This window comes from Nicotiana tabacum, chromosome 10, assembly GCF_000715075.1.
Source record: "Nicotiana tabacum cultivar K326 chromosome 10, ASM71507v2, whole genome shotgun sequence".
Taxonomy (NCBI): Eukaryota; Viridiplantae; Streptophyta; class Magnoliopsida; order Solanales; family Solanaceae; genus Nicotiana; species Nicotiana tabacum.
The window spans coordinates 160,012,702-160,084,790 of record NC_134089.1 but is presented as its reverse complement, the minus strand read 5'-3'; the positions used below and the strand labels follow the sequence as shown (position 1 = coordinate 160,084,790).

The 72,089-nt window shown below is 39.3% G+C and overlaps 2 protein-coding genes across 2 annotated transcripts in view; one reads left to right on the top strand and one right to left on the bottom strand.

The window, feature by feature from the left end:
* LOC107788964 (uncharacterized) overlaps positions 1–5,500 on the bottom strand; it is a 5,807-nt gene extending 307 nt beyond the window's left edge. The window contains exons 1-5 of the mRNA XM_016610713.2: positions 5,110–5,500; positions 4,356–4,432; positions 2,583–2,644; positions 571–664; positions 1–57 (exon numbers count right to left, since the gene is read on the bottom strand). The exon at positions 1–57 is cut by the window's left edge and continues 307 nt beyond it. Of these exons, the coding sequence (XP_016466199.1) occupies positions 1–57; positions 571–664; positions 2,583–2,644; positions 4,356–4,432; positions 5,110–5,260 (441 nt within the window). The 5' untranslated portion in view covers positions 5,261–5,500. The remainder of the gene's footprint in view (positions 58–570; positions 665–2,582; positions 2,645–4,355; positions 4,433–5,109) is intronic.
* A 39,957-nt stretch (positions 5,501–45,457) lies between these two features.
* LOC142165496 (uncharacterized) lies at positions 45,458–46,364 on the top strand. Its single transcript, XM_075224036.1, has 3 exons — positions 45,458–45,622; positions 45,778–46,162; positions 46,336–46,364. The coding sequence occupies exons 1-3, from the start codon at positions 45,458–45,460 to the stop codon at positions 46,362–46,364; spliced, it is 579 nt and encodes a 192-aa protein (XP_075080137.1).
* Positions 46,365–72,089: the final 25,725 nt, after the last annotated feature.

The following is a 72,089-nucleotide window of genomic DNA, read 5'->3' as shown; positions in this document are numbered from 1 at the left end:
AGAGATTTCACCTTCTTCTTCCTTCGTCATTCCACTACTTAAACTTCCTTGTGCTTCCTGCAAATTAATCACACAAATTAAGAAAATGAAATTAAAACAATTAGTACTTTGATAAAGCTAGCTACCTTCCGAAGTAATAACACGATTAGTGTGATTGATATTCACTTTATATTTTGCTAAAGTCATTAAAATATTTTTCCTAATAAAAAAGTCATTTAACTTTGTCTAAATATCATAAAAAAAAAGTCAGTAGGAGAAAACAAAAGAGATATTTTCTATGATATTCAGGCAAAATAAAATGACCTTTCCGTTAAAAAAGATTCTAATGACTTTTTGAACACCTTAAGCAAAGTTGAGTGATTTTTTTATTACACAAAATAGTCAAGTGACTTTCATCGATATTTCGGCAAACGTGAGTGACTTTTTTAACAAACAATAGTTTAACGAATTTTAGTAGGATAAAAGAAAAGTTGAGTGACCATGTGAAATTTCCAACGTAATAACATCAATAATATTTTATTTAGTTTAGAGGAAATGAAATAATTCAGGAGTTAAAGAAACCCATCAGACCTGGTAGTCATAGCAATGTACATTTTCAGCAATTTGGTCACTGTATCCATTTACTCCTGCTTTATAAGATAATTGAGTTCCAGCTTCTATTTGCCTGCAATGTGTAATGAAAAGCTAGCCATTAGTCACATGAGATGATGATATATATATTCCAATTCCCAGATCCCACACTATGAGAATATTTGTTGTATATATATATATATATATATATATATATATATATAATGAAGAATACTATAAATAGAAATGCTTCCCTTTTGACTTTAATCTAATAGTAATCCTTTTTAAATAATAACTTGTTATGGTTTAATTATTTAGAGATAACTAAAACTGCCTTACATCCTGATCATTAGGACATGTCGGAGCAATGTTTGAAGAACAAATTATAGCGTTATTATCTTCACTATGTCTACAGTTGCTAAAACTAAACTAAAGCCTACCTATTTCAGGAAAAAAAAAAGGGTTAATTTGGCCAGTTACATGTAAACTCGAGTTATATTACTAAAAACAATTAAAACTGAGTAGCAAAAAGTGGCCAATTTAATCACGAGCCACCAAAATATATACTATAGTTTTTAAAGTTATCCCAAAACTAAAAGACAGATCGATGTAAAGTTTCTTTTTATTTGTCTTATCTTCTTCTTTTCACCCCCTTTAGTTTCTTTACAAAAAAGTAACGATTAGGTAGAAATAGCCACTCAAAGTCTTATGGAATTATTTACACTGAGTTGATTAACTAGCTGGGATTTTATTCATAACCAAAAGTCATGGTGTTTTGGTAAGCTAATCATGCACTAATTAATGCATTGGAATCCAGGTCTTTCTTTCTGCAGTCAAGTAAAGGGAATTACAATTCATACTTTAAAAAGAATGAGAAACAGCATCAAACTCTGAAGTGTACTAGTTAGTGAAGTTAGATTCCGTATGGGTAAAATTAAACTTCAAGATTGTGAAACATATTTGTAATTTAAGAAAGAGTTATAGTAATGATTAAACTAGGTTGATAATAATTTTAAAAAAACAAATACAATGAACCAGGAAGATAATATGGAAGTGTTAAACTGAGTGAGGATGTTAAAATATTGTTAGTAACTGCCAAGAATTGAGGTGGGGCGGATCCGATGCCTCTATATATCCTTACCTGGAGGTTTAAGGCTCGAATTTTTGGAATGGATAATTAAATTCTGATAGGGAGCGCTTTCTATTAAATGAGCCTTGTGTACAGGTAAAATCGGGGGTAACGTCTACCTCGATTTCTTGATGAAAGAACGAGAGGGGAACACAGATTTACGAGATTGTAATCGGGGCCAAAGACTCGTCGAGACCTAGGAAGGATGAACGATATATCAAACATCGGGTGCGGTAAAACGAGGCACCCCCGACCGAGTATGACTTCTAGACCACGGGAGACGCGATGGACGGTTATGCACGACTGATAGGGGGCCGCAATACTCGCCCTCAACCGGATATTACAACGCGAATATTCTCTCGGTGTCGATTATGGATCAACAATTACCTGGAAATAAAGATTTTTACTTTTTCTAAACTTGTACTAGGACTGAAACTTTTCTACTATATAAAGAAATTTGTTGTTGTATTCTAACACATTGTAACACGATATTTAAGGTAATAAAAGTATATTTTTACCTTCCAGCTAATGTGAAGAATTTTGCTCACTTGTTCTGTTATTCATTCATGTCTGGGCTCGAACTGAGGGTCTTATTGAGGACGAGGTTATTGTTCAATCTAATTTAGCCTTAGCTATAACTTTGCAATTGGTTTGATCATTTATTTCGCTTTTAATTCATTTATCTGATATTCTCAACCATTCGTATACAGTTAAACTACATATCCTTAAAACCACGTACAAATTTAATTGTTATCTAATTTTAGGGTAAACAAGCCTCACACATTAAGAATTCAAATTAATCAAAACTCTAATACAGATACGGAACACTAAATAAAAAACTAAAACAATAATGTTTGTTAAAAATGTGGAGATAGTGACTTACTGATCAGGGGAAGACGACCTAACAATAGTGGTGCTGGCTCGCTCCTTTAAGTTTCTGTACATCTGAATTTTCAGAAATTCAATCAAATCAAAACAATGAGAAATTGAATAAAGCTTTAATTAAAAGACACTATATTCGTGGAATGGGAAAACAAATTTAAGATAAAAAAAAAAGGTTACATAAAGTGAAAGTATAACAAAAAGAAAACCTAAATTTTAAGCCCCCCAAAAAGAATACAAATTCAAAATAATTACTCAAGGGAAGTTATAATTGGTTACGTTAATAACTTTTTCGCTTATACTTTTTAAAAAAAATAAATTGCAACTCCTTTCAATTAAACAGGTGAAATTAAAAAATAGCCAGATTTACAAGTGGTAATTGAAAAATAGCCACAGTTTCAAAAGTAATCGAAATTTAGCCACTTTTCATGTAAAGATAAATCTGAACGAAAACACTGTTCAAAATCCTGAAAATATTCCAGCATAATATACAGGAGTTCTAGCATAATATACTAGAAGTTCATACACAGGTGCTCCAATCTCCAGTATATTATGCTGGAACTTTCCATGTGCTGGAGTTCCAGCATAATATGCTAGACATTCATATACAGGTGCGTCAATCTCCAGTATATTATGCTGAAATTTTTCGTGTTGCAACAAAATAGTGGTATAAACGCTGGTTGTTTTTCAATTACCAATCCGAAAACTGGCTAGCCCGTGCTATTTGGCTCGATAGAGTTTTAATAGAAAAGGAAAGCAAAATAAATATTCTGGTAAAAGAATGCTCATCAGTAAACTGGATTTCAAGCTTTTGAATAATCTTTCAATAATTTTAAAACTTTTAGGGCTAGCTAGCATGCTTCATACCTAACCTAGACACTTGTCTAATAAAAATATCATATGCCAATTTCTGTAATTAATAAATAAAAAGAACACACAAGAACTGTTACATTTTATAACCGATCTAATCAGTTGTTAATAAACTATCTTTTACTACCAAAAAAAAACATACGATTAGGTCTAGCTTCAATATGCATATGATTTTTACTGAAGTTTGTTGTGTTTGTAATATCATTACAATTAGGGTGTTATTTTTTGACTTGCAGAGCTAGAGTTTAAGTTATGAGTTTAGTCGAACCGGTAATTTTGATCCAAATAATATATTTATCTTAAAAAATCTATTTAATATGTATATATTATTAATATAGAATTTATTTCATAAGCTTTAAATTATGGCTCCATTTTGAACCATAGGTCACCAACAATTAATTGAGAAAGAATTTAAATTAAAGCTTTGGATTATTCAGTAACCTGATATGTTGTTAATTATTTTGCACATTAAATTAAAGGAGTAAAAGATAAATAACTATGCATTCTTAAGTCTACACCAAGTTCTTTCATCCGTCTCTATGCCTCGCTAAATATGGAAATACCTACGCCAAACTGGTAGATATTAAATGAAAATGAGAGAAATATTGCGTTTGGATCATGTTCAATTAAAAAAAAAAAAAGGAAAAAAAAAAAGACAAATGGTAGTAAGTCTTTTGTTTTTCGAAATAAACATACTAGAGTATTAAGAAGAAGAAAAAACTTGCGCGTCATTAAATTTCTCTTTTCTTTATAACTTGGATTGCTTAAAAAGTCATGATTTGTATACTGGAAAATTCTGGTTCCAAGAAAATTAAAAGGACAGAAAATTCCATTTAATAAATTTTAAAATTGATACTAATATAACAAAAAAAACCCATATAGAATATGCTAGGGTATATAGTACCTGGAGATGGCTTTTAACATGAGAAATCTTCAATCCCTTTACAGCCATCATCTGTTGAATTCTCTTTGGAGTTGCTTCTGTCAAATTAAAAACCAACGAATTTTACTAATATATCATCAATTCATCATTATTAATTAATGACGACTATATATCCCATGTTTCTTTTCCATATACCCTAATGTGATTCTTGATCTTCATAAGAGTCCTGTGGCGGATGCAGGATTTTTATCAACGGGATTCAACATCAACTATATATATACATAAAAAAAAGGAATTGAACTAATAGACAGTGTGGTTTTCGGGAGAAGAGGGTTTGGATGAACCCGTTCGACCCCCTCACCACCCCCCCCAAAACCAACAAACACACCCACCCCTAAAACATTTAGGACCAGGGCGAAGCCACACTTTGGTTAGGGTGGTCAATTGACTATCCTTTGTTGAAAAATTACACAATGTATATAGATAAAATATTAGGTTTTCGAGGTATATAACATATATTATTGAAAACCCTTTATCGGATTTCAAGTTTGAACACCCTTAAGAAAATTCTTGCTTCACAACTGTCTACGACTTTCACCCTTTCTTAGCACTTCATATATAAAGCCAAGACATCAAAATAATGAATTAGCTAGAAAGTGATCAAAAGGAGAACAAAAATGGATCAAGAAATAAACAACTAAACAGCTGCAATATTAGAGGTAACCAAAAAAATAAAATAAAAAAAGTCATTTTTCTGTAGTTGGAAATTACTTACTGTCACTTCCTCCAAGATGTTCAACAGCTTCAATGAAAAGTTGATGAAGCTCAGGCGTCCATCTCAAACGAGGAACTGAAGATTTCTTGTACTGTCTAACCCTTGATATTTTCTGAGAAGAACTGTTTTTCATTATTGAGAATTCCATCATCAAACATAAATGGATTGGCCTAACTTGGATTATATATATTTATAGAGAGATATATATAAGTGGTTCCAACCAAAAAAAGAAAGAATAGAATTACGGCTAAGAGAGTCTGATTTATGGACTTTTCTTAGTATGTGTGGACTTTTGGGTAACATCCTTTCATTCCTTGCCATTTCCTTTTCATGGCAGAGCTACGCAGAATTTTTTTGATAAGCAATGTCAATATTTGAAAAAGATAAGTGAATGAATAAATTACTATAATGACAAGCAATGTCATTTTGATATTTATACCCAATAATTTCATTTTGTGTACTACGTACCTATTTTTAATAAAAAATTTAACAAAGCGGTATCACGTGATATCGCTTGTTGCAAGGTAATATCCGCCCCATGTTACCAGAAGCAAATTCATAATTTAAATTTTATGATTTTGAAATTATTGTAAGTATTATATCTTATCTAACTTACCGGGCTCAAAATATAATATTTATAATAATATATTGAGCTTTATAATATATATACACAGAGTTTAAACCAATACTATTGAATTCAAATGAACACTAGACTGCACCCCTTCACCCAAAAAAATAAAAATTAAAGAATAAAAAGAAAAAGAAATGACCAAAACCATAAAAAATTTAAATATGGTAGTAGTCTAGTAGAAGCTAAAGTTCTGTATGGGAAACAAATTTTCTTTCTGAAGAGACTTCTGCACACGGTAATTTAATGATTAAAGACTTTTGATATATATATATACTTTATTTTCGTATACGTAACACGGAAACTGCATTGAATCCTAATGCATTACTCCTTCTGTTCCAGTTTATACGTGAACCTATTTCCTTTTTGGTCCGTTCCAAAAAGAATGAACCATTTTTAAATTTGGTAACAATTTAGCTTAAAGTTACAACTTTACCCTTAATGAGAAGCTTTTATAACCACACAAATACTCTGGGCCCCATTTGGACTTGTTTAGGACCACAAATTCCAAAAGTCTTCATTTTTTACTTAAACTCCGTGCCCAGTCAAACAGGTTCACATAAATTGAAACGGAGGGAGTATTAATTTCTATTGGCCCTTAATCCACAAACTTAAGACTTAAGAAATATCATAAATACTTGAAATTTTCAATTCAATCTCATAAATGCGTTTTTGCTTTCAATTATGACAGAGCCGAAGCATTAAGTTTTGATCGTTTGTCGTTACTAGGAAAAAACCGCATGTCTCTTTTGAGTGTCAGAAAAGAAATTGTACAGTAGTAGAAATGATTAATGAAGAATTAATATCCTTAATGGAACATGTAGTTCAATCATTAATTACGTATTACAATATTGCCTGAAGCCAGAAAGAGTGAAGTTATTACCTAAGGATTTAACTCATATTCATTTACAATAATTTCTTTCATTTACGGCGTCGAGTATTTTAATATGTCATAGCAGATAATATGACTTAGAAGGTTTCGGTTCGAGCCGTGAAAACAACCTCTTGCAGAAATACATAGTAAGGTTGCGTACAATAGATTCTTGTGGTCCGAATCTTTATTGAACCCCACGCATAGCAAAAGCTCAGTACACCGGACTGTCTTATGAACTATTAACAAAATGCAATTATCTTAAATTATCTAATAGTGTAAAAGATATTTTACACTCACTGTATAGAAATTAAATTTATAATCTAATAGGAATAGTTATGATGATAATGAACACAATGATTACAGACAGACCGGGAACCTAGATTATTGATGTCACCTTATTTTTGGTGTTCATAATATTCGTGTAAAGAGCTCCAAAATGGGTACGTGCAACGCAGTGTGTACGATGACCTCACCCTTATTTTGGAGGATCAGAAATACCGTTTTCGATAGACCATCAACTCAAGAAGATGAAAATAAAAATATATAGTAAATTAGTAACAACAACGAAAACTAGAAAAAAAATACCAGCTATGTAAGAACCAAAAATAAAAGGAAAGCAATACAATAAGCAGTTACAATAGCACGGTACGACAGACACGATGAACTAATATGGACACAAACAGGAGCCGCTAGCCGTCCATAACAAAATACTACTATGAGACTACACTCCTACCTCCTAACCTGCAATCCTATTACTCAACCTTCATAATCTTTTATCAAGGATCATGTTCTCGGCATAACCAAAAAAATTAAAATAGAAGAACCTTACAAAGTTGAAAGGTATGAACCAAGAAAAGGAAGTTTTGTTTTGTCTTTTAATATAAGTACTCATATATATTCTCCTGTCAATAAAAGACGGTGCCTACTTTTGGACCCCATCTGCTTAATTATATTGGTCCTGATCTTATATTATATATGCCGTGTTCAACACAATAATTCTTTGCCAAATTCAACGTGCATGAAAACAGTAGAAAAGAATAGAAGGTGAACCAAATTTCGTGAAAGCTACTGCTTTGGAATTAAATTAAAAGGGGAAGCTCACCATCATGTGCTCTATAAATGAAAATTTCCAAAACATTCTGCTTCCCATTTTAAGAAAATTTCCTTAAAAGTGAAAGAAAGTTTAATTACGTTTAAGTTATTAAATTTTTCAAGTCGTACCTTATAATTAAGCTTAAGAATTAGTCACTGGTTTTGGTGATTTAATTAATTTTATTTATTATTTTTTTTGCTTTTGGTGATTTAATGTTTGCAAGAAAAGAAGTGGCAGGTAGGTTGATAAAGAAGGGAATGTTTACATCGGGCTCGCCTAATGCAGTTTACATCTCCTGTATAGTTTGTGAGCTATTGTACAGTGAGCATATTACTCAATGCTCACCCGAAAGATAGCAGCTGCGAGTTTCCTTAGGAATTTCCCCCCAAAAAAGGAAATATTTTGATGAATACGTAAAACTTCGTCTCACATTAACTCATTAAGTATATAAGAATTGTTATTAAAATATTTTGTAAAAGTGTAATTTATTTAATTAATATGGGTTCGTGTTATATGTTCAGAGGAATACAATTTGTGTGTCTTTAAATTATTCATTAGATACATGTTATCTTGTGTCGATACAAATATTGGTGTAACTTTGTCCACTAGCCAAGGCTTATATTATAGTTTGGATTAAAATAAAAAATGGTAACGAGACCCTAATTAATTTCTTAGCTGTATCGTGTATTATTGATCTTTCAGAAAGAGTGTATAGATTTAAAATATTGCAAAAAGTCCAAAAAGAAGAAAGTTGTGATTGGGTTATGCTACGAGTGTGAAAGTGTCTTTATGCTTAAATATACCCTCCTACCTATTTTCAAACCAATTTTCAAAAATGAACTTACGTAGAAACTCCATGCACGTAACCCGAAGAAATGTGCAAAAGAAGAAAAAAAAAATTGAAAACAACAAATAACCAAATGCAATTTCCGCAATAAACAATTGAGGAATATTTCACTCCTAGAAAATTATATCATGTAATTTATATAAGCAAGATTTCATAATGAGTTGTGGGGGGGCGGGGGGGGGGGGGGGGAATCAAGCATGAACACTGCGTGCTTTTTCTATCCAAAAAAGGGTAACTTTTTCATTCCATTTTATTTATTCCTTAAAAATAGGACCACGACCAAAAAAGGGAAGATTTTAAGAATGTTTTATTGTTCCTACGTATGTATAAACTTGGTTAGAATTCTTGGAGCCTAACAAAATAAAATCGTTCCATTATTCAACTGTGGATCCCATTGAAGTCATTTTTTTGGTAAGAAATGCATTCGGATTAGTCGGGTCCCAAAGTGGTATGGAACACAGTACAAAAAACAAAAACAATATACCATCTTTGACCAAATTAATTTGCTTGATAAAAACTATATATACGTAGCAATTAAGAATTTGTTGAATAAGTTTCCTTGTAGTTCTTCGATTTCGAAAGCAAAATTTGTCGAAAAGAATAATCAATAATGAAAACTTGAAAGGCCCATATCCCTAAATACAGCAAAATGCGGCGCACATTTAAAATGTTTATCGTCCATGAGTCTAAAATGTTTAGTTTTGTGTCATTGTTTTTGTAGATTTGAGGATCCTTTTGGTTCATTCCTATTGTCTAACATGGACGTGTTCTCTGAAGGACAAAGCTGAATGAGTACATGATAAAAGAATCCATCAAATATAAATTTTAGATTCAATTCTTGAAATCATAAAAACTTCAGCTAAAATTTAAACCTAAGACCACGTATTCTCAATCCACACCACTCATTATTTACTATTATTAGATAAGTCGTCGAATTGGTGGAATAAATAACTAAAAAAAAGTACATCGTCGACTTTAATTTCAACCACTTTCTCATCCTAAATTTTTCCACTTGGATCAATCATTTGACATTTGAAGACCTTTATACTATCTTTTGAAAATGAAGCCCAAATAATTTTGTCTGTTTGGCATTTCTGCGCGTGGCTTTTGAATCAATTAATATGCTTCTTTCTTCAAGAGGAATAATTTAGGTTAATGGAAATCGACCGAAGAAAGTCAAAAAATGTAAAAAAGAAACATAGTAATTAGCAAATAAGGTAATAATTGATTTAATTTAATTAGGAAACATGTCATTTTTTAGAATTGAACATTTCAACTTTCAACTCTTTACTCATTGGAGGTGAGAAAGAAATAGAACAAAGAAAAGAAGAAATGTAGTTTGTAATTCTTGCAGAGAAATCTTTTTAGATAATTCACCACTAATTATGTTTGGGAATTTTTCGTTCCTATACTATATAGGAAACTATATTACGAAAAATGTCCATAATTTACAAATTACCCGCCCTACTAATAGATTTTCTACAAAATATAAACAACTCATTAAAAACAGAATCCTATTAGCTGTACAATTCCTTTAATAGGCGCACGAATGTTGGGATATTCTTCCAGATTTTATCAAACGCAAATCTCGCCTGTTTCTCTCCAAAATTCACTACTCTATTTTTACGGCAATACTCTGTTTCACTGGTTTTTCTGATTTCACAATTCAAAAGCGACTAAATTAGCCACAATTCTTCTGTAACAATCGCAATTATGTCGAAAATCCCAATTATGCTTCAACTGAATGGGAATTGGGATAACTATGGGAGATATAGAGACTTTCAGGTCGATGAAATTGTAGTCGGCGAGGATGCGAGTTATAGCCTATTGAATTCTACAATAGCAGAGCATCTAATGATAGATACATTCGAAAAAATAATAGAAATCAAATAGATTGTCAATGAACATTGTCTTCCAATGGAAATTAGGAACGATATGGGTGTTCGTGTATACATGGAGACGGAAAAGGAAAACAAAAGCTTAGGAACATATCCACGATGTATAACAGTACGTGATTTCAATTTGGAATTGAGTGTCACTAATTCGAACACAATTGCCGGTTTGTTCTGTTACATTACTATCGAATTTTGGTTGTATATTACTTATCTACAAATTATTTACAATATTTCTACAAAAAAAATTACATGTCAAAGTCTATATATATATTAGTATTGAATTTCATTCTATCTAAAATATTTCTACAATAAAACTACATATCATTTGTAGCTCAATATGAAATACAAAATTTCAATATTTTTACAAATTAACTACAAAATATCTACAAAAAAATAATAGTTCATAACAGTATTTAGCTTTATTTTACTGCATGTTCATCTGGAACACTGAAGTTAATTGATATTCCAACATCTCCGGCGATAGTGGAATATGAAAGTATAATAATAACAGAAAGTACACCAAGTGTTATTGAAGTAGGCCAAGAATACCAAGACAAGCAAACAATTGCAAGTGCAATGAAGCACTATTCTGTCATGAACAAGTTCCAATTTAGGGTGAAAAGATTTAGTGCTAGAAGGTAGGAACATATGAATGGTCAAAAATCATTTTTTTTATTTGTAGTTTATTTGTAAATTTTTACTTCTTCAGTTTTTTTTGTGATATTGCTTAACAAAATTGTAGATAGTTTGTAGTTGTTTTGTATATAAATTGTTGAATATGATCTTTTATGCTACAACAATTTTTTTTATCTATATTTTTTATACCAGTGTTTAAATTATTTTTATTTTATAGCTATTGGCTGGTATGTGTTGGTAAAAATTGTACATGACACTTCAAGGCAACTAACATAAATGATTCTGCAATGTTCAAGATTAGAAAATTCAACAGCTTGCACACATGCTCTTTGATGGACAATACATTCATACAACGCAAACCTACTGCCATGGTAGTTGGTTGCATGGTTATTCTAAAATATGCTGATCCTAAGACAATTTATACACCAAAAGACATACAAACTGATATGTTGTCTGAACATGGCGTGAACTTAACATACATGCAAGCTTGGAGAGCAAAGGAAAAGGTTTTGGACTTTTTGAGAGGTCATCCTGCTGACTCCTACAACAAATTGCCTAGTTATTTATATATTCTGGAGAAGACTTATCCGGGGTCTATAGTTAAATTGAAGAAGACAGACGATGACTGCTTCTTGTATGTATTTGTTGCGATTTGTACGTCAATCAGTGGTTGAGAATATTGTAGGCTAGTTGTAGTAGTTGATGGGACCTTCTTAAAGTCAGCATACAGGGGAATAATGCTAACAACTATTACAATAGATGCAACATGTATTATAGATTTATTGTAGATATATTATAGCTTGTCTGTTTATTGTAGTACTTGTAAATTTATTGTAGAAATATTGTAGCTTGTCTGTTTATTGTAGTACTTGTAAATTTATTGTAGATATATTATTAAAAAGTTGTAGTTTGTATGTATATGTTTTCCTCTGCATTTTTCATGCAGTCAATTAATTGCTTTTTGCCACATAATGTAGGTACCATATTACCATTGGCATATGTTGTTGTTGATTCAGAAAATGATGCATCATAGAAGTGGTTTTTTGAGAAACTCAAACATGCATATGGTGAAAGACCAAATATGTGTGTTGTTTCGGATCGGAATGAGAGTATCTTGAAGGCAACATCTATTGTTTATTCCGGCATGCTACATTATTCTTGCATGCGGCATATTTGGACAAATATAAGGGCAAAGTTCAAGAAGGGTCATCTAAAGTTAAGCGAATTATACTTTGCCACGACACGATCATACACGCTTGATGAATTTAATGAAAGGATGTCAAAGATTGAAGAGTTTGACCCGCGTGTTATAGCATACTTATATAATATTGGCTATCTGTGAGCACGTGATTTTTGTTTCGCGCGACAATCGCTCCAAAAGAAATAAAAAGTAATAACAATTGGTCCTGCTGTACAATTTTCGGATTTTTACATGGCACTTTGTTAATTATTTATGATTTTTTGCCCATTTTTTTTTATTAAAACAAAATACAAAAAATGTATGTGTCATGCATAATTTGAACCGTAATCCGGTTGTTAAATAGAAAATCATAAATAGGTATCTTTGTCCGTGATTTTGTTCTTGCTTGATTTTACCTGTTTTAAAATATTTTAAGGTGTGTGCAAACAATTGTATTAAGTGTTTATTTATTTTTAATTTGATTTACTTAGGTTTTTGTTTTTAAAATAAAGAAGAAAATAAAATAATAATAAAAAAAAGGAAGAAATAAAGAAATCTTTTCGGACTTGGGCCAATTTTAAACAAATTGGCCCAAACAAACTCAGCCCAAAACCCCGTGCAACCCAGTCCAGTCCAGCTGACACCAAGGACGTCTAAACGACGTCGTAATGGTTGAGTCTGATCTGAGCCGTTGATCTCTGAATGATCAACGGCCAAGATCACCTCCTCACAACCCATGATAAACCCGACCCATTTCCACCCGGACCAACCCAAACCCCCTTTGGATGAAACGACACCGTTTCCCCTAAGCCTTCAGATCCAAGCCATTGATTTCGATTGATCCGACGGCTGAGATCAACCCACCCATTCCATATATAAGCCCCTTACCATACCCTGCCCCCTATCCGATACCCCAGCCTTCGTCCTCACCAAACCTTTCCCCTTCAAACCCTAGCCGCCCCCATCTCCCTTCACCAGAAACCCGGCGGCATGGACGCCGGTGACCCTACCTTTAACACCATAGATGCTCCTCACCGTCCTGAACCCAAATCCACCAACCACACACCTCGAATCCCATCCCACCTTCTCGAATCTTCATTTGAAGATTCGAGTCAAAACTTGATCTAGCCCGATCTGCCCTAAATTCATACCAGGCAGTCCCCGGACCCCCCTCGTGACCAAACCATGCTTGGTTTGGTCCGAATCTGACCAGGGAAGCACGAATCTCGGATCTAACTTTTGAAACTTTAAAGGTCCTCGTCGATGGTCCGTGTCTTGTCCAAGCCGAAGGGATTAAGGTCTAATGGACCTTAATCGAAGTGTTTCTCATCTGAGAAACACTTCGATTAAAGTCCGTTCAGCCTTAAGAAAGGTCTGTCCGAGTCCAAGTTAAGGCTTTTGATTTTTCGAGATTGAAGGTGAGTTTTGCTTTTTCTTTTCTTATTTCTGTTAGTCCATGTGATTGATTAAAAGTCTGTTCATGTTTTGTTTTAATTTGTGTCTTTGAAATTTTATCAACTTTTGTTTGTCCACTTTACCTGAACCTCTGTGTTTGTTTGAATCCCTCTCCTATTCTGATAATGCGTATGTATGTATGTGCTGTGCGAATAATTGAGCTTCAAATGTTGACTGATCAACTGATTCCTCGAGTACCACTTTGCTTAGTCAGTATAATTCAAATCATGTGTCGATACTGTTAAATGTCTGATTTTTGGTTACGATTGTATGTGTTATAACTAGTATAGTCGAGTCGACATATGTCGTCAATTAGTTTCAGTTGTCCGAACAATAACGAATCGACTTACTTCTGCTAAGCATTTGTTTGAATCAATTAGGAACTGAGTATGCTTGCTTATAATTAGTAATTTGAATCAGAAATGTAAAAATCAATGTTCTGTCTAGTCACAGTTCTGAAATTAGAGAGCATGTGCACTTATGCACAACATGTGCATTTTGTGCACAGCCTGTGCCCTGCCTAAGTGCTTTTGAATTAAATAGTTTGACAGCATGTGCTGTCAGACTACATCTTGCTGCCCACACCCTACTTTAGTTTCAGAAATAATAAACATTACTAAAGGTAAGCCTGCCAAGGGAATATCATGGGGTTTTGTTTATACTTAATTAGCTAAGTGGAAACTGAAAAGGGGCAGCACATGGGAGGGTATTCGGATGGTCTAAACAGGCTATTAAAGGGCTAAGTTTAAGGCTTATAAAAGGGAGGCACATTGAGGGATAAGGGGGATAGACATAGAGACAGGGGGAATTGTTAAGGAAAAAGATAGAAGACAGACATAAGAGAGAGGATAGATTGGAGAGGAGAGAGCTGAAATACATACATATTAACACACACAGACAGACAGAGAGAACTGGAAAAGATTTCTTTTGATAACTTCAGTATAATTTCAAAACTAAATATTGACATTAGATTTTGAAAAGAAAGGAGATAGGGAGAGGGATATCACAAAAAATCAGAAGCTGCTTTCTTCCTACTGTTTGTTCGATTCTTAGTTTGTTCAAACTGTCCAAATCAGTTCTGTCTTCTTTCAAGTATCGGCTAAGTCTATTGTTTGGATTTGTATTGTTTGTTTCTCCTGGAATTGAATTGCCTGGATCTCTGATTCCATACTACTGGGAATTTGCTTCATTCTGCCATTCCTCCATTGGCTTTAGTGGCCTCTTGCACTGGGATTTTGTTCTATTGGTACCTGCTGTTACTGCTGCTGTTTGGTATTGCTTCTATTGCTCTACTGACCCCTTGCTTCTTCTGTTGTATCCCATATCCAGGTACATACTAAGACTTGCATCTGATGTAACAATGAAAGCATGAAATCAAAGATATGCAGGAGTTTAATCATTCGCTTGCTGCAATTACAGTTTTTTTTATGAATACTATTAGATTTATGTAATTTGTTTAGTTTGTGATTCAACAAAAGAAGCACATTAGGTAGCCTTGTACTTAATCGCAGCTTAGTTCACCCTAAATTGTGATTTCGTTTTGCTTAATGGATTGTCTGATAAGGCATGTATGACTGTTTTGGCACACAGATAATTAGGTAATCTTTCAACTAATATTCTGTATGTATAAAATAAAATGCCCTTAATCTTGCCAGATATGATGTTGGATTTTATTGAATCTTTGTAGGTAGTTCACATGATCCTGTTCAAACTCTATTAGCAATAGTTTTCGATAGGATAATCCTATTGACTTGGTTTAAATAAGCGGGTTTCAAACTCGGATCTGAAGAACATTTATCATAAGCTTTTAGTAGTTATATTGATCTTGTATATTAATTCCCCCTGACCAATTAACAACATGTTCATCCATGAAATAAAGCACAAAATAATTCACGCCTCATAAAATCAGATAGTCAAATAAGGATCCGAAGTTGGTCAAGCATGTAATCAGCCTGTAATCCTCTTTCTTTCATTTTATTAGAGACAAACACAATAGAAATGTAGTCACTTTAGGATATCCTCTTCTAAAATAATGAGACGAGCCTCGCTAAATAAAAAATGCAAATTGCGGGGCCCTCAATGATTAACCATAATAAATACTTAGAATTTGGGATGGACTGTTTAGTGAATTCCACTGCCTTCCCCAAAGATAATAACGCGTTAGACTTTTTAGGCGCGACTTAATTAAATTACATTCTTAAATTCGGGTGCGCATTTATGTGACCCAAATTCAAATCTCAACGGAGTCGAAATGTGTTAACAACTACGGGTGCATTGATTGTAACGTTGTTCGAGATGCATTTTCACGACGTTGCAATTCTATAAAAATAAATGATAATAATAAAAGCGGTTTAAACTTAATAAAAGCACGTAAGTCATAACATGTATTTAAATCAGATATTTAGCCATTATAACAATTTAAGCGACCGTGCTAGAACCACGGGATTCGAGGGTGCCTAACACCTTCCCTCGGGTCAACAGAATTCCTTACTTAGAATTTCTGGTTCGCAGACTTCATTTGGAAAAGTCGAAAATTTCCTCGATTTGGGATTCAAGATAAACCGGTGACTTGGGACATCAAAAGCCAAACCTTTCCCAAGTGGCGACTCTGAATTAAATAAATAATTCCATTTCGAATATTGTCACTTAAATTGGAAAAACTCCCCTCGCGCATCTTACCCTTCGGGGCGGGCGCGCAAAAAGGAGGTGTGACAGCTCTGGCGACTCTGCTGGGGAAACAGAACCCAGAATCTCTGGTTCAGGGTTCAAGAATTCGAGCTTAGAATAATTGTTATATTTGGTTTTATTATCTGATCTTTATTACATGTTCTTGCATAACGTGCTAAATGTTGTCTTTTACCGCTTTGATATTATCTGAACTGTATATAAACTGTGCCGAAACCCTTCTCTTCTTACCTCCGGGGAGAAGCTCGCTGGTCGAGACTCCCTATTCTGTTAGTGTCGATACCTGAAATAAGAAAGAGGTCGGACAAGTTACAAAGCCGGACGATCTCGCGGGTCCCCGGTACGTAGCCCCCTCCTCGACTCGAGTTGTCCGCTCGGGTACACAGTCTAGAACAAATACCCAGGGTATAAACCTAGTATAACGAAACTTCATGCCGGATCCCTAGTAGGAACGTTTATTTGCATCATGTTGCATTTGACTTAGGGGGCTCAACACAGGGGTTGGGTCCGTCTAGGACAAGCAACCTGAAATGAAAAGACCACCCTGCTGCATCCTATTTGTTTTGCGCATTTATTTGCTTCGGTTCCGCATGCTGACCGGTTTCTAAAAAAAAAAAGAGGAAAAATAGCAGCGTAGGGAGATAATTACTTATTTTGGGAAAATAAAACCAATGTCCAAGTAGTGTCACAACCTCGCCGGAATTTTTCTAAAAAAAAAAGAATAAAACCAACATTTGTCTTTTAGTTTGATTTACTAAAAAAAAAAACATATAAAATTTTTTCTTTTCTTTTAAAAATCAAAAAGGGTATTTATTTAAAAGTAAAAAAAATTGGAAATTCATAATGTGTTATTTCTTTCGTAGCACCTCTTTATAAATTCAGACTAATAGTCCAAATACTTCCTTAAAAAAAAAATCTTTAGTCTTTATCTCTTTTCAAAAGAAAATAATAAAAAATATTGTTGCTTTCTGGGTTTAATTGATTTTCTCTATTCATGATGTACCGAACTACGCGGGTCTGATTCTCACCGGATGTGAGATACGTAGGCAAACCTCATCGGTTCCGGCCCCAATTTTTTAAAAAAAAAAATCCAAAAAAAAATATATTTTTCTTTAGTTCTTTCTTTATAAATGTTTCTTTAGAAAATACAAAAAAAGGAAATAAAAAATAATATAGAAGTTTTCTTTAAACCCAAATAAAAATAGTCTCCTTCTTTCTGAAGTCTTTCATATGAAATAATGAAATAAGAATTAAAAATCAGCAATAAAAATCCAAAAAAAAATACTCTTTGCTTTTTAGTCTCTCTTTTGTAAAATGTTAAAAAAAAAAATAGTTAAAAAATTGAATTCCAAAATATTAGGACTTTTCTTTAGAAGTGCTTTTGTAAATAAATAAAACTCAGAAATTCCAAATTATTTTTCTTAAAAGTCCCTCTTTCAAAATTTAAGAGGCAACATCATGACAAAAAAAATATATTCTTTCTTCCGTAGAAAAAGGTGAAACAAATGAAAAATCAACCAAAACACATTTTTTAGAAGCAAATAATGTTTTTAGAAGTCTTTCTTTAAAAAATAAAACAAAAATCAAAATAAAAAAAAATATCTTCTTTCTTCTTTTAAAGCATTTCTTTTGAAAATTCCAAAGAAAAAGAGAGAGTTAGTTTACTTACTCCATTCACGATCGCCCGAACTACGCCGGTTTGATTCTCACCGGGTGTGAGATACGTAGGCAACCCTCGTCGGGTTCAACCCCCATTTTTGCTGAAATAGCCAAAATCAATGAATAAAAAAAATGTGTTTCAAACTTTAAAAAGAGTCGTAAATAAATCGGGTGATGCTGTTTTGTCATAAATAGCCGAATGTTCCCGAAAGGGACGCCGGAAGGTTGACTTTGCATAAATAGCCACCTTTGGGTCTTGTTTAGTATTTTGTCCAGTTGACCTACACGGCCTTAAAATCTTCGTCCTCAAGGTGTTTAAAGTCCGTGTTCAAAACTTAATCCCTTTTGTAAAATATTTTTGAGTCAAAATCATTTTTGTTGAAATCACCTTAATAAATGTGCAGGATGAGCACGATGCAAAATGAACATTTTTCAATAATGACCAAAATCCCTGTCAAGTTACGGCTATGGTGGAATGATCTAGGTGCTGAAGGACAAAATGAGGTCAAGAAACATCTGAAAGGTCTCGTGGGTTTGTTGGAAATCCAGCCTCGGGGAGATATCATAAGAGCTTTGGTTACCTACTGGGACCCGGCGCACAATGTTTTCCATTTCTCTGATTTTGAACTCACCCCCACTTTGGAAGAAATGGCCGGATACATCGGGAATGCTGAACTTCCTTTGAGGCAAAAATACTTGGTCGCCCCAAGAGTTGTCACGGTACACCGGTTCCTAGATTCATTGAAGATACCCAGAACAGTCCACAACCCGGATCTAGCGGCCGGATTATGTACTCCATGCTTCATATATGATAGGTACGGTCATGAGGGGGGATTCAATAATCCAATCAACAAACTGTGCAACAAAGGTGTTCGTCAGAAGCGGGACAAACACAGACGGACAGCGTTCATGATGATGTTCCCGGGCCTTCTGGTATTTCCAAGGAAAGACGGAAACATTGATTTGAAGATATCCGGGGTCGTCAGCACTTTACTCACGCAAAGTGACAGTACTCTCGCACCTATGGTGGTATCTGACATCTTTCGAGCTCTTACAGTTTGTAAAGCTGGGGGAAATTTCTTCGAAGGTTGTAACTTGCTCCTACAGATATGGATGACCGAGCACCTCTGCCATCATTCCGAGATTTTGAGCCATGGTTCCCCGGAAAAGACTTGCATAGAAGAATCTTACACGAGAACCAAAGAGATCAATTTGCCCAAAGGAGTCCTGGCATGGACCTCGTTCTTTCAAGCTCTTACTGCCAGCCAAATACAGTGGACGCTAAGATGGTTGCCTGTTGATGAGATCCTATATATGTCGGCAGCTAAAACTCATTTCTTACTGATGGGGCTTAAGAGCATTCAACCTTACGCACCCTGCCGAGTTTTGAGACAGTTCGGAAGATGCCAGACAGTGCCTCATGAGGAAGATCTTAGCACTCAAGCAGTTGAGATAAGTCCTAACGGACAATTCCCAGAAGCAAAGATTCGCCAAATCTGGAGTGAGTGTCAATATTTGAAATCAGATACTTGCGTGCGGGACCGAGCAAAAGGAGAGACGGCGCCAGGTTACCTTGCATGGTATAGAAGGGAACTTGAGCATGAAAGGCCAGCTAAGAGACCCCACATCCGGAATTTCACCGAATCATCGCAAAGGCAGTGGGATTGGTTAGCAAAGGAAAGAGGCTATTGCGCCGAAATCAGCAGGTTAAAGCAACAAGTGGAAAGTTTGAAATATGAGCACAACGTGCAAGATGCTACCAATCTGGGAGAGCGGAACAGGTTAATTCAGGACAACGAAAAACTTAGAGCCCAGATCAAACAGATAAGGGTGGATGCGGATAAACAACCAAGGCATTGATCAGACGAGCAGCTGATAAAAAGGCTAAAAGGTGAAATCAGGGAATGGCAAGATGGTTTGGAGAAATCTGAAAACGTCATAGCAGAGCTCAGGGCACAGTGGGATACAAGAGCAGATAAGCATCGCCGATACCTAAATCAATTGGAAGGCGACCACGAGAAAACTGTTGCTAAAATAAAGAGAGAGATGGCTACACTTGAGATCAAAGCAGCTAATCAGACCAAGGATTTCCAAATTGAGAGCAGATACTGGTACGACTCAATAGCCCAGATAAAGTTGGAAGTACAGCGACTGAAGCATCAGCATATACAGGATGCTCAAGTATTCAAGATATGTAGCGATCAGATAAAACGCCTACTCGTAGAGAAAAAGCAAACCAGAGATAGGATCAAGGCCATTTCCCATGCCATCACCAGACGATGTCTACGATGTGAGAACATGTCCAGCGTTACCGTCCTCTCGGCAGTAATGGGTTATGTCAAGCAGACCATGCATCAGCTGGAGCAACTTGAGAGGGTTCTCACGCCTAGGACCGCGGTGAGGCCGAACGATGCCCCGCGGACACCGATTTTCGAAACCATAATGCACTCATAGGTCAAATCTGTATCTTAGCATCTTCTGCTTGTTTTTTCCATCAGGGTGATTTTTAGTCTATCTTGAATCTAGGTTTATTTTCAAAGTTCGCTTTTTTCTTTTGCAAGATGTAGTTTGTAATAGACCATTTCAACAATAAAGAGGTTGCTTCTTTTACGCTCATTTGTGTTTTTCGAATTACGCAATGATCTGATTCACGTAGGCATCGTGATACGTAGGCAGTCCTCATCGGATCCGGTCGCATTTCTTTTACTGCAAAAAAAATAAATAATAATAATAAAAGAAAAACAAAAAAGGGGGAAAAACTAATAAGAGGAAAATGCCGGAATGACGCATGCCCTCGTAGCAAACATATAATAATCCACTTAACTGCATAGGTGCATCATGCCCAACGTGAGATTAACTATTTGTTATTTGCCGCAAATTAACCGTGCGTTTGTCGATGAGTTTCCAGGGTTTTTGGGAAGACGGTTGGTTTGGTGAAAGTCTGGCCTCGCACTCATACTTCACGAGGTCAAGGAGAAGTGTTCAACTACCTGCTGTTAGGACCAGAAGCAGTACTCACACTTACTTCACCAGGTCAAAAGGAAGTGTGGAAATGCCTTCAGAAATTCCATTGCAAACAATCCCCGTTTCCGAGGAAAGCTTGATATCAGCCGTCCTCACACCTGAATCCGCAACTGCGGAGGAAAATAGAATCCTACGGCTCCGCATGCTGGAAATGCTGGACGACTGGAATAATGGGAAAGAGCCGCCAAGTGTCGTCCCCGGATTCCCTGAATTATTCTCCAGGTCAAGTGGGACTTCTAGTGTTCCCATAAGTTATCCTGCTACCCCATTCGGGTACCCAGCCACCTCAGCCTTCTCTGCTGGATCGCCTTCTGAGCCTCATCCCCGAATGTCGGCCACTGATGCAAGCATGAACATCTTTACTGCATCGCCTTGCCCGATCACGGCACAGCCAGCCACGTACAAGCCAAGCTTTGACTCATCCTCTTTTACATTCCAAGCACCATCGTTCTCAATGGAACCAACTAGGTTTGCTACCAGTACTAATCCTCTACCGCCTCAGTGCGAGCTCGCACCTGGGCAGGATCAGAACCCCAGAACTGCAACAAAATGAGATTGCCAAGAGAATGAGAAGCCTTGAACAAAGTTTGAAGAATATGCAAGGATTGAGCGGACAAAAGAGCGTCTCTTACGCCGACCTGTGCATGTTCCCTCACGTGCACCTGCCAACGGGTTTCAAGACCCCAAAGTTCGAGAAATACGATGGGCACGGTGACCCCATTGCACATCTTAAGAAATACTACAACCAATTACGGGGAGCCGGTGGAAAAAAAGAATTGCTGATGGCGTATTTTGGGGAAAGTCTAGTGGGGATAGCTTCGGAATGGTATATGGATCAGGAAATGTCCCGATGGCATATATGGGATGATCTCGCCAGAGATTTTGTAAAACAATTCCAGTATAACATCGACATTGCGCCAGACCGAAACTCTCTGTCGAATTTGAAGAAGAAACCTTCGGAAAGCTTTAGAGAATATGCTATTAAGTGGCGTGAACAGGCGTCGAGAGTGAAGCCTCCCATGGATGAAGTGGAAATGGTCACTACCTTTCTCCAGGCTCAAGAGTCTGACTATTTCCAAAACATGATGTCAGCCATGGGTAAGCCATTCGCGGAAGCGATCAAGATTGGAGAGATGGTGGAAAATGGCCTGAAAACAGGTAGGATTCTGAGTCAAGCAGCCATAAGGGCGACCTCCCAGGCCGTCCAAAGCGGGTCCGGAGGAACGACAAGGGGGAAGAAGAAGGAAGAAACGACTATGGCAGCCTCGGAAGCAAGGGAGTATCATCATCCCAGGCCCCATTTTCCGGAAAGAGCCCCACAACACTACTACCCCCACTCAAATTTGGCATACGCTCATCAACCTTATATGGTCATGAATGCCCAACCTTATACCCCTCCTCCACAACAAGCCAACCGAGGCCCAGCTCCACCTCCCAGAAATCAGCCTCCTTACCGCAACCACTATAACCCACAACCCCCGCAGAATAACTTCCGCCCTCAGGAGCCACCCAGAAGGCGGACTTTCACGCCCATCGGTGAGCCATACTCAACTTTGTTCCCAAAGCTGGTCCAGTTGGTTTTCTTGCAACCAATCCCTCAAACAAGGCAAAACCCGACGTCACCTTCTTACAAAGCTGGAGTCAGATGCGCCTATCATTCAGGAGCCGAGGGACATGACACAAATGACTGCTGGTCATTGAAAAGAGTGGTCGAAAACTTGATAGAGGAAAATAGTGCTAAGGGACGAGGATATCCCGAATGTAACTAACAATCCATTACCTGCTCACAATAATGGGCTGCTGATCGGAATGATTTGTGAAGACAAAGAGTTCGACCCTGCTCTGAAAGCCATAATTGCCATTGTCGACACGGGAAAGAGGCCCGAAACGGACCAAAAACCAGAAAAGGGGGAAGAGGCCAAAGCTATAAAGAAAGTGCCTGAAAAGAAGGTGGAGAAGAAAGTGGTACCGGTAAAGGGTGGAGTTCTTTACATACCACGAGGTCAAGCTGAGAAGACGCAGAACTTCGGAATCAAAAAGACAAAACCTATGTACGTGCCAAAAGGGGCATATGTGGTCCGGGGGACGATTCAACCACCTCGGCCGAATGAGCCAGTGGTTATCGGACGCGTGCCACAAAAGCCAATGACCAACCCGTCCACAGTGCCGTGGAATTATCAAAAGACTTTGGTAATGTACAAAGGTAAAGAGGTAATGGGAGAACTTCCAGAAAATACTTTCATTGGAAGGTATTCAAACACCCAAGAACTGAACAACGCCACACAAAAGCGCTTCCCGCCAAAGAAGCCCGTAAGTGTTGAAGAAGCGGAAGTGTTCTTCCAACAAATGAAAATGCCGGATTACGAAGTAATAGATCAACTGCGCAAGTACCCCGAGCAAGTGTCCATGCTATCATTATTGATGAGGTCGGCCGAGCATCAAAAGATCTTACTGAAGACCCTGAATGAAGCATATGTGCCAGTTGAAACCTCGGTTGAGCAATTAGAGCGGATGACAGAAAGATTCTTCGCCGTCAACCAAATCTCTTTCAGCAAGAACGATCTACCCCCGGAAGGAGCGGCACACAACAAGGCTTTGCATCTAACAGTTAAATGCGAAGACTATTATGTCAAGCGGGTAATGTTGGATGGAGGCTCAGGCATTGACATTTGCCCGCTCTCCACGCTGCAAAGAATGGAGATTGGGACCGAAAGAATCCGACCCAACAATGTCTGCGTAAGAGCTTTCGACGACATCAAGAGAGATACCATGGGAGAAATAGACCTGTTGTTGGTCATAGGACCAGTCGAATTTCAAGTAACCTTCCAGGTGCTCGACATGGATACATCCTACAATTTTCTCCTTGGCAGACCTTGGATCCATGCGGCAGGAGCCGTGCCTTCCACTCTTCACCAGATGGTGAAGTTCGAGTACGAAGACAGAGAGATCGTGGTCCATGGGGAAGATGAGCATGCTATTTATCGGGACCCATCCGCCCCATATCTGGAACCGAGAGAAGGGAGCGAACATACGGTCTATCAAGCTTTTGAGATTGTACTGGCAAACAGCACGAAGAGGGAATACCCTGCCCCCAGCCTTTCTTGTCTAACGCCTCGGTTATGGTGGCCAAAGAGATGATCCGGCACGGATTTAGGCTAGGGAAAGGGCTTGGACGAACCCTTCAGGGAATAACAGAACCCATTACCTTGCCAGTCGCCAAGAAACCTTTTTGACTAGGTTTCAAACCTACTCCAGCCGACGAAGAGTGGGCAAAGAAAAGGAAAAATAAGGATTGGAAGTTACCTCGACCATTGCCGGATTTATATGCGACTTTCCTCAGGCCAAGGTACGTTGAAGAAGAAGATGATGAGGTCTTCACAGCTGAGGAAATCGAGGAGATATGTGGGGCGATGAGGGAAATGCTCTACGAGGTCCACATGGTTCAACCAGGTGAAGGCACAAGCACTGCTGCAATGCTGTACATGGGGCCGAACGCCCAACTTCAAAACTGGGAGGCCACGCCATTCCCGACTAGACGGAAGTCCGGGTAGACCTGTCTTGCCACCTTTCCTGTGTCACAAGTTATCTCCAGGACATGACTTGAGCGTTTTCTTCCTTTCAATTGTTGTTTTGAATTCCTAAGTTGTAAACATTGTTGTCTTCCAACTTTCCAAAGAAAAATAAAAAAAAATCATCATTGCTTTCCCATTCTTTCTTTTGTTCTGATTTTTGTTATTTTTCCTTTACCTTTCTTTTCAGTTATAATAATGCGGCTTTAAATGTGACATGCTCGCGGACTTCATGCCCAGATTACAATGAGCTATTTAACTGCGAATTAATGAACCCAGAACCAGAATATGATGCGGAAGAGGCTTTTAGGGAGATAAACCGAGAGTTGGAATATTTCGAGAATAAACCTAAGCCAAATCTGAATGACACCGAACCGGTTAATTTAGGAACTCCTGAAGAAATCCAGGAGACCAAAATAAGCATTCGCACGGACGAGAAAACGCGAGAGGAGATAATTCAACTTCTTTTTGAATTTAAAGACGTGTTTGCTTGGTCATATGATGACATGCCGGGTCTAGGGGTTGATCTAGTGGTTCATAAATTGCCGATTCATCCTGACTGTCCTCCAGTTCAACAAAAGCAACGAAAGTTCAAAACTGAGGTCAGTGACAAGATCAAAGAAGAGATCACCAAACAACTGAAAACGGGAGTGATTCGGGTAGTCCAATATACAACATGGTTGGCGAATGTGGTTCCAGTACCAAAAAAGGACGGGAAAACTCGGGTATGTGTAGATTACCGAGATCTGAACAGAGCAAGTCCTAAAGATAATTTACCGCTGCCCAACATCCACATCCTCGTTGATAATTGCGCCAAGCACGAGATACAGTCTTTCGTAGATTGTTACGCTGGGTATCATCAGGTATTGATAGATGAAGAGGACGCCGAGAAAACTGCCTTCACCACACCTTGGGGCACCTACTGTTATCGGGTCATGCCATTTGGTTTGAAGAATGCTGGGGCTACTTACATGAGGGCCATGACTGCCATTTTTCATGACATGATGCATCAGGAAATAGAGGTGTACGTGGATGACGTGATAGTCAAGTCCAGGACGCAGGATAATCACATCCAAGACTTGAGGAAATTCTTCGAGAGACTAAGGAAGTATGACTTGAAGCTAAACCCAGCCAAATGTGATTTCGGAGTTCCGTCGGGCAAACTTTTGGGCTTCATCGTAAGCAGGAGAGGTATCGAGCTAGATCCAACTAAGATAAAATCCATCAGAGATTTGCCTCCCCCAAGAACAAAGAAAGACGTGATGAGTCTTTTGGGCAGGTTGAACTACATCAGTCGGTTTATTGCCCAGCTGACAAGCATGTGTGAGCCCATATTCAAGCTGTTAAGGAAAGATGCGGCGATTAAATGGACAACTGAGTGTCAAGAAGCGTTTGATAAAGTCAAAGAATACCTTTCGAATCCCCCGGTCTTGGTCCCTCCAGAACCGGGAAGGCCACTTTTCTTGTATCTGACAGTCTTGGAGAACTCTTTCGGCTGCGTCCTCGGGCAACACGACGTAACCGGAAAGAAGGAGCAAACAATCTACTACTTGAGCAAGAAATTCACCGGCTACGAGGCCAAATACACAATGTTGGAAAGGACATGTTGCGCTCTCACATGGGTTGCTCAAAAGCTGAGACATTATCTCCAAGCCCACACTACGCTCCTCATAAGCAGGTTGGATCCTTTGAAGTATATATTTCAGAAACCAATGCCTACTGGGAGACTGGCTAAATGGCAAATCTTGCTTACGGAATTCGACATAGTCTATGTCACTCGCACGACAATGAAAGCCCAGGCGTTAGCAGATCATTTGGCCGAAAATCTGGTCGATGAAGAATACCAGCCATTGGATACCTACTTTCCAGATGAAGAAGTAAACACCGTAGAAGTGGTTTCGGAGGAAGCTCATGTTTGGAAGATGTTCTTTGATGGAGCCGTGAACGCCAAGGGTGTAGGGATTGGGGCAATTTTGATCTCGCCTTCTGGTCAGCATTATCCCGCCACAGCTAGACTTCATTTCTTTTGCACAAATAATACAGCTGAATATGAAGCCTGCATCATGGGCATGCATATGGCAATCGATCAGGATGTCGAAGACTTACTGATTATGGGAGATTCTGACCTGATTATCCGGCAAGCTCAAGGCGAATGGGAAACTCGGGATGTCAAACTTATCCCTTACCGACAGCATGTGGAGGACCTCAGCAAGCGCTTTACCTCAATAGAGTTCAGGTATATCCCGAGGTGTCACAATGAACTGGCAGATGCGCTTGCTACTTTGGCTTCAATGCTACCCTACCCGGGCAACGCCCACGTCGATCCTTTGGAAATCCAAATCAAGGAAAGACACGGTTACTGCAATGTAATCGAGGCGGGATCAAATACGCAGCCTTGGTACCATGACATCAAGAGGTTCCTGAAGACACAAGAATACCCCGAGCACGCTACTGGAGATCAAAAGAGGACCATTAGGCGACATGCAAGTGGTTTCTTTCTGAGCGGTGAATTGTTGTATAAGAGGACCCCGGACCTCAATCTTCTAAGATGTGTCGATATCGAGGAGGCAAGAAAGATCATGCACGAAGTACACGCAGGTGTGTGCGGACCTCACATGAACGGTTATGTCTTAGCAAAGAAAATCCTTCGAGCAGGTTATTACTGGATGACCATGGAAAAGGATTGCTTTAGCTTCGTTCGGAAGTGTCATCAATGTCAGGTGCACGGTGATTTGATTCATGCACCTCCCACGAAGCTGCATCCCATGTCTGCACCTTGGCTATTTGTCGCCTGGGGCATGGACGTCATTGGACCAATCGAACCGAAGGCTTCGAATGGACACAGGTTTATACTGGTTGCCATCGATTACTTCACAAAATGGGTAGAAGTTGTCACTCTCAAGTCGGTCACTAAAAAAGCTGTAGTGGATTTTGTACACTCAAATCTTATCTGTCGTTTCGGTATTCCTGCGACTATCATTACAGATAACGCAGCAAACTTGAACAGTCACTTGATGGGAGATGTATGCGAGCAATTCAAGATAACGCATAGGAATTCTACTCCTTATCAGCCAAAGGCCAATGGTGCTGTGGAAGTGGCGAACAAAAACATCAAGAAGATTTTGAGGAAAACGATCCAAAGTTCCCGACAGTGGTATGAGCAGTTACCTTTTGCATTATTGGGGTATCGCACTACGGTACGCACATCAGTAGGAGCGACTCCTTATCTTTTGGTTTATGGGACCGAGGCTGTAATACCGGCAGAGGTAGAAATTCCTTCGCTTCGAACCATTGTCGAAGCAGAAATCGAAGACAGCGAGTGGGTCAAGACTCGGTTAGAGCAATTGACTTTGATTGATGAAAAGCGAATGGCCGCGGTTTGTCACGGACAGTTATGCCAACGAAGGATGGCCCGTGCTTACAACAAGAAAGTCCGACCCAGGAACTTCGAAGTAGGTCAGCTGGTACTGAGGCGTATTCTGCCGCATCATGAGGAAGCAAAAGGGAAGTTTGCCCCAAATTGGAAAGGTCCATACATCATAAGGAAGATATTGCCGAGAGGAGCGTTGTATTTAGGTGATATCGAAGGAAATGACCCCGACACAGCAGTAAATGCGGATGCAGTCAAGAGATACTACGTCTGAATTATACTCCAGTAGTCTTGACACATTCGAAATGATAAAGGTTTTATTCCCACTACTCCCCAAACACTACCCAATTCTCTCTACAAACCTTTGAGCCGCTTACAAAAAAAAAAAAAGAAAAAAAAAACATTGATTGAGGCCTGAACTACGTTTGACTTGATTCCGAAAGGATACGTAGGCAGCCTCTCCCTGAGGTTCAGTCACACCAACAATAAAATCCCATTCACCCTGAAATTGAAACCGGGGCACGTCGAGCGGTTTAGAAGTTAGTATCATCTACCTCTCTTTACCAAGCACAAGCCTTCAAATCAATTACCAAAGATAGTGGGAAACCAATAAGCGTCACAAATAGAAACCGGCACACTCTGAATTGAAAGAGATAAAATGAGAGAGTCTCGTCGGTGAAAACCTTCGGGCACCACGAGGCGACGGGAGTAGAGAAACAAAAATGAGAGAGCTTGTTTAGTAAAAACTCACAAAGAGTGCTATCAAGCGATGACAGGAAGAGAAATGAGAGAGGTCAGCCAGCGAAAACCCACAAAGGGCGTTGTTGGCCGAAAAGAATGACTCCACCCCAAGGAGGTCTCGGCAAAGTTCCACCGGTTTGGAATCACAGATTCGTTCTGGTTCAGGGAAACGCAAGTTCATGGAAGATCAGGCGTCCAGGCCTAAGAGCATGTCATGTCCTTTAAAGCCAGCGTTATCTTCCTCAGATAAGTCTTTTCCGTCCCGAAAAGGGACATTCCCTTCCTAAAATTGTTTTCTCCTTTCTTTGTTTCTCTTCGAATCTTTTTTATGTTTTAACCCCAAGTTCAGGATACACCGGAAAGGGCAGGTGGCAGGTTCGTTTTCACGGAATTCCGTTTCATGAAGGAAAACACCTCGTTTCATCGGTACATCTGTCCAAACTTGATAAATCATGATGCTTGATGGCGTTCAAAGTAAAGAGGAAAAAGAGAAATTTCCCCCAGCAAGTCTGCCTTCGGACGAATCCCCACAGAGTCTCTCCTTGTACAATCCTCCCACAGAGTCTCCCCAATATATATATAAAAAAAAAAAAAGACAAATCCCGTTGGAATTTCCCCAGCACATCCCCAGCGAGTCCCTTTGTAAAAATTCCCCAACAAACTTACCCCAACAAATCCTAGAAAGCCCGCTTTGAAACAAATCCCCAGCATGCCCCGTTGTACAGAAATCCACATAAAGAACCCACTTTGTAAATATTCCCCCCCACAGAGCTTCCTTTTGTACAAATCCCCACAGAATACCTCCAATAAAACCCCCGTTGAGAACCTCCAAGCAAAACAGGACAAAAAAAAGAGGTAAGAAAAGAGCCTTATGAGGCAAATCATCACAAAATCTGGAAATGTAAGCCTAAGCAGTCTAAAAGGTTCCGACATATGAATCAAATCAATGGCGGGACTTCACAACAGAAATGAAGACGCAACAAAGCAACCGGGAACGATCAAGGTCACCAAACCGACCGTCATTTCCGAACTAACAATTGTGCTTTGTCTGAAAAGTTCAAACAGGTTTAATCCAAGACAATCGTGCAAGAAGCAGGTGTCGCCCAAAGAAGAAGGTACATGGGTACAAGAAACATTTTGGCAATAAGGAATTCACTCGAAAGGTAAGTTTCCACGAAACCCCCTTTTATTCTTTTACTAAAACAAGAAAATTCAAAAAAAGAGAAGTCAGTTGTTCTCGAATTTTGTTCCCAGCCATCAGCATTAGAGTTTTAAACCCTAAACTGAACTTTTTCCCTTTAGTCAGCATTAGGGTTATAAACCCTAAACTGAACTCTTTTCCTTTCAGCCAGCATTAGGATTTTAAACCCTAAACTGAGCTTTTCCATGCAATCAGCATTAGGGTTTTAAACCCTAAACTGTATTTTTCCTTTAGTCAGCACTAGGGTTTTAAACCCTAAACTGAACTTTTTTCCTTTCAGCCAGCATTAGGGTTTTAAACCCTAAACTGAGCTTTTCCATGCAATCAGCATTAGGGTTTTAAACCCTAAACTGAATTTTTCCTTTAGTCAGCATTAGTGTTTTAAACCCTAAACTGAACTTTTTTCCATTCAGCCAGCATTAGGGTTTTAAACCCTAAACTGAGCTTTTCCATGCAATCAGCATTAGGGTTTTAAACCCTAAACTGAATTTTTCCTTTAGTCAGCATTAGGGTTTTAAAACCCTAAACTGAACTTTTTTCCTTTCAGCCAGCATTAGGGTTTTAAACCCTAAACTGAGCTTTTCCATGCAGTCAGCATTAGGGTTTTAAACCCTAAACTGACCCTTTTCCTTTAATCAGCATTAGGGTTTTAAACCCTAAATTGAACTTTTTTCCATTCAGCCAGCATTAGGGTTTAAAACCCTAAACTGAGCTTTTCCATGCAATCAACATTAGGGTTTTAAACCCTAAACTGAATTTTTCCTTTAGTCAGCATTAGGGTTTTAAACCCTAAACTGAACTTTTTCCATTCAGCCAGCATTAGGGTTTTAAACCCTAAACTGAGCTTTTCCATGCAATCAACATTAGGGTTTTAAACCCTAAACTGAATTTTTCCTTTAGTCAGCATTAGGGTTTTAAACCCTAAACTGAACTTTTTCCATTCAGCCAGCATTAGGGTTTTAAACCCTAAACTGAGTTTTTCCATGCAATCAGCATTAGGGTTTTAAACCCTAAACTGAATTTTTCCTTTAGTCAGCATTAGGGTTTTAAACCCTAAACTGAACTTTTTTCCTTTCAGCCAGCATTAGGGTTTTAAACCCTAAACTGAGCTTTTCCATGCAGTCAGCATTAGGGTTTTAAACCCTAAACTGACCTTTTTCCTTTAATCAGCATTGGGGTTTTAAACCCTAAACTGAACTTTTTTCCATTCAGCCAACATTAGGGTTTTAAACCCTAAACTGAGCTTTTCCATGCAATCAGCATTAGGGTTTTAAACCCTAAACTGAATTTTTCCATTTAGTCAGCATTAGGGTTTTAAACCCTAAACTGAACTCTTTCATTCAGCCAGCATTAGGGTTTTAAACCCTAAACTGAGCTTTTCCATGCAGTCAGCATTAGGGTTTTAAACCCTAAACTGAACTTTTTCCATTCAGCCAGCATTAGGGTTTTAAACCCTAAACTGAGCTTTTCCATGCAATCAGCATTAGGGTTTTAAACCCTAAACTGAATTTTTCCTTTAGTCAGCATTAGGGTTTTAAACTCTAAACTAAACTTTTTTCCTTTCAGCCAGCATTATGGTTTTAAACCCTAAACTGAGCTTTTCCATGCAGTCAGCATTAGGGTTTTAAACCCTAAACTGACCTTTTTCCTTTAATCAGCATTGGGGTTTTCAACCCTAAACTGAACTTTTTTCCATTCAGCCAGCATTAGGGTTTTAAACCCTATACTGAGCTTTTCCATGCAATCCGCATTAGGGTTTTAAACCCTAAACTGAATTTTTCCATTTAGTCAGCATTAGGGTTTTAAACCCTAAACTGAACTCTTTCATTCAGCCAGCATTAGGGTTTTAAACCCTAAACTGAGCTTTTCCATGCAGTCAGCATTAGGGTTTTAAACCCTAAACTAAACTTTTCCATTCAGCCAGCATTAGGGTTTTAAACCCTAAACTGAGCTTTTCCATGCAATCAGCATTAGGGTTTTAAACCCTAAACTGAATTTTTCCATTTAGTCAGCATTAGGGTTTTAAACCCTAAACTGAACTCTTTCATTCAGCCAGCATTAGGGTTGGTACTGAGGCGTATTCTGCCGCATCATGAGGAAGCAAAAGGGAAGTTTGCCCCAAATTGGAAAGGTCCATACATCATAAGGAAGATATTGCCGAGAGGAGCGTTGTATTTAGGTGATATCGAAGGAAATGACCCCGACACAGCAGTAAATGCGGATGCAGTCAAGAGATACTACGTCTGAATTATACTCCAGTAGTCTTGACACATTCGAAATGATAAAGGTTTTATTCCCACTACTCCCCAAACACTACCCAATTCTCTCTACAAACCTTTGAGCCGCTTACAAAAAAAAAAAAAAGAAAAAAAAAACATTGATTGAGGCCTGAACTACGTTTGACTTGATTCCGAAAGGATACGTAGGCAGCCTCTCCCTGAGGTTCAGTCACACCAACAATAAAATCCCATTCACCCTGAAATTGAAACCGGGGCACGTCGAGCGGTTTAGAAGTTAGTATCATCTACCTCTCTTTACCAAGCACAAGCCTTCAAATCAATTACCAAAGATAGTGGGAAACCAATAAGCGTCACAAATAGAAACCGGCACACTCTGAATTGAAAGAGATAAAATGAGAGAGTCTCGTCGGTGAAAACCTTCGGGCACCACGAGGCGACGGGAGTAGAGAAACAAAAATGAGAGAGCTTGTTTAGTAAAAACTCACAAAGAGTGCTATCAAGCGATGACAGGAAGAGAAATGAGAGAGGTCAGCCAGCGAAAACCCACAAAGGGCGTTGTTGGCCGAAAAGAATGACTCCACCCCAAGGAGGTCTCGGCAAAGTTCCACCGGTTTGGAATCACAGATTCGTTCTGGTTCAGGGAAACGCAAGTTCATGGAAGATCAGGCGTCCAGGCTTAAGAGCATGTCATGTCCTTTAAAGCCAGCGTTATCTTCCTCAGATAAGTCTTTTCCATCCCGAAAAGGGACATTCCCTTCCTGAAATTGTTTTCTCCTTTATTTGTTTCTCTTCGAATCTTTTTTATGTTTTAACCCCAAGTTCAGGATACACCGGAAAGGGCAGGTGGCAGGTTCGTTTTCACGGAATTCCGTTTCATGAAGGAAAACACCCCGTTTCATCGGTACATCTGTCCAAACTTGATAAATCATGATGCTTGATGGCGTTCAAAGTAAAGAGGAAAAAGAGAAATTTCCCCCAGCAAGTCTGCCTTCGGACGAATCCCCACAGAGTCTCTCCTTGTACAATCCTCCCACAGAGTCTCCCCAATATATATATAAAAAAAAAAAAGACAAATCCCGTTGGAATTTCCCCAGCACATCCCCAGCGAGTCCCTTTGTAAAAATTCCCCAACAAACTTACCCCCAACAAATCCTAGAAAGCCCGCTTTGAAACAAATCCCCAACATGCCCCATTGTACAGAAATCCACACAAAGAACCCACTTTGTAAATATTCCCCCCACAGAGCTTCCTTTTGTACAAATCCCCACAGAATACCTCCAATAAAACCCCCGTTGAGAACCTCCAAGCAAAACAGGACAAAAAAAAGAGGAAAGAAAAGAGCCTTACGAGGCAAATCATCACAGAATCTAGAAATGCAAGCCTAAGCAGTCTAAAAGGTTCCGACATATGAATCAAATCAATGGCGGGACTTCACAACAGAAATGAAGACGCAACAAAGCAACCGGGAACGATCAAGGTCACCAAACCGACCGTCATTTCCGAACTAACAATTGTGCTTTGTCTGAAAAGTTCAAACAGGTTTAATCCAAGACAATCGTGCAAGAAGCAGGTGTCGCCCAAAGAAGAAGGTACATGGGTACAAGAAACATTTTGGCAATAAGGAATTCACTCGAAAGGTAAGTTTCCACGAAACCCCCTTTTATACATTTACTAAAACAAGAAAATTCAAAAAAAGAGAAGTCAGTTGTTGTTCTCGAATTTTGTTCCCAGCCATCAGCATTAGGGTTTTAAACCCTAAACTGAACTTTTTCCCTTTAGTCAGCATTAGGGTTATAAACCCTAAACTGAACTCTTTTCCTTTCAGCCAGCATTAGGGTTTTAAACCCTAAACTGAGCTTTTCCATGCAATCAGCATTAGGGTTTTAAACCCTAAACTATATTTTTCCTTTAGTCAGCACTAGGGTTTTAAACCCTAAACTGAACTTTTTTCCTTTCAGCCAGCATTAGGGTTTTAAACCCTAAACTGATCTTTTCCATGCAGTCAGCATTAGGGTTTTAAACCCTAAACTGACCTTTTTCCTTTAATCAGCATTAGGGTTTTAAACCCTAAACTGAACTTTTTTCCATTCAGCCAGCATTAGGGTTTTAAACCCTAAACTGAGCTTTTCCATGCAATCAGCATTAGGGTTTTAAACCCTAAACTGAATTTTTCCATTTAGTCAGCATTAGGGTTTTAAACCCTAAACTGAACTCTTTCATTCAGCCAGCATTAGGGTTGGTACTGAGGCGTATTCTGCCGCATCATGAGGAAGCAAAAGGGAAGTTTGCCCCAAATTGGAAAGGTCCATACATCATAAGGAAGATATTGCCGAGAGGAGCGTTGTATTTAGGTGATATCGAAGGAAATGACCCCGACACAGCAGTAAATGCGGATGCAGTCAAGAGATACTACGTCTGAATTATACTCCAGTAGTCTTGACACATTCGAAATGATAAAGGTTTTATTCCCACTACTCCCCAAACACTACCCAATTCTCTCTACAAACCTTTGAGCCGCTTACAAAAAAAAAAAAAAGAAAAAAAAAACATTGATTGAGGCCTGAACTACGTTTGACTTGATTCCGAAAGGATACGTAGGCAGCCTCTCCCTGAGGTTCAGTCACACCAACAATAAAATCCCATTCACCCTGAAATTGAAACCGGGGCACGTCGAGCGGTTTAGAAGTTAGTATCATCTACCTCTCTTTACCAAGCACAAGCCTTCAAATCAATTACCAAAGATAGTGGGAAACCAATAAGCGTCACAAATAGAAACCGGCACACTCTGAATTGAAAGAGATAAAATGAGAGAGTCTCGTCGGTGAAAACCTTCGGGCACCACGAGGCGACGGGAGTAGAGAAACAAAAATGAGAGAGCTTGTTTAGTAAAAACTCACAAAGAGTGCTATCAAGCGATGACAGGAAGAGAAATGAGAGAGGTCAGCCAGCGAAAACCCACAAAGGGCGTTGTTGGCCGAAAAGAATGACTCCACCCCAAGGAGGTCTCGGCAAAGTTCCACCGGTTTGGAATCACAGATTCGTTCTGGTTCAGGGAAACGCAAGTTCATGGAAGATCAGGCGTCCAGGCTTAAGAGCATGTCATGTCCTTTAAAGCCAGCGTTATCTTCCTCAGATAAGTCTTTTCCATCCCGAAAAGGGACATTCCCTTCCTGAAATTGTTTTCTCCTTTATTTGTTTCTCTTCGAATCTTTTTTATGTTTTAACCCCAAGTTCAGGATACACCGGAAAGGGCAGGTGGCAGGTTCGTTTTCACGGAATTCCGTTTCATGAAGGAAAACACCCCGTTTCATCGGTACATCTGTCCAAACTTGATAAATCATGATGCTTGATGGCGTTCAAAGTAAAGAGGAAAAAGAGAAATTTCCCCCAGCAAGTCTGCCTTCGGACGAATCCCCACAGAGTCTCTCCTTGTACAATCCTCCCACAGAGTCTCCCCAATATATATATAAAAAAAAAAAAGACAAATCCCGTTGGAATTTCCCCAGCACATCCCCAGCGAGTCCCTTTGTAAAAATTCCCCAACAAACTTACCCCCAACAAATCCTAGAAAGCCCGCTTTGAAACAAATCCCCAACATGCCCCATTGTACAGAAATCCACACAAAGAACCCACTTTGTAAATATTCCCCCCACAGAGCTTCCTTTTGTACAAATCCCCACAGAATACCTCCAATAAAACCCCCGTTGAGAACCTCCAAGCAAAACAGGACAAAAAAAAGAGGAAAGAAAAGAGCCTTACGAGGCAAATCATCACAGAATCTAGAAATGCAAGCCTAAGCAGTCTAAAAGGTTCCGACATATGAATCAAATCAATGGCGGGACTTCACAACAGAAATGAAGACGCAACAAAGCAACCGGGAACGATCAAGGTCACCAAACCGACCGTCATTTCCGAACTAACAATTGTGCTTTGTCTGAAAAGTTCAAACAGGTTTAATCCAAGACAATCGTGCAAGAAGCAGGTGTCGCCCAAAGAAGAAGGTACATGGGTACAAGAAACATTTTGGCAATAAGGAATTCACTCGAAAGGTAAGTTTCCACGAAACCCCCTTTTATACATTTACTAAAACAAGAAAATTCAAAAAAAGAGAAGTCAGTTGTTGTTCTCGAATTTTGTTCCCAGCCATCAGCATTAGGGTTTTAAACCCTAAACTGAACTTTTTCCCTTTAGTCAGCATTAGGGTTATAAACCCTAAACTGAACTCTTTTCCTTTCAGCCAGCATTAGGGTTTTAAACCCTAAACTGAGCTTTTCCATGCAATCAGCATTAGGGTTTTAAACCCTAAACTATATTTTTCCTTTAGTCAGCACTAGGGTTTTAAACCCTAAACTGAACTTTTTTCCTTTCAGCCAGCATTAGGGTTTTAAACCCTAAACTGATCTTTTCCATGCAGTCAGCATTAGGGTTTTAAACCCTAAACTGACCTTTTTCCTTTAATCAGCATTAGGGTTTTAAACCCTAAACTGAACTTTTTTCCATTCAGCCAGCATTAGGGTTTTAAACCCTAAACTGAGCTTTTCCATGCAATCAGCATTAGGGTTTTATAAACCCTAAACTGAATTTTTCCTTTAGTCAGCATTAGGGTTTTAAAACCCTAAACTGAACTTTTTTCCTTTCAGCCAGCATTAGGGTTTTAACCCCTAAACTGAGCTTTTCCATGCAGTCAGCATTAGGGTTTTAAACCCTAAACTGACCCTTTTCCTTTAATCAGCATTAGGGTTTTAAACCCTAAATTGAACTTTTTTCCATTCAGCCAGCATTAGGGTTTAAAACCCTAAACTGAGCTTTTCCATGCAATCAACATTAGGGTTTTAAACCCTAAACTGAATTTTTCCTTTAGTCAGCATTAGGGTTTTAAACCCTAAACTGAACTTTTTTCCATTCAGCCAGCATTAGGGTTTTAAACCCTAAACTGAGCTTTTCCATGCAATCAACATTAGGGTTTTAAACCCTAAACTGAATTTTTCCTTTAGTCAGCATTAGGGTTTTAAACCCTAAACTGAACTTTTTTCCATTCAGCCAGCATTAGGGTTTTAAACCCTAAACTGAGCTTTTCCATGCAATCAGCATTAGGGTTTTAAACCCTAAACTGAATTTTTCCTTTAGTCAGCATTAGGGTTTTAAACCCTAAACTGAACTTTTTTCCTTTCAGCCAGCATTAGGGTTTTAAACCCTAAACTGAGCTTTTCCATGCAGTCAGCATTAGGGTTTTAAACCCTAAACTGACCTTTTTCCTTTAATCAGCATTGGGGTTTTAAACCCTAAACTGAACTTTTTTCCATTCAGCCAACATTAGGGTTTTAAACCCTAAACTAAACTTTTCCATGCAATCAGCATTAGGGTTTTAAACCCTAAACTGAATTTTTCCATTTAGTCAGCATTGGGGTTTTAAACCCTAAACTGAACTCTTTCATTCAGCCAGCATTAGGGTTTTAAACCCTAAACTGAGCTTTTCTATGCAGTCAACATTAGGGTTTTAAACCCTAAACTGAACTTTTTCCATTCAGCCAGCATTAGGGTTTTAAACCCTAAACTGAGCTTTTCCATGCAATCAGCATTAGGGTTTTAAACCCTAAACTGAATTTTTCCTTTATTCAGCATTAGGGTTTTAAACCCTAAACTAAACTTTTTTCCTTTCAACCAGCATTATGGTTTTAAACCCTAAACTGAGCTTTTCCATGCAGTCAGCATTAGGGTTTTAAACCCTAAACTGACTTCTTTCCTTTAATCAGCATTGGGGTTTTAAACCCTAAACTGAACTTTTTTCCATTCAGCCAGCATTAGGGTTTTAAACCCTAAACTGAGCTTTTCCATGCAATCAGCATTAGGGTTTTAAACCCTAAACTGAATTTTTCCATTTAGTCAGCATTAGGGTTTTAAACCCTAAACTGAACTCTTTCATTCAGCCAGCATTAGGGTTTTAAACCCTAAACTGAGCTTTTCCATGCAGTCAGCATTAGGGTTTTAAACCCTAAACTGAACTTTTTCCATTCAGCCAACATTAGGGTTTTAAACCCTAAACTGAGCTTTTCCATGCAATCAGCATTAGGGTTTTAAACCCTAAACTGAATTTTTCCATTTAGTCAGCATTAGGATTTTAAACCCTAAACTGAACTCTTTCATTCAGCCAGCATTAGGGTTTTAAACCCTAAACTGAGCTTTTCCATGCAGTCAGCATTAGGGTTTTAAACCCTAAACTGAACTTTTTCCATTCAGTCAGCATTAGGGTTTTAAACCCTAAGCTGAACTTTTTCCATTTAGTCAGCATTAGGGTTTTAAACCCTAAACTGAACTCTTTCGTTCAGCCAGCATTAGGATTTTAAACCCTAAACTGAGCTTTTCCATGTAATCAGCGTTAAGGTTTTAAACCCTAAACTGAACTTTTTCCTTTTAGTCAGCATTAGGGTTTTAAACCCTAAACTGAACTTTTCCTTTCAGTCAGCATTAGGGTTTCAAACCCTAAACTGCACTTTTTCCATTTAGTCAGCATTAGGGTTTTAAAACCCTAAACTGAACTTTTCCCTTTAGTCAGCATTAGGGTTTTAAACCCTAAACTGAACTTTTTCCTTTCAGTCAGCATTAGGGTTTTAAACCCTAAATGAACTCTTTCCCTTTAGTCAGCATTAGGGTTTTAAACCCTAAAACTGAACTCGTTCCCATTCAGTCAGCATTAGGGTTTTAAACCCTAAACTGAACTGTTTCCTTTAATCAGCATTAGGGTTTTAAACCCTAAACTGAACTTTTTCCATTCAGCCAGCATTAGGGTTTTAAACCCTAAACTGAATTTTCCTTTAGTCAGCATTAGGGTTTTAAACCCTAAACTGAACTTTTTTCCATTCAGCCAACATTAGGGCTTTAAACCCTAAACTGAGCTTTTCCATGCAATCAGCATTAGGGTTTTAAACCCTAAACTAAATTTTTCCTTTAGTCAGCATTAGGGTTTTAAACCCTAAACTGAACTTTTTTCCTTTCAGCCAGCATTAGGGTTTTAAACCCTAAACTGAGCTTTTCCATGCAGTCAGCATTGGGGTTTTAAACCCTAAACTGACCTTTTTCCTTTAATCAGCATTGGGGTTTTAAACCCTAAACTGAACTTTTTTCCATTCAGCCAGCATTAGGGTTTTAAATCCTAAACTGAACTTTTCCATGCAATCAGCATTAGGGTTTTAAACCCTAAACTGAATTTTTCCATTTAGTCAGCATTAGGGTTTTAAACCCTAAACTGAACTCTTTCATTCAGCCAGCATTAGGGTTTTAAACCCTAAACTGAGCTTTTCCATGCAGTCAGCATTAGGGTTTTAAACCCTAAACTGAACTTTTTCCATTCAGCCAGCATTAGGGTTTTAAACCCTAAACTGAGCTTTTCCATGCAATCAGCATTAGGGTTTTAAACCCTAAACTGAATTTTTCCTTTAGTCAGCATTAGGGTTTTAAACCCTAAACTAAACTTTTTTCCTTTCAGCCAGCATTAGGGTTTTAAACCCTAAACTGAGCTTTTCCATGCAGTCAGCATTAGGGTTTTAAACCCTAAACTGAACTCTTTCCTTTCAGCCAGCATTAGGGTTTTAAACCCTAAACTGAGCTTTTCCATGCAATCAGCATTAGGGTTTTAAACCCTGAACTGAATTTTTCCTTTAGTCAGCATTAGGGTTTTAAACCCTAAACTGAACTTTTTTCCTTTCAGCCAGCATTAGGGTTTTAAACCCTAAACTGAGCTTCTCCATGCAATCAGCATTAGGGTTTTAAACCCTAAACTGAATTTTTCCTTTAAGTCAGCATTAGGGTTTTAAACCCTAAACTGAACTTTTTCCATTCAGCAAGCATTAGGGTTTTAAACCCTAAACTGAGCTTTTCCATGTAATCAGCGTTAGGGTTTTAAACCCTAAACTGAACTTTTTCCTTTTAGTCAGCATTAGGGTTTTAAACCCTAAACTGAACTTTTCCTTTCAGTCAGCATTAGTGTTTCAAACCCTAAACTGCACTTTTTCCATTTAGTCAGCATTAGGGTTTTAAACCCTAAACTGAACTTTTCCCTTTAGTCAGCATTAGGGTTTTAAACCCTAAACTGATCTTTTTCCTTTCAGTCAGCATTAGGGTTTTAAACCCTAAATGAACTCGTTCCCTTTAGTCAGCATTAGGGTTTTAAACCCTAAAACTGAACTCTTTCCCATTCAGTCAGCATTAGGGTTTTAAACCCTAAACTGAACTGTTTCTTTTAATCAGCATTAGGGTTTTAAACCCTAAACTGAACTGTTTCCTGTAATCAGTATTAGGGTTTTAAACCCTAAACTGACATTTTCCTTTAGTCAGCATTAGGGTTTTAAACCTTTAAGCTGAACTTTTCCCCAGTTGGTCAGTATTAGAGTTTCAACTCTAAAACTGAACTTCTCCCCAGCTAGTCGGTATTAGGGCTCCAACCCTGAACTGAGCATTTTTATCTTCCTTCATCAATTTCATGAACTTCCTGGCGAATAATTCACGAAATTTTCCTAGTGAAACTGGGGCAGAAAATTTCGTTTGTTTGTTTGTTTTCTCCCGCAGGTCTAACCTCAAGCTACACGGATCGAATTGACCCACGAGATGAGTCTCAACTCAGAGTCAAAAAAGAAAAAAAACAAAAGAAGATGTCCCGAGATATCAGAGTAAATGGAAGGCGTATCGACTCCAACATTTGATTAAGGTCCTGAACTCTGCCAGTCGCGTTTCACTCAGTATCCCAAAGATTGAACAAGTCGCCGTAACTCGCAAGCATCAAGATTCAGATCGGAGTCTACAAGCAGAATCAGCTAAGACCCAAGATCAAGTCGCAAAAGAATCATAGATAGGAATCTTGTAACTAGCAGTTGACATGCATATAAGTAGTTAGTTCAGTTTCCAATTTTCCTTTGGTTGTAATAAGGCGGTCAGTGACGCAGCAGTGACAACAGCAACAGCAGTAACAACAAGCATTGCAATCCCATGGTAGTCCCAGCTACCAAAACTTCCCGAACTACATTGACCTGATTCCTGTTTAGCCCAGGATATGTAGGAAATCTTTGAAGCAAGATTCGGTCAGATCTTTCAAAAACATGCTTCACACAGAGTAGTCCATAGGCAAAAATCGCTCATACACGCTCACTTTATCTTTGCACGAAAACTCTTCGTGTTCCCGAACAAAGAGGGGCAGCTGTGAGCACGTGATTTTTGTTTCGCGCGACAATCACTCCAAAAGAAATAAAAAGTAATAACAATTGGTCCTGCTGTACAATTTTCGGATTTTTACATGGCACTTTGTTAATTATTTATGATTTTTTGCCCATTTTTTTTATTAAAACAAAATACAAAAAATGTATGTGTCATGCATAATTTGAACCGTAATCCGGTTGTTAAATAAAAAATCATAAATAGGCATCTTTGTCCGTGATTTTGTTCTTGCTTGATTTTACCTGTTCTAAAATATTTTAAGGTGTGTGCAAACAATTGTATTAAGTGTTTATTTAATTTTAATTTGATTTACTTAGGTTTTTGTTTTTAAAATAAAGAAGAAAATAAAATAATAATAAAAAAAAAGGAAGAAAGAAAGAAATCTTTTCGGACTTGGGCCAATTTTAAACAAATTGGCCCAAACAAACTCAGCCCAAAACCCCGTGCAACCCAGTCCAGTCCAGCTGACACCAAGGACGTCTAAACGACGTCGTAATGGTTGAGTCTGATCTGAGCCGTTGATCTCTGAATGATCAACGGCCAAGATCACCTCCTCACAACCCATGATAAACCCGACCCATTTCCACCCGGACCAACCCAAACCCCCTTTGGATGAAACGACACTGTTTCCCCTAAGCCTTCAGATCCAAGCCATTGATTTCGATTGATCCGACGGCTGAGATCAACCCACCCATTCCATATATAAGCCCCTTACCATACCCTGCCCCCCCTATCCGATACCCCAGCCTTCGTCCTCACCAAACCTTTCCCCTTCAAATCCTAGCCGCCCCCATCTCCCTTCACCAGAAGCCCGGTGGCATGGACGCCGGTGACCCTACCTTTAACACCATAGATGCTCCTCACCGTCCTGAACCCAAATCCACCAACCACATACCTCGAATCCCATCCCACCTTCTCGAATCTTCATTTGAAGATTCGAGTCAAAACTCGATCTACCCCGATCTGCCCTAAATTCATACCAGGCAGTCCCCGGACCCCCCTCGTGACCAAACCATGCTTGGTTTGGTCCGAATCTGACCAGAGAAGCACGAATCCCGGATCTAACTTTTGAAACTTTAAAGGTCCTCGTCGATGGTCCGTGTCTTGTTCAAGCCGAAGGGATTAAGGTCTAATGGACCTTAATCAAAGTGTTTCTCATCTGAGAAACACTTCGATTAAAGTCCGTTCAGCCTTAAGAAAGGTCTGTCCGAGTCCAAGTTAAGGCTTTTGATTTTTCGAGATTGAAGGTGAGTTTTGCTTTTTCTTTTCTTATTTCTGTTAGTCCATGTGATTGATTAAAAGTCTGTTCATGTTTTGTTTTAATTTGTGTCTTTGAAATTTTATCAACTTTTGTTTGTCCACTTTACCTGAACCTCTGTGTTTGTTTGAATCCCTCTCCTATTCTGATAATGCGTATGTATGTATGTGCTGTGCGAATAATTGAGCTTCAAATGTTGACTGATCAACTGATTCCTCGAGTACCACTTTGCTTAGTCAGTATAATTCAAATCATGTGTCGATACTGTTAAATGTCTGATTTTTGGTTACGATTGTATGTGTTATAACTAGTATAGTCGAGTCGACATATGTCGTCAATTAGTTTCAGTTGTCCGAACAATAACGAATCGACTTACTTCTGCTAAGCATTTGTTTGAATCAATTAGGAACTGAGTATGCTTGCTTATAATTAGTAATTTGAATCAGAAATGTAAAAATCAATGTTCTGTCTAGTCACAGTTCTGAAATTAGAGAGCATGTGCACTTATGCACAACATGTGCATTTTGTGCACAGCCTGTGCCCTGCCTAAGTGCTTTTGAATTAAATAGTTTGACAGCATGTGCTGTCAGACTACATCTTGCTGCCCACACCCTACTTTAGTTTCAGAAATAATAAACATTACTAAAGGTAAGCCTGCCAAGGGAATATCATGGGGTTTTGTTTATACTTAATTAGCTAAGTGGAAACTGAAAAGGGGCAGCACATGGGAGGGTATTCGGATGGTCTAAACAGGCTATTAAAGGGCTAAGTTTAAGGCTTATAAAAGGGAGGCACATTGAGGGATAAGGGGGATAGACATAGAGACAGGGGGAATTGTTAAGGAAAAAGATAGAAGACAGACATAAGAGAGAGGATAGATTGGAGAGGAGAGAGCTGAAATACATACATATTAACACACACAGACAGACAGAGAGAACTGGAAAAGATTTCTTTTGATAACTTCAGTATAATTTCAAAACTAAATATTGACATTAGATTTTGAAAAGAAAGGAGATAGGGAGAGGGATATCACAAAAAATCAGAAGCTGCTTTCTTCCTACTGTTTGTTCGATTCTTAGTTTGTTCAAACTGTCCAAATCAGTTCTGTCTTCTTTCAAGTATCGGCTAAGTCTATTGTTTGGATTTGTATTGTTTGTTTCTCCTGGAATTGGATTGCCTGGATCTCTGATTCCATACTACTGGGAATTTGCTTCATTCTGCCATTCCTCCATTGGCTTTAGTGGCCTCTTGCACTGGGATTTTGTTCTATTGGTACCTGCTGTTACTGCTGCTATTTGGTATTGCTTCTATTGCTCTACTGACCCCTTGCTTCTTCTGTTGTATCCCATATCCAGGTACATACTAAGACTTGCATCTGATGTAACAATGAAAGCATGAAATCAAAGATATGCAGGAGTTTAATCATTCGCTTGCTGCAATTACAGTTTTTTTTATGAATACTATTAGATTTATGTAATTTGTTTAGTTTGTGATTCAACAAAAGAAGCACATTAGGTAGCCTTGTACTTAATCGCAGCTTAGTTCACCCTAAATTGTGATTTCGTTTTGCTTAATGGATTGTCTGATAAGGCATGTATGACTGTTTTGGCACACAGATAATTAGGTAATCTTTCAACTAATATTCTGTATGTATAGAATAAAATGCCCTTAATCTTGCCAGATATGATGTTGGATTTTATTGAATCTTTGTAGGTAGTTCACATGATCCTGTTCAAACTCTATTAGCAATAGTTTTCGATAGGATAATCCTATTGACTTGGTTTAAATAAGCGGGTTTCAAACTCGGATCTGAAGAACATTTATCATAAGCTTTTAGTAGTTATATTGATCTTGTATATTAATTCCCCCTGACCAATTAACAACATGTTCATCCATGAAATAAAGCACAAAATAATTCACGCCTCATAAAATCAGATAGTCAAATAAGGATCCGAAGTTGGTCAAGCATGTAATCAGCCTGTAATCCTCTTTCTTTCATTTTATTAGAGACAAACACAATAGAAATGTAGTCACTTTAGGATATCCTCTTCTAAAATAATGAGACGAGCCTCGCTAAATAAAAAATGCAAATTGCGGGGCCCTCAATGATTAACCATAATAAATACTTAGAATTTGGGATGGACTGTTTAGTGAATTCCACTGCCTTCCCCAAAGATAATAACGCGTTAGACTTTTTAGGCGCGACTTAATTAAATTACATTCTTAAATTCGGGTGCGCATTTATGTGACCCAAATTCAAATCTCAACGGAGTCGAAATGTGTTAACAACTACGGGTGCATTGATTGTGACGTTGTTCGAGATGCATTTTCACGACGTTGCAATTCTATAAAAATAAATGATAATAATAAAAGCGGTTTAAACTTAATAAAAGCGCGTAAGTCATAACATGTATTTAAATCAGATATTTAGCCATTATAACAATTTAAGCGACCGTGCTAGAACCACGGGATTCGAGGGTGCCTAACACCTTCCCTCGGGTCAACAGAATTCCTTACTTAGAATTTCTGGTTCGCAGACTTCATTTGGAAAAGTCGAAAATTTCCTCGATTTGGGATTCAAGATAAACCGGTGACTTGGGACATCAAAAGCCAAACCTTTCCCAAGTGGCGACTCTGAATTAAATAAATAATTCCATTTCGAATATTGTCACTTAAATTGGAAAAACTCCCCTCGCGCATCTTACCCTTCGGGGCGGGCGCGCAAAAAGGAGGTGTGACACTATCATAGATGGTCTCGAGTACATGCTACGGTGAACAGAACTTGGACTATGACATCAAACATTGCAGAGTCGTTGAATGTTGTAACAAAAGATGCAAGAGAGCTGCCGATAGTAGAACTATTAGAGTATATGAGGACTCTTCTTAAACGTTGGACTAATGAAAAGTTATTGAAAGCAAATGGTACATTTACATACCTTGGGATTAAATTCAAAGTTGGATGACAACAGAACATTGTCGCACAAGCTTAGAGTAAGATCTGACCATTTATTGCATCAAAATAAAATATCAAAAATTCAATGTAGATAATTTGTAGATATTTTGTATTTAACCGTATATGAATTGTTTTTTGTTTGTAATGTAATTGTAGGTGAGGGCTTCAACAGATTACATCCATACAGTACTAGATGGTGTGAGACGCTATATTGTTTGTCTTGAAAATAAGAGATGTAGTTGTGGACAATTCCAGCTTGATGAACTTCCTTGTCCACATGCTTTGGCTGCTTTAAGGCACAAAGATGAGTCTTATGAACAATATTGTTCTCCTTATTACACAAGGGAGAGCCTCTTGCGTACTTATGAAATACCAGTAAATCCCCTACTTGATGAAAGCAAATGGAATATGCCAGAAGTTGTAAATCCACCTTCAGGTGGGAAAAGACAGCCAGGAAGACCTCAAAAACAAAGATACAAAATATATGATGAAGTAAATCAAAGAAGTACAAGGTTTTATGTGGCAACTGCGGAGTACAAGGGTATAACAAAGGATCTTGCAAGAATTCTCACAAAAAGAAATAAAATTTTATGTAGTAAACTGAATTTTTCATAAAAATTGTTGATGAATTCAAGAGAATTATATTTTATGTGTAATAGTTGAGGCACCTTCAACTCTTAATGTAGTTAGTTTGAAATTATTTTGTTTAATTAGTATTCTGTATTGAGTTAGTACTTTCATAGCTTGATTGGTTTGTGAATGATTTCTATATATATAAAACACAATTGTTTTATTATCTCTAGCACCCATCGATAGTTGTTAATGATCCTTACAATTTATCTACAAAAAAACTACAAAATAACTACATAATCTGGAGTTGACAGAGTAACTATATAATAATTAAGTTGAAAAGGAGTTAACCAGTAACAATAATTAGATCAAGTACTGTTTACTTTCAACAAGTGAATATAAAAACAATAGAATGTTTCCCCATTGATCGAACTACTATACTGGATAAAATAAAAAAAACAAAAGGTAAAATAATTGTAGCACAAATCTGCTACAATTAAACTTCAACAATCTTGTTCATAAACTTGTCTACTATTTTTCTACAAAACTAGTTGCAACTAAACAATTTAACTACATGTTCCATACAAAAAATTGTAACTAATTCTTCTTCCTCAGGACTTGTATTTTCTCGTTCACAACTGGTGCACCTTTTTTCCTTGCTAATCTGTCAGTCACCTCACTTTCACTAATTGCACGATTCTCTTGTTTCTTCCTAGTGTAGTCCCACAGTAGCACTCCATAGCGTCTACGATGTTGATCAATATCAGAAAGGTCATCCGCAGGAACTACTAGGTCTCTAATGCTGACATACTCTGCAAAGGCAGCAACATATACACCACAGTCGCTGCAAAAATAAATGTGTCAATGTTTAGCAAACAATGAACAAAAAAATGTTAAATAGATAGAAAGAAATAAGATTTTTCATACAGTGATCCTTCTTTTTGATGGGGTATCTCTCCAACGATCCACTGAATGTCAATAGGGTCGGTAACAACTTTTTCAATGTATGCCTTTGTGTTCTTAAAGTTGATGTCTGAACGCTTGCCATAAAAACTGGTGCATGACATGTAAAGGGGGATCATAACAGAAAACTTGGTGACTACAGATTCAACAATAGTGTGATTATGTGAAGAGACCATAGAATCATACACATAAAGAACCTTATCGGCAATGTAAAAAATAACCAACAACCAGCGAAATTTTTCTACAATGTTGACGGGCATGATCACATAATCAAATTGATCCCATGCAACATTTGCGAGTAATTTGTACCCCAATATGTATTCTGCTACGACGTCCTGGGGTTTGACAACAACAAACTTCTTTTCTTGAGGAGAATTGATGAACTTATTATAAATTTGTTCAATTCTAGTCTTGAACATACAATCAATGGTAATAAACCTTATCTTGTTGTGGGGGTCATACTTTCCTCTTTTCCTCAAGTAGTACATTATAACATCAATGTGCTGCAACAAAAATAGATTGCATTTAATTTATTCCTTTTGGTAATTATCTACAAAATAACTACAATTACATTTTATTTTAAATCGGTATTATAAATTATCTACAGAATATCCACAGAAAAACTACAATTTTATTTGTTTTTGATCATTATTACAAATTATCTACGATATATATATACAAACTAAGTACAATTCCGTTCGATATTAGGCATTAATACAAATTATCTACAAAACATCTACAATATACCTACAATTCAGTTTGTTGGTAAGCATTTATACAGAATATCTCGAATATATCTACACAATAACTACATATACTGGAGATGGCACTATAACAGTGTTATAGATACAAATAAAAAAAACTTCAACAAAATAACTACATATTTTTTAGTATGAGTTTACCGAGTGGTTGAGGACTTATCCGGGGTGTGCCATATTATAGAACCACTCCTTTTTATCAACCTTTTCCACTCCAAGATCAAACCATGGCTTAATTTGGTTATCCTTTATAAAATATAGAGCCTTCCTCCTATTTAAACAAATAGAAATTAAAATAAATTTGTTGAATGAAGTAGATATCTAAAAGATGAATATTGGAATCAAAGGGTCAAATTGTGAAAAGTAACCTTTTTGAAGCTGTGTCGGTACCAAAGTATAACCACTTGTTGAATTCTTCCAACAACTCAGGATCAACATCTTGACCAATAACACTAGTAAATGGGTGCTTCAGGTGAAAAATTGACGGTCCAACCAAAGTGCTACCACCAGAACTGTATAAAGGGAGAAATGGTGATCAGACATGCTTTCCAGGCTGCCTTGTTCTACCTTGATGCACAGGTGTTGTTTTATCTTGGTTAGGATCGCCGAACTTAACCAACTAGGAGAAGTTATCTGGCAGCTCAAAATCATCAAGTGTAACCTCCTTCTTCTCACCTTTGGAGTCGTCCGAATCACCTACATTTACATACTCGGCTTCTTCACCTACATTAACATCTTCCTCATTCTTCTGTTATCCTTAAATTGTTACTGTGACTCCGTAAATTGGAGATTGTGCATGCATATGTTCCCTCACTGTTACATTTAGTATATCTAGCTTAATAGAATAGTAAAAAAATTGAAACAGAAAGCAAAAATTTCTGAATACAATTTCATACATGCATTTTCTTCATCAACTGCACCTTCAAAATGGGAATATAAATCAACACGTGCCGGAAGATTCTCATTATTTTCCATGTCATTCACATGCCTTGTTTTTTCATTAAAGAATTTGAATTATAATGGATAGTAGTTGCTTGATAGTTTTAGGAGATATGTAGTTATATTATAGAGATATACATATATCTATGACGACCCTAAACCCAGACTGGGTCGTGATGGCGCCTCTCGTGATAATAAGGCCAGCCGACACTTCTCATATCCAATTATTAACAGTTAAACCGTAAGAAATAAATCTAAAGCATGATAAGATAATCCAAAATTAACAGAAAATAACCCAACACAGCCCGATACAGGGTGTCACTAGTCATGAGCATCTAAACAATCCGGAATACTCCAAATCAAACTACAGAGTTTAATACAGAAAACCAAGAACATGAAGAAGTAAGATAGGGAAGAGCTTCGGGCTACGAACACCAACTAGCTACCTAGAGACTCCTCGGATACGCCTGAGCTGGAATGATCAGCACTCGGGAGCGGAACCAGATACACCTAAATCTGCACACATGGTGCATGGAGTAAAGTGACTACTCCAACTCAGTGAGTAATAATCATAAATAAAGACTGAAAGCAGAAAATCTTTGCGTATCAAATACGCGGTAAAATAGTCATTCGGGACGGACTAAGTCACAATCCCCAACAGTGCACAACCCTACGCTCGTCATCAAGCGTGTGCATCACCTCAATATAGCACCACGATGTGCAAATTCGGGGTTAATTTCATACCCTCAGAACATCATTTACAATCATTACTCATCTCGAACCGGTAAAATCTCTAACTTGCGACACCTTTGCCCCTCGAATCGGCCTCCACTCATGTCGAATCTATCCAAAATCAGAATAAGGACGTCAAAATATGCTAAGGGAACGAAGCCTAAGTGAAAATAATCAAAATATGACACAAATCCCGAAATTACCAAAACACGACCCCTGGGCCCACATCTCGGAATTCAATAATTTTTACATCAATAGGTTCCTTATCTCCCCAAAAGTTCATACATATCAAAAGTTCTGAAATCCAATCTCAAATGGTCCTTCAATTCCTCAATCAAAGCCGTAGTTTCCCCAATTTTAGCCCTTAAATTCCATTAATCATAGCTCTAATCCGTGAAATAATAGCATATGAACGAGTTTTAGGTCCAAATTCCTTACCTCAATGAAGTTTCCTTGAAATCCCTATTCAAAATCATCCAAAAAGCTCCAAAGCCGAATTAGAAATGGTGAAAATAACTCAAAATCGCGAAGGACACAATTTATACCTTCTGCCCAGACATTTTTGCATCTGCGACCAACACCGTATCTTTCATCCTCACTTAAGTTACCAAAATCGCATTTGCGATGCATTTCCCGCATCTGCGCCTTCGCAGGTGCGGTCCCACAACCGCATCTGCGGCTCCTGCCAACTCCTCCAAACTCTGATTCTGCGACCTCTCTTCCGCATATGCGGTGTCGCACCTGCGGTTCCCAATTCGCAGGTGCGGAAATATCAGAAGCAGCAAAAAATCTGCAGCTGCAACAATTTCTCAAACTCTCCGTCAACCATCTGAAATCACCCCGAGGCCCCCGGGACCTCAACCAAAAGCACCAACATATCCTAAAACCTTATTCAAACTTATTCCAATCTTCAAAACACCTCAAACAACATCAAACCAACCAAAACACATTGGATTCAAGCTTAACTTTCCAAAATCTTCCGAATTACGCTTTTGATAAAAAATCCAACCAAACCACGTCCGAATGACCTGAAATTTTGCACACACATCCCAAATGACAAAACGAAACTACCGCAACTCTCGGAGTTCCATTTCAACATCTATATCAAAATCTCGCCTACCAACCGAAAATCGCCAAAATGTCAACTTCGCCAATTCAAGCCTAAATCTACTTCGAACTTCCAAAACTCATTCCGATCGCGCTCCAAAGTCCCAAATCACCTCCCGAAGCTAACCGAACCATCAAAACTCACATCCGAGCCCTCTAACACATAAGTCAACATCCGGCTGACTTTTCCAACTTAAGCTTCCTCAAAAGAGACTAAGTGTCTCAAACTTTACTAAAATCATTCCAGATTCGATCCGACCAACCCGATACCTCGTAACACGGATAAACAAAGCATAAAGAAGTAGAAAGGAGGAAAACAGAGCGGTAACTCATGAGATGACTGGCCAGGTTGTCACATCCTCCCCAACTTAAACAAATGTCCGTCCTCGAACGAGTCAAGAGACATACCTGAAGTCTCAAATAGGTGAGGATATCTTCTCCGCATCTCCCGCTCGGTCTCCCAGGTAGCCTCCTCCACGGGCCGACCTTTCCATTGCACTTTCACTGAAACTATATCCTTCGACCTCAACTTTCGAACCTGACGACCCAAAATAGCTACTGGCTCCACATCATAGGTCAAATCATCGTCCAATTGAACCGTGCTGAAATCTAGAACATGAGATGGATCCCCAATATACTTTCGGAGCATAGAAACATGAAATACCAGATGCACACTCGATAATCTAGGTGGCAAAGCAAGCTCATAAGCCACCTCCCCAATCCTCCGAAGCACCTTAAAAGGCTCAATGAACCGCGTACTCAATTTCCCTCTCTTCCCAAATCTCATAACACCCTTTATGGGTGAAACCTTCAACCGAACCGTCTCACCAACTATGTAGGACACATCTCGAACCTTTCTGTCAACATAACTCTTTTGCCGTGACTGCGCTATACGAAGCCTCTCCTAAATCACCTTCACCTTTTCCAAAGCATCCTACACCACGTCTGTCCCCAATAGCCTAGCCTCACCGGGCTCGAACCAACCAACTGGAGATCTACACCGCCTCCCATACAAAGCCTCATATGGAACCATCTGAATACTCGACTGGTAGTTGTTGTTATAAGAAAACTCTACAAGTGGTAGAAACTGATCCCATGACCCTCCGAAATCAGTGACACAAGCATGCAACATGTCCTCCAATATCTGAATAGTGTGCTCGGACTGCTCGTCCGTCTGAGGGTGAAAAGTTGTGCTCAACTCAACCTGAGTACCCAGCTCTCGCTGCATAGACCTCCAAAACTGCGAAGTAAACTGAGTGCCTCTATCTGAAATGATGGAAACTAGGACACCATGCAAACGAACAATATCCTGAATATTGATCTCTGCTAACCGCTCTGAAGAATAGGTAGGACACATAGGAATGAAGTGCGTGGACTTGGTCAGCCGATCCACAATCACCCAAATAGCATCGAACTTCTTCAAACTCTGTGGAAGTCCAACTACAAAGTCCATAGTGATCCTCTCCCACTTCCACTCTGGAATATCTATCCGCTGAAACAAGTCACCCGGTCTCTGATGCTTATATTTCACCTGCTAACAATTGAGACACTGAGCTACAAATCCCACAATGTCTTTCTTCATTCTCCTCCACAAATAGTGCTACCTCAAATCCTGATACATCTTCGTGGCACCCGGAAGAATGGAATACCGCGAGCTATGGGCCTCCTCTAGAAATAACTCCCGAAGCCCATCCACATTGGGCACACAAATCCGGCCCTGCATCCTCAACACCCTATCATCACCAATGGTCACATCTCTAGCATCATCATGCTGAACTCTGTCCTTAAGGACAAGCAAATGCGGATCATCATACTGGCGCTCTCTGATGCGATCATATAAGGAAGACCGAGAAACCACACAAGCCAATACCCAACTAAGCTCCAAAATATCTAACCTCACGAACCGATTGGCCAAGGCCTGAACATCAATTGCAAGAGGTCTCTCCCCAACTAGAATATATGCCAAACTCCCCATACTCATCACCTTTCGGCTCAAGGCATCGACCACCACATTGGCCTTTCCCAGATGGTACAATATAGTGATATTATAATCCTTTAGCAACTCTAACCATCTCCGCTACCTCAAATCAAGATACTTCTGATTAAACAAGTGCTGGAGGCTACGATGATCAGTAAACACCTCACAAGACACACCATACAAGTAATGCCTCCAAATCTTCAACGTGTGAACTATGACAGCGAACTCCAAATCATGAACAGGGTAGTTTTTCTCATGGGGCTTCAACTGACGAGAAGCATAAGCAATAACTCTACCCTCCTGCATCAATACACAACCAATACCAACTCTCGAAGCATCATAATACATGGTATATGAACCTGAAGCAGATGGCAAATCTAACACTAGAGCTATGGTCAAAGCTGTCTTGAGCTTCTGAAAGCTCTCCTCACACTCGTTCGACCATACAAATGAAGCACCCTTCTGAGTCAACTTGGTCAAGGGCGATGCGATAGATGAGAATCCCTGAACAAACTGGCGATAATAGCCTGCCAAACCAAGAAAGCTGCAAATCTCTATGGCTGAGGACGGTTTGGGCCAACTCTGCACCGCCTTTATCTTCTTCGGATCAACCTGAATATCCTCATCAGACACCACGTGCCCTAAGAAAGCCACTAAACTAAGCCAAAACTCACACTTAGAGAATTTTGCATAAAGATTGTCCTCTCTCAATCTCTATAACACAACTCTCAAATGCTCCGCGTGCTCCTTCTGACTATGCGAATATACCAGAATATCATCAATGAAGACTATGACAAACGAGTCAAGATAAGGCCGAAACACATTATTCATCAAATGCATGAACACTGTTGGGGCATTGGTCAACCCAAAAGACATCACCAAGAACTCATAATGACCGTATCGGGTCCTGAAAGCTGTCTTAAGAATATCCGAGTCCCTGATCTTCAACTGGTGATAACCTGAACGGAGATCAATCTTGGAGAACACTCTCGCTCCCTGAAGCTGGTCGAATAAATTATCAATGCGAGGGAAAGGATACTTGTTCTTAATTGTTACCTTGTTCAATTGCCTATAATCAATGCACATCCTCATAGTGACATCCTTCTTCTTCACAAATAGAACCGGCGCACCCCAAGGTGACACACTAGGCCGAATGAACCCTTTATTAAAGAGTTCCTAAAGCTGCTCCTTTAATTCCTTCAACTCCACTGGTGTTATACGATACAGCGGAATAGAAATGGGCTGAGTGACCGGCACCGGGTCTATACCAAAATCAATATCCCTATTCGGTGGCATGCCCGACAGCTCTGCAGGAAACACATCGGGAAAATCCCTCACAATTGGAACATAATCAATACAGGAAGTCTCAGCACCGACATTCCTCACAAAGGCTAAATACGAAAGACAACCCTTCCCAACCATACGCTGGGCTTTCAAGAATGAGATCACTTTACTGGGAACATAATCAGTCACACCTCGCCACTCGATTCGTGGCACACCCGGTATAGCCAATGTGACTGTCTTAGCATGACACTCCAGAATAGCACGACGTGGAGATAGCCAATCCATGCCCAAAATGACATCGAAATTCACCATACACAATAATAAAAGATCTACACGGGTCTCTAAACCCCCAATAGTCACCACACATGACCGGTACACATAGTCTACAACAACAGTATCGCCCACCGGATTAGATACATGAACAAGTGAAATAAGAAACTCACGGGGCATACCCAAATAATGAGCAAAGTATGATGACACATAAGAAAAGGTGGAACGGGGATCAAATAATACAGAGGCATCTCTGTGGCAGACTGAAATAATACCTGTAATAACAGAATCTGAAGAAATAGCATCGGGTTTGCCCGAAAGTGTATAGAATCGGTCCTGACCGCCACCTGATCGACCTCCCCCTCTAGGGCGACCCCTAGCTGACTGACCTCCACCCCTAGCTGGCTGGACGAGTGGTGGTGAAGTAACTGGCTCTGAAGTTGATGACCGACCCCTCTGCTGAGATGAGCTCGCAAGACGATGAGGGCACTGCCTCCATATATGACCCATCTCACCACACTCATAACAACTCCTAGGTACTGGAGAAGGGGACTGAAGGGAACCCCTTGCACCGGAGTGACTAGCAGATGCACTCAGCATAGAAGAGCCCTGAACTGATGGAGTACGGGACGAACTCTAAGCTGGAAGGGCACTAAGTGATGACTGGCCATGATGAGAACTATGAGAACCATGACCCGATGATGCCCTACAATAACCTAGGCGAGCTGGCTAAGCATGCCTAAATGGATGGCCTCTGCCATGCTGAAACTGACCTCTCGAAGAAGTACCGCTATAACTACCAGATCCTCGAGGCCTTTTGGCCTCCCTCTCCTCGCGCTCCTAACGACGGATAGACTCAATCTCCCGAGCAATATCTACAACTTCCCCAAAGGTAGCACCAATCACCCTCTCCCTGGTCAAGAGAATACGAAGCTGATAAGTGAGTCCATCCACAAACCTCCTAATCCTCTCTATCTGTCGGAACCATCAAAATAGCATGACGAGAAACTCAGAGAACCTCATCTCGTATTGCGCCATAGTCATCTCTCTCTGATGCAACCACTCAAACTCCCTACGCAGCTCTTCTCTGCGAGACTGCGGCACATACTTCTCCAGAACGAGAACGGAGAACTGTTGCCAGACAAGGGGTGCTGCACCAACAGGCCTATGCCTCTCAAAAGCCTCCTACCAAGTGAAGGCAACTCCAGAAAATTGATAAGTAGTGAAAGTGACGCCGCTGGTCTCCAGAATATCCGCTGTACAAAGTATCCTCTAACACTTATCTAAGAAACCCTAGGCATCATCACCCTCTACACCACTGAATGTCGGAGGGTGAAATCTACCAAATCTCTCCAACCTACACTGCTCATCCTCTGGCATAGTAGGAACTACATAGTTTTGAGCAGCTGTAACTGGCTGGGCTAGATGTGCCCCCAGAGTCTGAAGTCCCTACACGACCTGCTCAGGTGTGCGAGCGGCGGGAGTCTGATTGCGTCCCCCAGCCTGAGAAGTAGCGGCGGCTGTAGTGGCTGAAACCGCTTGAGCAAGGCCAGTGTAAAATGATAATATCTGAGCCAAGGCCTTCTGAAGACCCGAAATCACAATGGGCACAGCTGTTGCCTTAGCTGGTGCTGATGGAGCGTCCATAATTGGGACCTGATCCTAAACCGGGGCAGTTGGTGGATCTGCAGGTGCTGCCCTAGCTGCTCTGCCCCTACCACGAACACGACCTCTGGTGGCCACAGTTGATGGTACTGGTGGTCGTCCATCCTAACTGGTATCGTGTGTCCTCACCATTTGCGAGAGAATATAACAACAAAAGTTTAGTACTCGGATCAACAAATTCGTACGACAATAATTTCAAAAATATGAAGTTTTTCCTAAAGGTTCTGCAGCCTCTCGAGGATAAATACAGATGTCTCCGTACCGATCCGCGAGACTCTACTAAACCTGCTCATGACTCGTGAGACCTATGCAACCTAGGCTCTAATACCAACTTGTCACGACCCTAAACCCGGACCCAATCGTGATGGCGATTCTCGTGAAGATAAGGCCATCCGACACTTCTCATGTCCAATTATTAATAGTTAAACCGTAAGAAATAAATCTAAAGCATGATAAGTTAATCCAAAATTAATAGATAATAGCATGATTCGTGAAAAATAACCCAACACAGCCCGATACCGGGGTGTCACTAGTCATGAGCATCTAAACAATCCAGAATACTCCAAATCAAACTACAGAGTTTAATACAGAAAACCAAGAACATGAAGAAGTAAGATAGGGAAGAGCTCCGGATTGCGAACGCCAACAGCTACCTAGAGACTCCTCGGATCCGCCTGAGCCGGAATGAACAACACTAGGGAGCGGGACCATATACGCCTAAATCTGCACACAGAGTGTAGGGAGTAAAGTGAGTACTCCAACTCAGTGAGTAATAATCATAAATAAAGACTGAAAGCAGGAAATCACATAAGGCACAAAAGCATGCTATAATGAAGCAGTAAAACCATTAAAACAGTAAACCAGTGAAAGATAGGTAAAAATCCTTTGACTCAAATTTAACTTCATGAAAAGCCTTTTTCAATAATTAAGCATGGTAATTGACAGGAAATTAAGAAAAGATAAACACATAAAGGTTCGCCCCTCGGGCTCAATCTCAGAACAGTACCAGCCCCTCGGGCTCAATCTCAGATCACAATGGGTACCCGCGTTCACTGGGGGTGTGCAAACTTCTAGAGGGGCCCCTTATAGCCCAAGCACAATATCAAGCCACCTCGTGGCATCATCACTAGGCCATCGACCTCATATCAATCAAGCCACCTCGTGGCATGCATATCTCTGGCCCTCGGCCTCATAATCAATATCAAATGTTTCCTCACAACATAGGCCATTGGCCTTACTTAGTCAAAATCCTCACAAGCCACTCGGGCAATAATAAAACATGATTCTCAGCCCAAATATCATTTAAAAGATCATGTAAGTGTTAAAACAGAGTAAACATGGCTGAGTACGAAAAACAGTGAAATATAACATGACTGAGTTCAAGTATAAAGTCAAAACGGTAAGGAAATACCAGTAAAAATCCCTGAAGGGTTAAAATAGTTGGCACAAGGCCCAAATATGGAATTTAGCCCAAATCATGATGATAACAAATATATTTCAGCCAAATACACGGTAAAATAGTCATTCGAGACGGACTAAGTCATAATACCCAATAGTGCGCGACCCCACGCTCGTCATCATATGTGTGCGTCACCTCAATATAGCACCACGATATGCAAGTCCGGGGTTTCATACCCTCAAAACATCATTTACAATCATTACTCACCTCGAACTGGTCAAATCTATAACTCGCGACACCTTTGCCTTTCGAATCGGCCTCCACTCACGTCGAATCTATCCAAAATCAGAACGAGGACGTCAAAATATGCTAAGGGAACGAAACTCAAGTGAAAATAATCAAAATACGACACAAATCCCGAAAGTAACAAAACCCGACCCCCGGTCCCACGTCTTGGAATTCAATAATTTTCACATCAATAGGTTCCTTATCTCCCCACGAGTTCATATATATCAAATGTTCTGAAATTCAACCTCAAATGATCCTTCGATTCCTCAATCAAAGGTCTAAGTTCCCAAGCCCTAGTTTCCCCAATTTTAGCCCTTAAATTCCATTAATCATAGCTCTAATCCATGAAATAATAGCATAGGAACGAGTTTTAAGTCCAAATTCCTTACCTCATTGAAGTTCCCTTGAAATCCCTCTTCAAAATCGTCCAAAAAGCTCCCAAGCCAAATTAGAAATGGTGAAAATAGCTCAAAATTGCGAAGGACACAATTTATAACTTCTGCCCAGACATTTTCGCATCTGCGAGCAATATTCCGTTTCTGCAGTACCGCTTCTGTGGTCAGACCACCGCATCTGCCGTCCTCACTTAAGTTACCAAAACTGCATATGCGATGCATTTCCGCATCTGCGCCTTCGCAGGTGCGGTCCCACAACCGCATCTGCGGTTCCTGCCAACTCCTCCAGATTCTGCTTCTGCGACCTCTCTTTCGCATATGCGGCGTCGCACCTGCGGTTCCCAATCCGCAGGTGCGGAAATACCAGAAGCAACAAAAATATCTCCAGCTGCAGCAATTTCTCAAACTCTCCGTCAACCATCCGAAATCACCCGGGCCCCCCGGGACCTCAACCAAAAGCACCAACATATCCTAAAAACTTATTCAAACTTATTCCAATCTTCAAAACACCTCAAACAACATCAAACCAACCAAAACACATCGGAATTATGTTTTTGATCAAAAACCCAACCAAACCACGTCCGAATGACCTGAAATTTTACACACGCACTCAAATGACACAACAGAACTATTGTAACTCTCTGAATTCCATTCCGACCCCTATATCAAAATCTTGCCTACCAACCGAAAATCGCCAAAATGTCAACTTCGCCAATTCAAGCCTAAATCTACTCCGAACTTCCAAAACTCATTCCGATCGCGCTCCTAAGTCCCAAATCACTTCCCGAAGCTACCCGAACCATCGAAACTCACATCCGAGCCCTCTAACACATAAGTCAACATCCGGTTGACTTTTCCAACTTAAGCTTCCTCAAAAGAGACTAAGTGTCTCAAGCCTTACCAAAATCATTCCGGATTGGATCCGACCAACCCAATACCTCATAACACAGACAAACAAAGCATAATGAAGCAAAAAGGGGGAAAATAGAGCGGTAACTCATGACACAACTGGCCAGGTTGTCATAATATCTGTAGATCTATGTAAATATACTGTATTTAATTGTATATATATTGTAGATATGTTGTAAACATACTGTAGATATTTTTGAAGATATGTTGTATATATGATGTAGATAGCTTGTAGTTAATATGTAGATAAAATGTATGAATTTTTGTATATACAAGTTTTGTTGCTACTGGCAAGCACTGGTTCTCCACTAGTACACTAAAATTGTTGATTGTTCTTTTCTTTTGGGTGGTCAGCATTTTCTGTAGAACTCCCAATAAACTGAAAGTTTTATATTAGTTAGGATATCTATTTTATGAATAACAATATAGCTTAAAGGTGACAGAAATAATTTTGATAAATGAATAAATTGATAAATATTACCTTGGCATCAATGTTATTATTTTGACTATTTATCGCCTGCAAAACAGACTTGATTGACTCATTTAGTAGCGCTCGAAGGCTACCTAGTTCTTCAAAGACATCTTTCTTGAAAGATGTAAGATCTGAACCAACCTACATATTAAAAATATAGAGAGTTAGCTTCAAAATATGGCTTAACATACATTAAAGAACATATGCAATTTTATGTATACATGTTACCTTCTCAAGACCTTTTTTTAATTTTCTAATTTGTTTAAGAATAGACTTCTTGTCCTCTTTTCCAATTGACTCTTTGGGTTCCAATGAAGGAGCATCGATTTTCGGATCCTCAGAAATGTGTTCAAATTCTTCAAGTATATACTCAACTTTATTAGGCAAAGACATCATAGAAAGCTCTTCAGGTGCTTCAGTTATTTTGGTGAACTGGATGAAAAAAACAAATTATCTTGACTAAACAGAATATGTATACAAATTGTAGATAATTTGTATTAAATTGTATATTCATAAATAAAAACCATTTACCTTGATAAATTCAGGTTTGATCATTCTATCTTCAATTACAGCTAACCATATCTTGTCCTTACTAGCTGACCAGTTAAGTATGCGAGGGATTGAATTAGCAACTCTTATAGCTATATCAATGTTGATGGTAGAGCAACACTCAAACAACCATGCTTGCATAGCTAGTGCGAATCCTCGAATGAGATAAGAATGAAGAAAATGATTGAGCTTGTGCCTCACTGATTCAATCAACTGTTTGTAAGACTCAATACCCCATGCATATGTCGCATACTGTCCAGAGTCCACCAAATAAAACCTAAAATGGTCTACCAACCCAACATTGTCTTTGTCTGAAGGACAGATGAATAATTCTATGAGATATAGAATACATAACTTGATTATGTCCTCATCCTTTACCCAGCTTTTGTTTGTTACAATTTGTGTTAGGTATGACTTCTCCACTTTTTCCTTGTTTGAAAAATAACTCCTTATTATCTTACTGTCATAATCCGGAGTGTAACCAAAGTCTGTCACTTCGATAAAACATCTAAGACCAGTTATTAACGCAAACTCTCTCAAGCCAAAATTCAACCTCTAACCCTTTAACTCAGTTGAAAAATAGGAAGCACCAGATGCTATTGATACCCAATTTTTCTCTATGTATTTTTATACAAAATGCTTTCAAAATAGCATGCCCAAGAGTTTTGATTTTTTTTTCTCTAATTTTTAAAGATTTTAAAATCAATTTATTGTCTGTTTTAGCAGTACAAAATCCATAATTATTCCCAAAATCATCAATTTTGGTGAATAATTTATTTTATTCCTATATTTATACCAAAATATAGTTAAAATAATTTTTGTACATTTTTACAAATTTATTTGGTATTTAAAAGAATAAATTGCATATAATTGCAATTTTAGCCTAGTTTACGATTAATAATATTTTTATAATTATAAAATTGGTTCCAGTATTTTTAAATTAATATTGACGTATTATTAACTGACCCAGTACCTTTAATTTGCATTCAAAATTATTTTTATATTTTTTATAAAAATAAAGGAAAAAACTGGCTATTTAATATATAGCCCCAATTTGTTTCAATTGTAGCCCCATTTACATTTAAATTTTAGCCTAAAATTGACCCAATTCTGAATCCAAATTGGACTGGCCTAATTCCGATTTAACCCAACCCCTTTACCCATTTATCCAACCCGCCCGGTTTTCTTTTAATCCAGGCTGTTGATCCTTTTGATCAACGACCACGATTGCCCATTTCCTTTTTAATTCACCTAACCCTACCCTAATCCCCCCATTTCGTTCTGTCAGTCGCCTTTGAATACTCTCCCTCTCTCAAACTCTCTCTAAGGTTCGTAAAACCCTAGCCTCTCTCACCCCCTTTCAACCACAACCTTACTGGAATCCATGGCTTCTCAGGCCATTGACGGCCTGTACTCACCTCCCTTTACTCTTAAAGGTTTGGGGTTCAATGTTTTGAGGTCTGAACTCAACGGTGTCCGCTCATATCTTCTCAGATCCATGGTTTTGAGGCCTTTCCGGCCATGCTCCAGCATATTCAAGCATTAGGAGCCTGATTCTAACTCATCCGACTCAAGATCGGACCTTCTTCCTAGCCTTTCTCATTTTTAGGATTTCGCCGAAACCCTAAGCTATTCTAGGTTTTTCTTTGTTTGTTTTCTTAGATCTATGTTGTATCTATGTTGTACTTGATTTTTAAAGTGTTTTCCCCAAATTTTCTTTTCAAAATCGTTTGTCTTCGATTTAGGGTTTTTGAAAGATTTCTTCAAAATGTCTTTCTGATTCTTTCTGTTTTTTCTTTATGTGTGTTTGTCTGTGTTATGCTCGTATGACTTCTTTTACTATGCATGTACTATTCTTATACTTTCTTTTCTCCTGTACTCGCATGTTAATCCGTGTTATGTTTTCCTTACTCTTTTACTATATGTGTTTACTGTGAGTTCTTTGATGTTGTTTGCTTTACTGGACTATGTTTGTGTTCTTACTAAGCATGATTCATCTGTTTTACCTAAGTTTGTATCACTCCTTCTCTTTTGAACTTGCTTAAGTTTCGAACTTTTCTTAAAACATGTTCTTCATGCTTTAAATCAATTTTCTTTCCTTGTTGTTTCAAACCTGCTATCATATTTGTTTTGTTTCTCATGAGGCTCTGAAACAGACCTTTGAGTCTGTTTTCAATGACTTGCCTTCTCACCTTCATGTCTGATCCAAGTTTAAACCCTAGTATTTAGGGTTTCCTTGGGCAATTTTGATTTTATGTTTGAGTTAGGGTTTCACTTTGGGACCCTGGACTCTCAGACTCATTATGAGTCTACAAACTGAACTTGTATCCCTTTGCTTATGATTCTGAACCTTTCTATGTTTGACTCTTTTCTAAGTAACATGACAGTTCCTTCTTGATTCACATATTTGTGTGCTTTATATATGAGAAATTCTTCTTTCAAAAGGGTTTTGCCAACTATTGATTGATTCCGAATTCCTTTTAATAGGGTTTGATTGATTGTTACTGATTTTCTCTAATTGAACCTCCTTTACCTTTTTCTGACTTGGTTCATTCGAATTGAACTTGTAATTTTGATTTCCCTGGCTGTTTGATTGATTCCCATTCCTTATTTTTCCAAGCCATGTATCATTGGACTTTTGCCTTAAATAACTTCTATGTATTTACCCTTTTTGTGCTACTTTGAAAAGTTTTTAATCAAAATTTTTTCCTTAATTGTCTTCTACCCGTTTGAAATCAGAATCCCTTAATTGAAGGGAGATTCTGTGTGATTGATTGAAGACTATTCCCTTACCTTTTCTTACTTGTTTTCTGTGCTATAAAAGGGGCACGACCCTTCTGCACTTAGACACCTTGAACCTTCAGTTCAACACTTCGAATTCAATACTTTACACACACACCTCTCAATTTCAATACTCTTATAATACTCTACTCTCTTCTGAGATCTTTTGTTCTGTTTGCTTGCAATTTGGTTTACAAGACTTCAGCTTTCATTTATTTGTTTCCCTAAAATTGGTATGACTTAATTTCGATTTCAGCACCATCCCTATGTGTTTATTTTACAGTTGCTACATTCCTGTCTACTTTGTTGTTCATGTTCTGTATTGAATATGCTACTCTCTCTTTGCATCTGTTGTTTGATATGAACTCCCTATACCCCACTCCCTTCTATGTGTTTGAGTTAAGGTTCATGGACTGACAACATCCAAATTGCTGCTTAGGTCTGAACCTGATCCTCAATAGATCCCAACTCTCAAAATGTGGCTAATAGGCTAGTTAGGAGTGTGCCAGCACTCCTGATTTTTGGGCATGACCACCAGCCTGCTATGGCTTTCCCTGATTTTCCCCTTGTGCACTTACACTTACTCTTAGATTCTAAGTTCTGCCCCCTCTTATGAGCCTTGCTTTGGGACCTTGAGTTCCCTCTGAACTTGGACATCTGAGGGCTGGCATTTCCACACTGCACTATGCTCTTAATTCTGCAATATATTTGGGTTGTAAGCACTGCCTAGAGTCCATTTGAGTCTCTTGAGGAATTTTGACACATCCCAAATAAGAAGGCTTTGGAAACCTGATCCTGGAAGTTGGTTCACCTCATATTGTTGGAACTTGAGTCTGAATTAGGCTCCTTGGTTGTAGCTTAATTCTGATGTAATTTTACTTTTCTTAATTCATTCTGGTCTGTAATGTTATAATAACTTATGGGGTTCTTGTGAAAAGGGGAGGGTCACCTATGTATGCAAAGGGTAGACAACATGCTCATAGGCGTTACTATTTACAAGCTCTTCACTTACGTATGTCATATAGAAATCCTGCCTATAGTTTCTACACTTTTGCATATCATATGGAAATCTTGCCTATATGTTTTCTGCATTCATGCACGTCATATAGAAATCCTACCTATAGTTTTCTGCATTCATGCACGTCATATAGAAATCCTGCCTATAAGTTTTCTGCATTCATGCACGTCATATAGAAATCCTGCCTATAGTTTTCTGCATTCATGCACGTCATATAGAAATCCTACCTATAGTTTCTGCACTTCTGCATTTTTTATCTATCATTAGGCAAACGGTTATAGGTTAAAACAATAATCAACTGCCTTCTAGATACCATGTTTATAGGGCTCCCTGCACTTTTATAATCGTCTTAAAACCAACAATGCCTAGAAATCATGCCTATAGGAGTAACCAGTTGAATCTGATTCGTTTATTTCATCTACAAGCCTAAATCAGTAGTAATGTCGTTTAACATCCGCAGAACTTATGTGTTTTCTACAATCAGTAAGCCTTCTGTAAAATCGGAGTAAGCCCTGTTAGATATCATGTCTATAGGTCTCACTTAGGCAAACCATTAGGTAATTGATTAACTGCATCAGTCTTTGATAAATTACAACCAGGGAAGGCTAATTCGAACTCCTTATCTGAGAAATATGTGATGAATCAGCCTATCCTACGCTTTAATTTGATTTCAGACCATAACCAGTACTTGTAAGTCATGCTAGTCAATTTGTCTCTTTAAATGAGGAGGCATGTTTGAGCCCTTTAAACTGTTATGTGTTCTCCTCATACCTGCCTTATATGTTTTGATTGTCGGCCTAGAACTTTTTCCTTTTAAAACTCTGAAAAGCCAAATTTTCCTTCCTTTTAGGACTAGTAGTCCCAAATGCCTCCGGGACTGATAGGATTGAGGCATGTACTAACATGCAATAAGTAACGATACTATTCTGCGCTTAATACCTTAACGGGGTGGGAAAGGGTAGATATGGATATGATGACCGGTGCGCTAATACCACGTGTAACCCCTTTTTTGAGGAGTGATTACCAGATTTCATTGATGTGATCTATATTGTTTGTAAACCTAGGACCCCTTTTCTTTTAACTTGTTTTATTGTTCGAACTATTTCCTTAAAATTTCTGCTTTCTTTATTCTCTTCAAACTTTCAATTTGCTTGCAATAATATGTGAAAATCCCCTTCTATTCGAGGCCCTTAAATGCTTGTTTGATTATGTGAAGTCACAATTGTAACATGGCCGGGAACCACACTAGTGGATCTTGAGGGGTGCCTAACACCTTCCCCTCGAGATAATTTCTAACCCTTACCCAAACTCTGGTTCTTCAAACTCAAACTCTTCTTAGTGTCCTAATGCACTTAATCATTAGGTGGCGACTCTTCAAGTTCCAAAACCCAATTCCCCAAAAGGGAACGAGATGTCCTCCCAAATGTCACAAGCCCGATTTCGCGAGAAAAAGGGGGCGCGACAGTGTGGCGACTCTACTGGGGACACTTCTTTTAGGCTTCTACCATCTCATGTTATTTGTGACTTTACTGCTTCTTTATTGCCTTTATTTAATGTCTTTATTTCTCTTCTATTACGAAACTGACTTGGCTCTTTGTTTCTTTTCTTTAATGCTTTCTGTTATCGCTTTCCTTCAATGCCGTTGTAATTATGAGCAATTATTGTAATCATTACTTTATGAATTGCAAATACGTGACAACTTGTAACTGCATATTCAACATCATATTCCACTCTTGCCAAACAAAATACCATAGCAACGCTTATAATGAGTGGTTGCGCCCTTCCGATATCATTACCCCCTAAATTTGGCAAAGGTGTATTTGCGGTAAAACCAGTCGATCAACGGTGTAGTCGACGGTTCCGTGTCTTTCCCTCTTGAGTTGTCCGCTCAAGGGTACCAGTCTAATACCTTATTGAAAGCCTACTTTGTTCAATTGTGCATGCATCACTGTCAAAACCTAGCCGAGTCAGTTATATTGTCCACATAATGACTCTTTAAGATAGCCTTGTCCAAAGTCCACTGGGTTCCCTGGGAACCCAAACGGACGTTACCATATTCTGTGCATTTATTTGGAGAACTAAATGCTGCTTATGCTAATTATTGGTTTAAATAGTCGAGTCCGACGGGGTAAGGGTCTAACACTTTGTTTTGCAGAAATGAGGCACGAAGTCCCCAGATTTGGCATGGGCACCAACATCCACCCAAGGTTGCTAAGCTGGTGGGAGGATCTTCACTCCAGTGATCAGACTCTTGTCTGGAAATACCTAGGAAATTTGCCTTCTCTCCTGGAGGTCCAACCCAACAACAAAATCATAGAAGTTGCTACTCTGTTCTGGGACTATGATAGGTCCGTGTTCCGCTTTGGGGAGATTGAGGCGACACCTCTGCTCGAGGAAATAGAAGGATTAGCTGGTATTCCGTGGGAGACTCCAGGTTTGCTTATGCCGGAAAATCGTAAGGGTAGGGGTTTTCTCAAAATGATGGGACTAAAGAAAAACACAGACTTGACCTGTTTGAAGGATTCCTACATCCTTTTCGACTATCTGTACGAAAGGTACGACCATAGTAAGTCCTACCTCACTTACCCAGATGAATTATCCCTCACCTCATTGGGGCATATCCATAGAAGGGTCTTTGTCTTTATGTTCTATTTCTTGGGGATGATAGTGTTTCCTATGAAGAAAGCGAGGATTCACACCTGGCTAGCAATGGTCACTAAAACATTAATGGAGCGAATTGGTGGGCAACTCTTTAGCATAGTGCCCATGATCGTTGCATAAATATACCGAGCCTTGGAAAAGTGTCAACAAAGAGACCCACACTTCGAAGGATGCAACTTGCTACTCCAGCTCTGGTTCATGGAGCATCTCCAAAGGGGTGAATATCGGCAAGAGATTCAGCGGAGAGACTGGGACGATCATATAGCCTTCCATCAACCAAGGCGAATGAACTATATGCCCGACATGTTTGCTCAGCCAGAAGATGCCAAAGGATGGGTGGAGCTATTTGAAAATCTAACTGAGGATCAAATACAATGGATGTTCGAATGGTTCCCTACTGATGAGTTCATCGCCCGATCCAGGGATGCACCATTTCTGATACTGGTCGGTTTAAGAGGAACCTACCTTTATATCCCCCTCCGGGTCATGAGACAGGCTGGTAGGAAGCAGGTTATACCAAGGGTCGACAAGATGAGTCACTTCCGGGCTGATTTCCAAGCTGATGATAGTCCTTATAAGTGCCAAGCTCAGCATATGTGGCATTGCAAGATCATCATGGGAATAGATACTATCGAGCCAGACAGATACCATGCTGGCTGAACCCTATACTATTCGGGATGGCTGTAGGAAAATCAAAATGGTCTGGGCCAACCTGGGTTTGTTCGAGGTCACAGGATCATCGATGAAAAGGCTGAAGCACAGATCAAGTACAACCAATTGCGCAAGAGGATTCGGGAATGCGAGAGTGAGCACCAGGAGATTCAAGAAGCCCATCAAAAATTGATTGAAGAACGGAAAGATATGGCTGTCAGTGCTAACAAGCGACTAGGGTATTTGGAGTGGGGTTTAGTGGAATTGGAAAGAAAGTTCATCCAGAGGATTGAAAACTGCCAGAACGCTGAGGGAAACGAAGGAGGACACTTGGCTAGAGCCTATTTGCTGCTGGGACTGCGTGAGCTGGTAAAGTTGTTCGATGGAGCTAAAGATGCCGAGTTTGGGGAAGGTCCTTCTGGGACCAAGTAGTTAGGAGTCTTTTCTTTTGCTTTAAAAATGTAATAAGGCCAACGACCATTAGTAACATTTTATTTTCTGCTATTAGTGTCATTTTGGGATTCGCCTTATTTTTTATCAATAAAATGAGGCATTTAGCATTATAAGTTCTCCAAATCAACTTGTCGCTAGGTCTACCTCGGGCACAACGAGGCTCCCAAATTAGGACACGATTCATATTCTTGCACTATGTGTTTAAATATTGTAACGTTTTCTTCTCATAATCCGCACTAACTTGCTACATTTTTTGCTTTTTACCTTTTGTTTATTCTCCTCCCAAAGGTTAGTTTGTGAACTCTGGCATTGTCATCATACTCCACAAGATCTAAGGGCCCTCCACCTCCTCATCCTTCGAGTCCTATCAGAAACAAGAATAAGGGAAAGATGGAAGATTTGAGCAACATCGGAAAGGAGAACTTAGTTGAAAGGGTAGAGGTTCCTCAGGGTATTCAGGTTTCCAAGGAAAGTTCCTCCCGGCTCGAATAGAAGTTATTGAGGTTTCAGGAAGAACTGGACCAAGTTCGGAACTTGGAGAATTTGTCATTTTCCCTCACTACCCCAAATGTCAACTTTGCCAACACTCAAAACCCCACACCTCCACAAAGCATCCCGAAACCATAAAACCAACCCGCTCCCTATCACCACTGCAACACATGCCACACTTCAGACAATACTCCACTGCTCATTCCTGAACCACTAAACTCCACAAATGATCATCCCCACAATACCCCCATCTATGTGGAAACCACACCACACTATACTCAACCTATTTCAAGCACGCCAGAGTCTGACTCTCTCATCAGGAATCTGGCCGTGGAACTCAAGAAGCTGACTAGCCAAGTTCAGGGTGTCGAAGGAAGCAAGGGGATTGAGGGACTGAATTATGAGGACCTTTGCATTCAGCCAGATATCGAACTTCCTGAGGGGTACAAACCTCCCAAGTTCGAGATGTTTGATAGCACAGGGGATCCCAGAGTCTATTTGAGGACGTACTGCAACAAGCTGGTCGGAGTAGGAAAGGATGAAAAGATTCGCATGAAACTCTTTATGAGAAGTCTGAAAGGAGATGCTTTGTCTTGGTACATCAACTCTCGGAGACATTCCGCGAGTATGCTACTTGTTGGAGATCAGAAGCTTCTAAGGTCAGACCGGCTTTAGAAGAAGAACAAATGAATAGGTTTTTCGTCCGAGCTCAAGACCCACAGTACTATGAAAGGTTAATGCTGATTGAAAGACAGAAATTTTCCGACATCATCAAGCTAGGGAAAGGATCGAGGAAGGTATCAAAAGTGGTATGGTCACTAACTTTGAAGCTTTGCAGGCCACCAACAAGGCTCTACAGTCTGGTGGAACGTCCAAGAAAAGGGACGTGAGCGCCGTAATGGTTGCACAAAGAACAAAATCCCCAATTGGATACCAAACCTACCCAATACCTCCACTCACATATCCATCTACCCCAAATTACCAAGCACCCCTGCCCTCCCACCAAGCTCCACCACCTAGTTACCAATCGCCTCCGCCTCCCACATATCAGCCCACTTCTCCCAAATATTCTCAACCCGTACATGTCTACCAAACCTACAATACTCAACCACCTCCCACCCGCCAAAACTTTCCTAGACCCCAACCAAACTTCGATCGCAGACCCCCCAAACAGTATACCTCAAAGTTGCTGGTCACATCACCCCCATCCCTGCAGTAAATCCCGAAAACCCCTCCCAATGGGTCAACCCAAACAAAACTTGTGCATACCATTCCAGCATGAAGGGGAATATCATTGATGAGTGCCACTCTCTGAAGGATAAGATCCAAGCTTTGATTGACAACAAGATCATCACAGAAAAAGAGCCAGCTCCGAATGTCCGCAACAACCCTCTGCCTGACCACAAGGGTGGGGGCATTCACATGATTGAGATAGAGGTCGATCAAATTGATCTCTGAAGGTGACGAGCCAAAGAAACCAACAGTCACACTTAATCCAATTGCGGTCCAGATCCAGCCTTCTAAAAACACTGAAGTAGACATGTCCATACCTATTGAGGTCGAGTTTGGGTCTCCAAAGACACCTGTACCATTCAAAGTAGCTGTGTTACCATCCAAAGCAAAGGTACCCATCCCGGTGGCCATGACAGCTGTAACACCATTCCACCCAAAGGCCATACCATGGGATTACACCGCCGAGGCGAGAAGGAAAGGGAAAACCAAATCAGGAGAACCAATTGCAGCACAGGGTATGACAAGAACCGGCAAGGTTTATACCCCAAAACACCTAACCGAGTTCAGTAAGTAGGCCTCTAGACGACCAACCGTCACTGAAACTGGGCCTGATGATCTCTGGAGGAAGATACATGCCAAAGAGTATTCGGTCATTAATCAGTTGAACAAAACGCAGACCAGATCTCTATCTTAGCTCTGCTACAAAGCTCTGACGCACATAAGAATGCCTTATTGAAGGTGCTGAGTGAGGCATATGTACCCATCAACATAACTGGAGGAGAAATGGCAAAAATGGTGGGGCAAGTATCGGAGAGTCACAAAATCACTTTCCACGAAGATGAGCTGCCACCTGAAGGGCTAAGCCACAACAAGGCCTTGCACATCACTATGTAGTGCGAAGATCATTTCATCACCAGAGTCCTGATTGACGGAGGGTCCAGCCTCAATATTTGTCCCTTGGTGACTCTCAGAACATTGGAAAAGAGCCTGCATGAGATCAAAGATGGAGCCATCAATGTTAAAGCTTTCGATGGATCCCAAAGGTCCACTATTGGGGAAATCAGTTTGTGTCTGCAAATGGGACTGACTTGGTTCGACGTTGATTTTCAAGTGATAGACGTCCCAACATCTTACAACTTGATATTGGGACGGCCCTAGATCCATGTCGTTGGGGCTGTATCATCAACCCTACATCAAGCAGTGAAATTCGAGTGGAATCACCAAGAGGTAATTATTCACGGTGACGGTAGCAATCCCATATACAGTCGCCAGACCATCCCAACAATCTGAGGAAGAAGGAAGATAGGTGGAGAAACCTACCATCATATTGAGCGAGTCAACGTCGTGGACAAGGACAAATGGTGGGATAGCAAAATTGAAAGTATACTGAATTGGTGTGGATACGAACCTGGCAAGGGACTTGGCAAGAATCTCCAAGGAATCACTAAGCCTATCAAGTTGAAGAAACATGGTACCACTTTCGGTTTGGGATATGAATACACTTGGGAGGAATTCAACCACTGGTCGCCACCATGGCACAGTCCCTACTACCCACTGGAGCATCAAATACCTCACTTGGAACAGACTTTCCAGCCCGCCAATGTCATATATGGTTCGGGAGAAGAGGAAGCATTGACGGCGATGAGGAATTTGTTTTTAGAAGATGATAATATGGACTATTGTGTCATTTTCGATGAGGAGGGGGAGGAAAGCCCTTATATACAAGCTGTGAGCCGAGGAGTACGCCTCAACAATTGGTCCATCAGAACCACTAGGGCCTGGAAAGCTTCGGGGTAGCAGGGCTGAACAAAGCACCCTGCATTATCTTTATTTTTTTTCGCTAATTGACATTCTTTCCACATTTTTAATATTGAAATAAGAGCTCCACTGTTCAAAACAATTATAAAAATTTATCAAAGCATTTCAGTTTTTGACTTTCTCCATGGCCTGATGCACAAGGTCCGACCCTATCAATTCTGCTTCTCCAACCTCGAACCATCCGATGGGAGCCCTACATCTCCCACCATACAATACTTCGAATGGTGCCATCTGGATACTAGCGTGGAAGCTGTTGTTTTAAGCAAATTCTATGAGCGGCAAATGGTCATCCCAACTACCCTTGAAATCAATAGTACAAGCACGCAACATGTCTTTAAGCATCTGAATAGTCCGCTCTGCTTGTCCATCGGTTTGTGGATGAAAGGTTGTGCTAAGATTTACCTGCGTACCCAAACCTTGCTGAAACTTCTTCCAAAAGTTAGTTGTGAACTGAGCCCCTCGATCTGAAATGATGGAGACTGGAGTGCCATGTAACCTGACTATTTCCTTGATATATAACTGAGCATATTGTTCCGCTGTGTCGGTAGATTTAACTGGCAAGAAGTGCGCTGATTTCGTGAGTCGATCCACGATCACTGAAATTGAGTCGAACTTGCGCGGAGTGCGCGACAACCCTACTACAAAATCCATATTAATCATTTCCCATTTCCACATTGGAATTTCTATGCTTTGAGTTAATCCACCGGGCCTTTGATGTTAGGCCTTCACTTGTTGACAATTCGGACATTTTGCCACAAAATCCGCCACATCCCTCTTCATGTTGTTCTACCAATAAATTTCCTTTAGATCATGATACATTTTCGTAGAGCCTGGGTGCACGGAATACCTAGATGTGTGAGCTTCTGCCATGATTCTTTCTCGAAGACCGTCGATATCAGGAACATATAGGCGGTCTTGGTACCGTAGGGTACCATCATTTATGCAAAAGGAAAAAGCTATGATCTTGTGTTTTTGAATCCCCTCTTTCAGTTGTGCTAACAATGGATCGTTGAATTGTTTTTCCTTCACTTCTACTACAAGTGATGATTCCGCTCTATTCTGTATAATTACCCATCCTTCACTAAA

Bases quoted from the DNA above. Each gene is read 5' to 3' on its own strand.
- LOC142165496 (XM_075224036.1), top strand. From the start codon at position 45,458: ATGACATCAAACATTGCAGAGTCGTTGAATGTTGTAACAAAAGATGCA. The intron at 45,623-45,777 runs GTTGGATGACAA...ATGTAATTGTAG, and splicing joins ACCTTGGGATTAAATTCAAA to GTGAGGGCTTCAACAGATTA. The intron at 46,163-46,335 runs GTATAACAAAGG...TTGTTTAATTAG, and splicing joins GGCAACTGCGGAGTACAAGG to TATTCTGTATTGAGTTAGTA.